The sequence below is a fragment of the Sorex fumeus genome, unplaced genomic scaffold (assembly GCF_029834395.1).
Source record: "Sorex fumeus unplaced genomic scaffold, SorFum_2.1 ptg000122l, whole genome shotgun sequence".
Classification (NCBI taxonomy): domain Eukaryota; kingdom Metazoa; phylum Chordata; class Mammalia; order Eulipotyphla; family Soricidae; genus Sorex; species Sorex fumeus.
In genome coordinates this window covers 9,204,822-9,276,620 of record NW_026606179.1, presented here as the reverse complement: position 1 = coordinate 9,276,620, position 71,799 = coordinate 9,204,822, and the positions used below count along the sequence as shown (strand labels likewise).

Sequence of the window (71,799 nt, the reverse complement as noted above, 5' to 3'; positions counted from 1 at the left end):
CTTCCCACCCCCTTGCCTCTGTGGCAGACACATTCCCTCTTTCTCTCTCCTTTTGGGTGGTATGGTATACGATATATGCCCTAAGCAGTCATTATATTTGGTGCATAGTCTACTTTAATCTCATCTACCGACGGGATAGCGTGTCGGATTTTGGAAGGGAGAACGTTGGGAATGACATATCCATCCTGCGGAATTTTGTATGTGGGCAAGTGGACGTGGCTTTTAAAGAGATCTGAGTAGAAGTCATGAATAATCTTCTCTATTGCCCTTCTGGAAGATGTGATACATCCATCAGGACGTCAGAGGGCAGTCATCTTGGTCTTGTAGTTGGCGAAGGACAGGCAGGCATTACAAATGCTTTTCCCGGGTTCTGCCGCATCTATCAGCACTGCTGCTCTTCCCTCTTAGAGGTCTTCCTTGAAAGATCCATTCTACAAAGAAGTGATCATCGGTGTCAAGAGAGTGGTTCAGCAGGGTGATACTATTGTTGGGATTGGGAGTTCCCTAGCCCTGGGAGGCACGGAGAGACCAGATAGACACAATTCCTGCAGGAGTAAAAACGGGGTTTATTTAGACCAGCATGCTGGGGCTCCGCAGCATACCCCAAAATGGGCAGTGGCTGAGAGCCCCAAACTTCTTCAAAGGGGATCTTATATAGGCCTTCACTGGCCGTTACAGCAAAGCCCGCGCATTTCATAGCCAATAGATTTGTAACAACATATACTTTCTTAACCAATCCATTTGAGGGCTGGAGCGATAGCACAGCGGGTAGGGCGTTTGCCTTGCATGCAGCCAACATGGCCGACCCGAGTTCGATTCCTCCGCCCCTCTCGGAGAGCCCGGCAAGCTACCGAGAGTATTCGATATGCCAGACACAGTAACAACAAAGTCTCCAATGGAGACGTTACTGGGCCCGCTCGAGCAAATCGATGATCAACGGGAGGGCCTTAACCAATCCATTTAAAAGTACCTCACTCCTTAGCCTATAGATTCAAAGATCAGCATTTACGTACATCGATTGTCAGCACAAGCAAGGTTATAGCCGGAATCATTAAGCCTTAGGTAATCTCCCTTGACCATCCTCGTTTTGAGTTACCCAAGTCTGCAGGGTGCTTTAGTGAGACAATACACTCCAGGAAAGGGCAAGTTCCCCCAAACACCCGCATCCTGAGTTATCCTTTACCCAAATCTGCAGGATGCTTTACTGAGACAATACATTTCAGGAACAGTAAATACACCTGAATCCTGTCACACTTGGTTTAGAAAGAAGTTATGCCCTGTTCACTTTCCCAAGTCCCCTCTCCCCCAGGTGCAAAGCAGCCAAGCAGTTTTACAGAAAGCAAAGTTGCAAGTTAGCTGAAGTAAACAAAAATTTGATGCCCTAATATGGATTCTTTCACTATTCCACTGAAACTCTTCAGTGCCACCCTCGAGAACATCATGCAACGACTGGAATGGGAAGGAATGGGAGTGAAGATAGATGGTCGGCAACTACGCCACCTCCACTTTGCTGATGACATCCTTCTAATAACACCAAACATCAGTCAAGCGGCACAAATGCTGTCCAACTTCAACTGTGAGTGTGGAAAGGTCGGATTACAGCTGAATCTCACAAAGACAATGTTCATTAGAAACAGTCTTGTTCCTGACGTTCCATTCACTCTCAACGGAACGACCATCTTCGAATGCAACAGTTATGTGTACCTAGGTCGAGAAGTCAACATGACGAATGACCTGGCACCTGAGTTGCACAGGAGGAAGAGAGAGGCTTGAAATGCCTTCAAGAACGTTGAAGAAATAGCTAAGAAGACGAAGAACCTCCAGCTCCGAGCACATTTCTTCGATTCCACTGTTCTTCCTTCATTAACATACGCCTCAGAGACTTGGGCCCTACAAAAACAGGATGTTTTTTATTTTATTTTATTCTCTCTCTATTCAGGTCTCTCAAAGAGGAATCAAAAGAGCTATGCTTGGAGTATCACGCTTCACTCAAATGAGAGAAAGAATCCAGAGTTCTGATCTCGGTCAAGGCTTAAGAATCAGGGACACTGTCTCATTTGCCAAGGCATCAAAAATCAGATGGGCTGAACACGTAATGAGGTTTAGAGACGACCGCTAGACTAGAGCCTAGCAACTGGATTCGACGGGACGGCAAAAGATCGCATGGATGCCCACCTACAAGATGGTCAGACTTCTTTGTCAAGATCCTGAATGATCGGTTTGCGGCTCTTCATGTTCCTAGAACGAGCAGATGCTATTAGGCTACGCTAGTATGCAACAGGGATGAAAGGATACGTTACTGGCGCCCCCTCAAGAAAATCGATGAGTAACAGGATATCAAGTGATCAAGTGAACTCTACTTTCAGCACAGGTCTACCATCCCGAGTGAACCCTCCAACCATCATTTACTTAGTGGTCTCATCTGTATCCCACCTGTCTTTTCCCCCAGCACATAAGATTGGCTTGCAAGCTGTGGGGCGATCCTCCTGGTCTTTATCTCTACTATCCTTAGGTGTTATTCTTCTATTATGTTACTTTATATCCCACAGATGGGTGCAGTCATTCTGTGTCTGTCCAGCTCTTTCTAATTCATTTCACTTAGCATGATACACTCCATGTTGATCCACTTATATGCAAATTTCATCGTTTCATCTTTTCTAACAGCTTCATAGTATTCCATTGTGTAGATATACAAGTTTCTATAACTAGTCATCTGTTTTCAGACACTCGGGTTTTTTCCAGATTCTGGCTATTGTAAATGTGCCACAATAAACATACAAGTGCAGATGTCATTTCTACTGTACTTTTTTGCGTCTCTGGGATATATTCCCAGAAGTGGTATTGCTAGGTCTAATTGGAACTCAATTTCTATTTTTTTTATTTTTATTAGTGAATCACTGTGGGGTACATTACAAACTTACAAACTTTCATGCTTGTGTTTCAGTCATACAGTGGTCAAGTACTCATCCCTCCACCAGTGCCCATTTTCCACCACCAGTGGTCCCAGCATCCCTCCCACCACCCCCGCCCCGTCCTCTCCACCCAACCCCACCTCTCTGGCAGGGCATTTCCTTTTATTCTCTCTCTCCTTTGGGGTGTTGTTGTTTGTAGTAGAGGTATTAAGTGGCCATCATGTTCTGTCTATAGTCTACTTTCAGTCTGCATCTCCCATCCTGAGCAGGCCCTCCTAGCACCCTTTACTTGGTGGTCCCTTCACTATCTAAACCGCGTTTTCCCCAGCATGCGAGGCCAGTTTCTAAGCTGTGGAGTAATCCTCCTGGTACTTATCTCTCCTGTTCTTGGGTGTTAGTCTCCCATTCTGTTACTTTATATTCCATAAATGAGTGCAATCTTTCTATGTCTGTCCTTCTCTTTCTGACTCATTTCACTTAACATGATACTTTACATGTTGATCCACTTATATGCAAATTTCATGACTTCATATTTTCTATGGGCTGGAGCGATAGCACAGTGGTAGGGAGTTTGCCTTGCACGCAGCCAGCATGGCCGACCCGAGTTCATTTCCTCTGCCCCTCTAGGAGAGCCCGGCAAGCTACCAAGAGTATCTCGCCCGCACGGCAAAGCCTGGCAAGCTCCCCATGATGTATTCAATATGCCAAACACAGTAACAGGAAGTCTCATGATGGAGACGTTACTGGGCCCGCTCGAGCAAATCGATGAACAACGAGAGGACCGTGACCGTGGCCGTGATCTTTTCTAACAGCTGCATAGTATTTCATTGTGTGTATGTACCAAAGGTCTTTAACCAGTCATCGTTCTTGGGCACTCGGGTTTTTTCCATATTCTGGCTATTGTAAACAGTGCCACGATGAACATAAAAGTGCACATGTCATTTCTACTATACTTTTTTGCATCTCCGGGATATATTCTCAGAAGTAGTGTTGCTGGGTCAAATAGGAGCTCAATTTCTAATTTTTTGAGAAGCGTCCATACTGTTTTCTAAAAGGGTTGAACCAGTTGGCATTCCCACCAGCAGTGAAGAACAGTCCCTTTCTCGCCACATCTGCGCCAACACCAGTTGCTTTTATTCTTTTGAATGTAGGATTTTTTTATTGAATCACAGTGATATAAATATTTATAAACTTGTTCATGAATGGATGTCAGTCATGTAATATTCCAATACCTGTCCCTTCACCAGTGTACTTTTCCCACCGCTAATGGTCCCAGTTTCCCTCACACCCTACTCTTATGGCAGACACTTTTGTTATCTCTTCCCCAACCTATCAGACACACACACTCACACACACACACACACACACACACACACTTGGTGCCCAAGTGATTGATTAGCAGCCAGGGGTACACATTTCTGAGGGTTGAGTCCTTGATCTTTGTCTTTTAGTGCTAATTTGGTGCTAACAGGAATATGCTCTGATTTCAGGAAGAAAATAAGTCATCTTTTCTTCCCTTTGGTTTTTGGGCCATTCCCAACAATGCTCATGGATTACTCCTGGCTCTGCACTCAGTAATCACTCCTGGCAGTGCTCAGGGGACAATATGAGATGCTGGAGTGTGTGTTTTCAGAAGGTCCAGTGGCGCTCTATCTCTCCTGCCGTCCCCATTCGGTAGTCTCGAGCCTTTTCCCCAACCCCAGGGAGGTCGATGGCGATGGGCAGGCGAAGCAATGAACGAGGGCCAGGCTGGTTGGTATCAATTGTAGTTTATTCCAATCTTAAGCCTCTGCCCGAGCCTCAGCCTGAGCCTCAGTCTCTGCTTTCTGGAGGCCCAAGGCCCCTTCGAGCTTACAGTCTTAGTTTATATAGCAATCACATAGCGTGGTGACACAAAGGTGGGTTGAACATTAACAAATCAGCAAAGAGAGGTAAGAGACTCCTGGGAGATTAACTCAAGGATTAAATCTCATCTAAAGAGATTTATTCCAGATTACTAGGAGATCTGCTCAAGGGTGGGATCCCAACAAGGGTGTACTCTTTTCTCAGCTAGTAATCTACTTAAATAGTTGTAGTAAGTCTACTTCTAATATTTCTAGCAATGTCATTCTGTATGAGCACAGTAAGAGATAAACTTACAGTTTGGTTCTTCCTGAGGACATCTCACTATATATATATATATATACATATATATATGTATATATATATATATTCGGAGAGCCCAGCAAGCTACCGAGAGTATTGGATATGCCAGACACAGTAACAACAAAGTCTCCAATGGAGACGTTACTGGGCCCGCTCGAGCAAATCGACGATCAACGGGAGGGCCTTTACCTTTACCTTTATATATATATATATATATATATATATATATATATATATTACAGCCCTCAGGCCAGGTTAGTCTTCCTAGCCCAGCAGGGTCCTAGTCTCGTCGTTACTTACTTCTGGATTATGACAGCATTTGTCCATGATTATGCCCTCAACTTATGTTTGAGTATTGTGGCTCTTTGGCCTGACCAATTTAGATGCCAGGGTAGCTCACAGCTTGCCCTGGGTCCATTCAGTCCCTCGTCAGGACCCTGCTTTTGAGGTGCTAGGAACTAAGGGCAACTGAGTCAAGAAAGTAGATGCCCAGTAGTAAATATTATTTGGAGTCAATCAACTCCAAGTTACAAAGCATAATGTTAACTGTCTTCCTGTGTCCATACAGAAAGGACATTGCTTTAAGGTAAACTATGCAAAGGACATAACTTACAATACAAGTTCAGTGTCTTAGAAGGATCTGATCATACAAGCTAACAGAATATGATTAGGGAGAAAAGGTGATTAACTGGCTGGAGAGGAGAGCACAGAGAAGAGTTTACAGATAAACAGAGGAATGGGAGTGACTCGGGAGCACTATGATGGGTGTAACCTGAGCTCCTTGTGGCAATGTTATTCACTGGAGTTTGAGCACTGGTTGACCACATGCTTGACAAGTACCTTCCCCACTGAACTATTGCTCCAGTCTATCAGTTCAGCTTCTATCCCCCAGTGCGATAGTATAGGTTGTAGGTATGTCTAGGAGGGGATGATGCTAGGAAAAGAAAACTCAACTTCTGATGTTCCTTTTAGACATGACTATTCCAGGCATGCCTGTGCCGAGACAGAAAGGAATGTTCCCATTCTCTTGTTATCAGAACAGGAAGGACCGTCCCCAATTCCTGGGCCCAAACAGGAAAAACTGTCCCCTACTACCCTCAACTAGGACAGGAAGGACTGTTTCCAGTCCCCATCAACCTAGACAGGAAGGGCTGTTCTAATTAACCTGAGCCCAGACAGGAAGAACTGTCCCCAGTCCCTATCACCCAGCACAGGAGGACTTTCCCCAATGCCTTAGTCAAGGAAAGGAAGGATTGTTCCCAATCCCCTTGAACCCAGACAGGAAGGACTGTACCCGATAACCCTGAGCCCAGGCATGAAGAACTGTCCCCAATCTTTCGGAGCACAGACAGAAAGGACTGTTTCCAATCCCCATCACCCAGGACCGGAAGTATGTCTCCAATCCCCTGAGCCCAGACAGGAAGGACTGTTAGTAATGTCCCTGGAGCCCAGGACAGGAAGAACTGTCTCCAATCCCTGAGCCCAAACAGGAAGGACTGTCCCCAATGCACCTGGAGCCCAGGACAAGAAGAACTGCATTTTCCGCATTTTGAGCCCTTCTGTGTGAAGCGTTGGGACGCAACAAGTGAATGTGTTTCCTTCATTGTCTCCTTGGAAGAAAACCCTAGACTGAGACTGGTTTGTCTCACTGCTGGGGAACCACCTCTGAAACTCAGGTGCAGGGACACGCTCCCACTCAGCCTCATCTACTCCAGGATCTCCCACAGCTCCGAACTTCCCGACCTTGGCCTCTGCCACTCCAGTCTTCATATAGCTCATTCCTGTGTTTATATTTGTCACCAATTCCCCTTTACACAGCATTTCTGTTTGTTCCATCAAAAAACACATGATTTTGCACATTCCATGCAAGTGCTGTACTTCTGAACAAATTTTGGCCAAATTTCCCTTCTTCATGAGGACACTATTCAATCATATGACATTCTGGATCCATCCCTGCAAAAGCCCTACTTCTTTTCTTTATTTTTGTACTTAAAAAAATTATTTTTATTAGAACACTGTGATTTACAATTTGTTCAGAGAAAAGTTGTCTCAAGCCTTTAGTGTTCCAACATCACCAGTGAGACCCTCTCCATGATTGTCCCCAGTTTCCTCCCAACCCAAGCCTGCGTCCTTAGGCACATAACAAATGAACTGTATATCGTTTTCCCCAACAAAACCTAAAGAAAGGACAAATAGAATGATGAGAACATAAATCAGTAAAAGCCAATTTGTGATTGCTGTATAATTTTTAACCCATGTAAATAAGGAAATTAAAACCATTTAATACAATATTAAATATGTATCCTTATATACATAAGTAAATTTTCAATGCAGAAATCTAAAATATTTTGCGTTAAATTTTATTTTGCACTTGTATCTCATTAAGGTAATAATCATGTCTTATCTGTCATTAATGAAACCTAAATTTTTGCTTGGCTTATACATTTTGGGTTTTACAAGAAACAGGTAAGGCCTACATATGTAAATTTTTTTTGCCCCACACTTTACTTAACAGCATGGTCTACAAAATTACTCATGATGATTTGTTACAGACGTTCAATATTCCAGGACCAATCCCACCACCATTGTCACCTTCCATCCACCATTGTTTCCAACTTTCCCAACAATATACAATACGATATATTGTGGCCAGCGACACACAATACAATCCCTAACAAGGGGTTCTACAGATGGGTTTTAAATTTTATATATTTATTTACTTTTTGGAGTCACAGCTGTAATGCTCTAAGATTCCTCCTGACTCAGCTATAAGAAATATCTCCTGGCAGGGCTGTGATTACTGGAATCAAACCCAATTGATTCACATGCAAAGCAAATGCCTTCCCCACTCTACCATCACTCCAGCCTCTTGTATTTATGGTCTGCTAAAAGGACTACTTGAAGAATATAATCAGACAGAGGCATAGGACCAAGAGCTAATGTCACTTTCTCACACAAATTTTGATTCTTCCTCTGGACAAATGTTTGGTTTATTCTGGTATATTTTAAAGAAATGACCTAGATCTTTTAGTCTCTGAAATCATGAACCAAGAACAGTATGTTTTGTGTGTAAGTCCATGTGTACATAGTGAAACTGAAGGTAAAGTGTGCAGCACACCATTATTGACAGCTGTTAGATTTTTGTGGAGAACAATACTTGAAGAGGGCCTTACTCATTTGGTTTAAGGAGCTCAGTTAAAATTTTTTGGGGGGCCAGAATGATGGTACAATAGGTAAGTCATGTGGCCTACCAAGCATCAATGCGGTATTCCACATGATATCCCAAGTATCCAGAGTAATTACTGAGTGCAAAGCCAGGAGTAAGGCTTGAGCATTGTTGGTTGTGGACCCCAAAACAAAAAATAAGTTGTTCCTATGTGTTCTTTTATATTACTTAGTTGTGGTTCTAATGAAATTAAATATAAACTTGGTGATATATGAACAATAGAAACTTTTTTCTCACTGTCTAAGATGAAGCTGCCAGCAGATTCAGTATTTGGTGAGAATTGACTTCCTGTTTCACAAAGAAAAAGATTTCCTCCTGGTTCTGGTGAACCATGGACATTACATGTGATGCTGGGGATCAAACCTGGATTGTCTCGAGCAAAGTGGTGCATTCTTGCACTCCTTTATTGGTAGTTCTCTTTTTTATAAGCACTCTGAAAAACAGTCTGTAGAACAAAATTATTTCCATCTTTACTTGGAAATGTGCACATACATGACAACCCTGGAGAAACATTGGACCCCACACTCAGAGGCACGAAGACTACTGGGCCATCTGCTCTGGAACAGGAGGAGCCCAGCCCAGAGCAGCATTGGATGAAGACGGCTGACATGGTGAGGGCAGGTATCATGCTGCCTCATGGCCCCCGTTGGCTCTCTGAGACTCACCTTACACAGAGACAAAACTCAACAGCTTTTAGAGTGACCACGTGTATCTCAGTGATAGATGGCTTCTTGCTCAGATCATAGAGTTTCGTTTTGAGTAATATGCTTGAGTAAACAACTGACTATTGCTCAAAAACATGTTTCAACTATTTCAGAGCAAGACCATGGGATTTCACATACATCATTATGGCAGAGGACAACCGACATGCGTGGGGTTCTGCATCATGACCAGAAAGGGGCTTAAAGAAGGAAAACACAGAGAAATGATGCTTCCAAGAGTCTGTAACCAGCCAGTTTCATCAATCAGGAGAGCCACAGACATATGAAAGAGGGAAGAGAGTGTGTGGAAACACACAAAGGAGCTCACCAGAACCAAGATTCTGTGGGTTGCTCTGGATTCAGCTGAGGGTCTGCAGGCAACATTATTCCTGTGAAGGTGTTGGACTCTTTGCTTGTGTTGGTACAGATTGAAAATCATGGAACCACTGGCCCAGGCTATGAGTACAGAGAATGAGATTTCAGGGAATACAATTAACATCGAATATAGTGGGCCAGAGACGTTCTCATGCTGTGTAGTATAACAGTAGGCAAAATATCGTTTCATTGTGACATTTCTTTTACTCCATTTGGTAGATATATACAATATGTACATAGGAAAAATGAGATTAACAAACATGTAGAGGATCCAGCAGAGGGAAACAGAGCTGGTGACATAGTGAGGAGCTTTGACTTTCAGATTCTTCCAGCAGGAGTCCCTGGGGCTGATGGTAATAGCCTGGAAGACACTCAAGAGGCAGGTAATGCCAATGGACATGCATCTGCCCACTCTCTGAACATACAGAAGAAATTCACATACTAAATCACTAAACAAGTGTTTTAGCCCCAGAGCTACCATTGTTCCAGGGGCCCCTTTTGAGACAATAGCCAAGGTGTTGGAAACAGTCAGGTGCAGGAAAATGAAATCTGTAGTCCTCAATCTGCCTTCTCTGTGGTAAAAGGACAGGTAGTGGCAGAGAAGAGAGAAGTTCCCCAGTGCTCCCAGGAGTGTCTGTAATAAGATGACGATTCCTCCCACCATGTCCCTGAATGGGGTTTGCTCCATTCCCGCACTGTCACTTGGCAGAGGGAAGGACACATTCCTCCCAGCTGGAAGCACGTCTGAAACCAAGAAGGAATTCATTCTGTGCACTTGTTCGCTTGTCTCATGTATTAGGAGACAGAGAGATGGAAAAATTCCAGTGATGGCAGTGTCACACATTAGGTGAAATTCTCTTACTGGGGTTAAGCATTAACCCAAGAGGAACAGGAATCAGGATGCACAGGGAATAAAGTGACACTGTCTAGTTGTGTAAAAAAGGAAAAAATACCCTCCACACATACAAATTAGCCCTGAGTGGATGATTTACTAACAATGAAGATTTTTAATAATGAAAAATGGCATTTTCTTCTGAACTTTGAATCAAAATACATCTTTTAAGAAACACGGCACAGAATAGATCTCTTAAGTAACAGCACATTGACTATGTATAACTGAAAATATGCATTAAAATAAAGAACTGGTTTTTATCAAATATTATGTCAAAACAGCAGATGAAGATGGAACAAGGTGATGAGGAAGAGGCAAGAGAAAGGAAGAGAGGACAGAGAGCACAAGGGAGTGATGGAGTGTTTTCCTGAACCACAACCTCCTTTATTTAGAGGGGAGGCCACACACAGTGTGCTCATTGCTGACTTCACACTCAGAGATCCCGCCTGGGCTTCAAGAGACCCATGAGGTGCTGGGATCACCTGGGTCACAGCGAGTAGGGTAAGTTCCTTTTACCCTGCATCATTTCTCTCGTGAATGAACTGAGAACTCTTCCAGAACAAAAAATTGGTAAAACAATGGCTGAAGTTCCACAGTCACTTCAAGAAAGGAATTATTCATTAGATAATAACATTTGAAGAGTTGATAATACAAAAAAAAACAGAAAAATCATACTAAACCTGTAAGCCCCAGGACTCTCACAAAACAAAAATCAGATGAAGCAACTGCAAACACCACTTTACTCAGGATGCGGATAAACCTCTCTCACCCAGGAGCAGACTGTGTGAATTGCAACACCTTGAAAATCCTGTGCTAGGATGTCCTGGGGCACCAGGTGCCAGCCCGTGTCGAATATGGCACTGGGTAGCTAGATACCCAAGGAAATACACACATTCATCGTGACAGGATTAGAGACTGGTGCAAGCGTCGCTTGTTACCCATGAGAGTCAGAACCTCACTACCGCCTTGTGCCGGCACTCACTGAGGAAAGAACGTGTTGTCTGATGTCACACATATTCTTCTGGACAGCGATGTGGATGAATGGCAGCCAGGAATAATCGCAGAGAAACTACAGAACAAGACGAGACAGCAGAGACTGCACGGCTCAGACCTGGCGGGGCAGCACGGAGAAAGGGTCTGTCCCCGATGTGAGAGCAGCTGTAGACTGGTTTTCTGGGTGTCCACTCAACTAATGTGCAGCAGAGCTCCCCTCCAGGGACTGCCTGAGCGGGGACTCAACAGACTTTGGGGGAGCCCAACAACATTCCAATGCTTTCTCACCATTAGGTGCAGTTTGTCTGTTGTGGATGACCTTCCAATAGCTGTGGGTTTTAAGATTGCAAATGGCATTTTGGTTATTCTGGGGACCACATATGACTGTGCTCAAGCTTACTCTTGGCTCTGTGCTCAGGGGTCACCAATTACAGGGCTCACAGGACTCTGTGGGGTGCCGGGGATGAATCTTGTTAGCAAGTGAATGAGGGACAAGGGCCATATCTATGATGCCACCTGTCCTATGCCCTGTGTGTTTTCTTTTAACTAAACTATTCATTAATCCAAAGTGGCGTCTGCAGAAAGAGTCTGGTTGGCAGAGCATTGAATTTGCACATGGCCACCTCTGCTCCATTTCTGGAACCTCAGAGCATACCCAGTGCAGTGCAGAAGTAAGTCCTGAGCGCAGAACTTAGGAGCAAACCTGTGAACCTGTGAGTATCACCAGGTGACCCAAACCCCCAGCTGCCTGAAATAACTCACTGAGCAGAAGAAGAAGTGAGTGATAGGGGCCAAAGCGATAGTACAGTGGGTAGGGCATTTGCCTTGCATGCGGCTGACCTAGGTTCGATCTCAGGCATCCCACACAGTCCTCCAAGCACCGCCAGGAGTAATTCCTGAGTGCAGAGCCAGGAGTGATCCCTGAGCATAGCTGGGTGTGACCCAAAAAGGCAAAAAAATGTGAGTGATAAAAGGTGGTGCGTGAGGATGCACCTCACCTGCTGTTTGGTTTTCATAAGGGGGATTTTTTTTTTGTCTCAGTGCAAAACCTGTGCTAAGACACACTGTCAGCAGTGACTGTGATGCTGCTGAAATTCAGCACCAAACTCCCAGATACTTTATTGTTGCTCAGATTCAACTGCTGCTCTGGTGAGAACAGATATCACAGGAAGTGTCTACTCTCTCCTATGCACAGCCAGTGTTGGGGAATTAAAGGCAGGCAGACTGGGAGTCACTGTGTCTGTGGGGCCCACTCGGAGCTCTCCAGTAACAGGCGCCCATAGACGCATCCATACCCTGTGTGCACAGAGAGCCCATAGGACTCCATTACCAGGGTCCCTGAACCTCAGAGCTGCCCTTTAACCTCCTATCTTATGAAGTTGGTCTCAGGTGTTCTTACCGTTCCCAGAAAAATAGCATCAAAGGCAGTGAACAGCTGGCCCGCACCCCTCTCTGCACCCCCCTCACTCCTTGTCATACTTTGCACACTCCTGACACCCCAGAGAGCATTCCCTCACCATTAGCCTCTCGGCACATGCTCTCACCAGAACACAATTCCTCTGAAAATGAGGACATGGTATGTCCAGAGGAGATAACACTTCTTATTCAGAAAAGTATTCTGGATATATCCCTGGTGATTCCAAAGGGTGCACTAAGCCAGAGGCTTTCATTCTATTCTTGACTGAGATGCAGGTGCTCTGAGCACCACCTAAACACACAACCATTCATCTCTGATGCTGTGCTGGACTGAGAGCAGATGGTTTTGGGAACCACAGGGTTGACCCTGAACCATCAGTTTCACTGTTCCTGGGAATGTCCCCTGTCACCTGCCTGTGAGGATGACAGTCACCTACAGAGAGTATCAGGCACTGGTGGGGGCGGAGGATCTTGGCCTTTCCCCACCCAGATTCTCACTCCAGAGAAGTGATAATTCTCTCTGCTCTGCAGCTCTGCCCTGGGTTCAATTTCCCCCAGTTGCAAAGACTTACTCAGCATCCTTCCTGGGTGGCCTTGCCTCTCACATTGACATCACAGCAGGCTGTGGGACTTCTCACTGCCAGGGGAGCAGCTCCAGGGAATGTCTCTGTGCCCAGCAAAGGGAGAGGGTGGTGGACAGACCTGATATAGATGTATGAGCAGTGACCTCACCTCCCTGCAGAACTGCAATTATCACTTCCCCTGCAGGGCCAGTGACAGGGCAGCTTGGAGAGCTGACACATTTCTGGGAAACTTTTTGGATATTGCTAATTGCTAAAGTCTGACAAGTTGCTGGTGAATTTCTGCAGGGAGACAGTGTAGTGTTTATGGAAAGGCTCCTGTTTCCTCAGGGTCCCTCACAACAGCCTAGGTTGCAGGTGTGCTGAGTCCACAGCAAACATGTTTGTACAAAAATTAACCCAAGGACATGTGGAAACAGGCAGCTCTGTGCTGTGATCAGGGTAAGATAAAATGATGCAATCAGAGGGTAAATCAATGAGGCTATTCCTATGCAAAATTACAAATGCAATTCTTATTAGGTTTATTCTGAAAAGAATTTCTTTTTATATTCCATAAATGAGTGCAATCTTTCTATGTCTGTCCTTCTCTTTCTGACTCATTTCACTTAACATGATACTTACCATGTTGATCCACCTATATGAAAATTTCATGACTTCATCTTTTCTAACAGCTGCATAGTATTTCATTGTGTGGATGTACCAAAGTTTCTTTAACCAGTCATCGTTCTCAGGCACTCAGGTTTTTTCCAGATTCTGGCTATTGTAAACAGTGCCGCGATGAACATATAAGTGTAGATGTCATTTCTACTATACTTTTTTGCATCTTCAGGATATATTCCCAGAAGTGGTATTGCTGGATCAAATAGGAGCTCAATTTCTAATTTTTTCAGAAGCGTCCAGCTGTTTTCAAAAGGGTTGAGACAGTTGACATTCCCACCAGCAGTGAAGAAAAGTCCCTTTCTCCCCTCATCCGCGCCAACACCGGTTGCTTTTGTTCTTTTAGATGTAGGATGAGCACTGTCCTCCAGTTGTTCATCGATTTGCTTGAGCTGGCCCAGTAACGGCTCCATTGTGAGACTTATTGTTACTGTGTTTGGCATATCGAATACGTCTTGGGGAGCATGCCAGGCTTTGCCGTGCGGACGAGATACTCTCGGTAGCTTACCGGGCTCTCCGAGAGGGGCGGAGGAATGGAACTCTGATTGGACACATGCAAGGTAAACGCCCTATTTCTGTGCTATCACTCCAGTCCTGGATGTAGGATATTTGTTTTTTTATTGAATCACCATGATATAAATATTTATAAAGTTGTTCATGATTGAATTTCAGTCATGTAATGTTCCAATACCTGTCCCTTCACCAGTGTACTTTTCCCACCACTAATGGTCCCAGTTTCCCTCGGCCTCCTCTTATGGCAGACACTTTTGTTATCTCTTCCCCCACCTATCAGACACACACACACACACACACACACACACACACACACTTAGTGCCCAAGTGATTGATTAGCAGCCAGGGGTACACATTTCTGAGAGTTGAGTCCGTGATCTAGGTCTTTTCGTGCTAACAAGAATATGCTCTGATTTCAGGAAGAAATAAGTCATCTTTTCTTCCCTTTGGTTTTGGGGCCATTCCTAACAATGCTCAGGGGTTACTCCTGGCTCTGCACTCAGGAATCACTCCTGGTGGTGCTCAGGGGACAATATGGGATGCTGGGGTTTGAACTCTGGCCAACCACATGCTTAACAAATACCTTTCCCACTGACCTATTGCTCCAGCCTATCAGTTCAGCTTTTATCCCCCAGTGCAATAGCATAGGTTGTAGGTATGTCTAGGAGGGAATGATGCTAGGAAAAGAAAACTCAACTTCTGATGTTCCTTTTAGACATGACTATTCCAGGCATGCCTGTGCCAAGACAGAAAGGACTGTTCCCATTCTCTTGTTATCAGAACAGGAAGGACCGTCCCCAATTCCTGGGCCCAGACAGGAAAAACTCTCCCCAACTGCCCTCAAGCAGGACAGAAAGGACTGTCCCCAGTCCCCATCACCCTGGACAGGAAGGGCTGTTCTAATTAACCTGAGCCCAGACAGGAAGAACTGTCCCCAATCCCTATAGCCCAGCACAGGAGGACTCTCCCCAATGCCTTAGTCAAAAAAGGAAGGATTGTTCCCAATCCCCTGAACCCAGACAGGAAGGACTGTACCCGATAACCCTGAGCCCGGGCATGAAGAACTGTCCCAAATATTTCAGAGCACAGACAGAAAGGATTTTTCCCACTCTCTATCACCCAGGACTAGAAGTACTGTCTCTATACCCCTGAGCCCAGACAGGAAGAACTGTCCCCAATGCACCTGGAGCCCAGGATAAGAAGGATTGCATTTTCTGCATTTTGAGCCCTTCTGTGTGAAGTGTTGGGAGGAAACAAGGGAATGTGTTACCTTCATTGTCTCCTTGGAAAAAAAACCCTAGACTGAGACGGGTTTGTCTCACTGCTGGGGAACCACCTCTGAAACTCAGGTGCAGGGACACGCTCCCACTCAGCCTCATCTGCTCCAGGATCTCCCACAGCTCCGAACTTCCCGACCTTGGCCTCTGCCACTCCAGTCTTCATATAGCTCATTCCTGTGTTTATATTTGTCACCAATTCCCCTTTACACAGCATTTCTGTTTGTTCCATCAAAAAACACATGATTTTGCACATTCCATGCAAGTGCTGTACTTCTGAACAAATTTTGGCCAAATTTCCCTTCTTCATGAAGCCACCAATCAATCATATGACATTCTGGATCCATCCCTGAAAAGGCACTATTTCTTTTTTTTTTTTTTTTTTTTTTTTTTTTTTGCTTTTTGGGTAACATCCAGCCATGCACAGTGATTACTCCTGGCTCTGCACTCAGGAATCACCCCTGGCGGTGCTCAGGGGACCATATGGAATGCTGGTAATCGAACCCAGGTTGACTGCGTGCAAGGCAAACACCCTACCTGCTGTGCTATTGCTCCAGCCCGGCCCTATTTCTTTTCTTTATTTTTTTACTTAAAAAATTATTTTTATTACAACACTGATTTACAATCTCATTCAGAGTACAGTTGTTTCAAGCCTTTAGTATTCCAACATCACCAGTGAAACCCCCTCCATGATTGTCCCCAGTTTCCTCCCAACCCAAGCCTGCTTCCTTAGGCACATAACAAATGAACTGTATATTACTTGCCCCAACAAAACTTAAAGAAAGGACAAATAGAATGATGAGAACATAAATCAGTAAAAGCCAACTTGTGATTGCTGTATAATTTTTAACCCACGTAAATAAGGAAATTAAAACCATTTAATACAATATTAAATATGTGTCCTTATATACAGAAGTAAATTTTCAATGCAGAAATCTAAGATCTATTGCGTTAAATTTTATTTTGCACTTGTATCTCATTAAGGTAATAATCATGTCTTATCTGTCATTAATGAAACCCAAATTTTTCCTTGGCTTATACATTTTGCGGTTTCCATGAAACAGGTAAGGCCTACATATGTAAATTTTTTTTGCCCCACACTTTACTTAACAGCATGGTCTACAAAATTACTCATGATGATTTGTTACAGACGTTCAATATTCCAGGACCAATCCCACCACCACTGTCACTTTCCGTCCACCATTGTTTCAAACTTTCCCAACAATATACAATACAATATATTGTGGCCAGCGACACACAATACAATCCCTAACAAGGGGTTCTACAGATGGGTTTTAAATTTTATATATTTATTTACTTTTTGGAGTCCTCTTAGCTATTTCTAAGCTAAGAGGACTAAGAATAGCTAAGAGGATGAAGAACCTCCGGCTCCGGTTACATCTCTTTGATTCCACTGTTCTTCCTGCATTAACATATGCCTCAGAGACCTGGGCCCTATGCAAACAGGGTCTCCAAAAGAGGAATTGAAAGAGCTTTGCTTGGAATATCACGTTTCACTCAAATGAGAGAAAGAATACGGAGTTCCAACATCCATCGACGATCAAGAATCAGGGACGCTGTCTCGTTTGCCAAACTGTCAAAAATCAGAGGGCTGGTCACGTAATGAGATTTAAAGACGACCACTGGACTAGAGCTGTTACCGACTGGATTCCGCGGGATGTCAAAAGACCGCGTGTCCGCCCACCTACCAGATGGTCAGACTTCTTCATCAAGATCATGAACGATCTTTTTGAGGCTCTTCATGTTCCTAGAGCGAACAGATGCCATTGGGCTACACTAGCACGTGACAGGGACAAATGGAGACATTACTGGAGCCCGCTCAAGCAAATCGACGATTAACAGGAAGTCAAGTAATCAAGTGACTTTTTGGAGTCACTGCTGTGATACTCTAAGATTCCTCCTGACTCAGCTATCAGAAATATCTCCGTCAGGGATGTGATGACTGGAATCAAACCCAATTCGTTCACATGCAAAGCAAATGCCCTCCCCACTCTACCATCACTCCAGCATCTTGTATTTATGGTCTGTTAAAAGGCGTTTGACTACTTGAAGAATATAATCAGACAGAGGCTTAGGAACGAGAGCTAATGTTAATTTCTCACACAAATTTTGATTCTTCCTCTGGACAAATGTTTGGTTTCTTTTGGTATATTTTAAAGAAATGACCTTGATCTTTAGTCTTTGAAATCATGAACCAAGAACAGTATGTTTTGTGTGTAAGTGCATGTGTACATTGTGAACTGAAGGTACAGTGTTCAGCACACCGTTATGACAGCTGTTAGATCTTTGTGGAAAACAATACTTGAAAAGGGCCTTGCTCGTTTTGTTTAAGGAGATTAGATAAAATTTGTTTGGGGGCCAGAATGATGGTACAACAGGTAAGTCATGCAGCCGACCAAGCTTCAATGTGGTATCCCACATGATATCCTGAGTACCCAGAGTAATTACCGAGTGCAAAGCCAGGAGTAAGGCTTGAGCATTGTTGGTTGTGGACCCCAAAACAAAAAATAAATTGTTCCCATGTGTTCTTTTATATTACTTAGTTGTGGTTCTAATGAAATTAAATATAAACTTGGTGATATATGAACAATAGAAACTTTTTTCTCACTGTCTAAGATGAAGCTGCCAGCAGATTCAGTATTTGGTGAGAATTGACTTCCTGTTTCACAAAGAAAAAGATTTCCTCCTGGTTCTGGTGAACCATGGACATTACATGTGATGCTGGGGATCGAACCTGGATTGTCTCGAGCAAAGTGGTGCATTCTTGCACTCCTTTATTGGTAGTTCTCTTTTTTATAAGCACTCTGAAAAACAGTCTGTAGAACAAAATTATTTCCATCTTTACTTGGAAATGTGCACATACATGACAACCCTGGAGAAACATTGGACCCTACACTCAGAGGCACGAGGACTACTGGGCCATATGCTCTGAGTCAGGAGGAGCCCAGTGCCTCCATTCTCTGGAGCAGCATTGGATGAAGATAATTGACATGGTGAGGGCAGGTATCATGCTGCCTCATGGCCCCCCGTTGGCTCTCTGAGACTCACCTTACACAGAGACTAAACACAAAGCTTTTAGAGTGACTACGTGTATCTCAATGATATATGGCTTGTTGCTCAAATCACAGAGTTTTTCTTTGAGCAATATGCTTGAGTAAACAAATGACTATTGCTCAAAAATATATGTTTCAACTATTTCAGGGCAAGACCATGGGGTTTCATATACGTCATTATGGCAGAGGACAACCAGCATGCAGTGGGATTCTGCATCATGACCAGAAAGGGGCTTAAAGAAGGAAAACACAGAGAAATGATGCTTCCAAGAGTCTGTAACCAGCCAGTTTCATCAATCAGGAGAGCCACAAACATATGAAAGAGGGAGGAGAGTGTGTGGAAACACACAAAGGAGCTCACCAGAACCAGGATTCTGTGGGTGGCTCTGGACTCAGCTGAGGGTCTGCAGGCAACATTATTCCTGTGAAGGTGTTGGACTCTTTGCTTGTGTTGGTACAGATTGAAAATCATGGAACCACCGGCCCAGGCTATGAGTACAGAGAATGAGATTTCAGGGAATACTATTAACACCGAATATAGTGGGCCAGATACGTTCTCATGCTGTGTAGTATAACAGTAGCCAAAATATCGTTTCATTGTGACATTTCTTTTACTCCATTTGGTAGACATGTATAATATGTACATAGGAAAAATGAGATTAACAAGCATGTAGAGGATCCAGCAGAGGGAAACAGAGCTGGTGACATAGTGAGGAGCTTTGACTTTCAGATTCTTCCAGCAGGAGTCCCTGGGGCTGATGGTAATAGCCTGGAAGACACTCAAGAGGCAGGTAATGCCAATGGACATGCATCTGCCCACTCTCTGAACATACAGAAGAAATTCACATACTAAATCACTAAACAAGTGTTTTAGCCCCAGAGCTACCATTGTTCCGGGGGCCCCTTTTGAGACAATAGCCAAGGTGTTGGAAACAGTCAGGTGCAGGAAAATGAAATCTGTAGTCCTCAATCTGCCTTCTCTGTGGTAAAAGGACAGGTAGTGGCAGAGAAGAGAGAAGTTCCCCAGTGCTCCCAGGAGTGTCTGTAATAAGATGACGATTCCTCCCACCATGTCCCTGAATGGGGTTTGCTCCATTCCCGCACTGTCACTTGGCAGAGGGAAGGACACATTCCTCCCAGCTGGAAGCACGTCTGAAATCAAGAAGGAATTCATTCTGTGCACTTGTTTGCTTGTCTCATGTATTAGGAGACAGAGAGAGTTGGAAAAATTCCAGTGATGGCAGTGTCACACATTAGGTGAAATTCTCTTACTGGGGTTAAGCATTAACCCAAGAGGAACAGGAATCAGGATGCACAGGGAATAAAGTGACACTGTCTAGTTGTGTAAAAAAGGAAAAAATACCCTCCACACATACAAATTAGCCCTGAGTGGGTGATTTACTAACAATGAAGATTTTTAATAATGAAAAATGGCATTTTCTTCTGAACTTTGAATCAAAATACATCTTTTAAGAAACACAGCACAGAATAGATCTCTTAAGTAACAGCACATTGACTATGTATAACTGAAAATATGCATTAAAATAAAGAACTGGTTTTTATCAAATATTATGTCAAAACAGCAGATGAAGATGGAACAAGGTGACGAGGAAGAGGCAAGAGAAAGGAAGAGAGGACAGAGAGCACAAGGGAGTGATGGAGTGTTTTCCTGAACCACGACCTCCTTTATTTAGAGGGGGGGCCACACACAGTGTGCTCATTGCTGACTTCACACTCAGAGATCCCGCCTGGGCTTCAAGAGACCCAGGAGGTGCTGGGATCACCTGGGTCACAGCGAGTAGGGTAAGTGCCTTTTACCCTGCATTATTTCTCTCGTGAATGACCGAGAACTCTTCCAGAACAAAAAAATTGGTAGAACAATGGCTGAAGTTCCACAGTCACTTCAAGAAAGGAATTATTCATTAGATAATAACATGTGGAAAGTTGATAATACCATAAAACCGAAAAAATCATATTAAACCTGTAAGCCGCAGGACTCTCACAAAACAAAACTCAGATGAAGCAACTGCAAACACCACTTTACTCAGGATGCGGATAAACCTCTCTCACCCAGGAGCAGACTGTGTGAATTGCAACACACCTTGGAAATCCTGTGCTAGGATGTCCTGGGGCACCAGGTGCCAGCTCGTGTTGCGTATGACACTGGGTAGCTAGATACCCAAGGAAATACACACATTCATCATGACAGGATTAGAGACTGGTGCAAGCGTCGTTCATTACCCATAAGAGCCACCCGTGCCGGCACTCACTGGGAAAGAACGTGTTGTCTGATGTCACACATGTTCTTCTGGAAAGCGATGTGGATGAGTGGCAGCCAGAAATGATCGCAGAGAAATTACAGAACAAGACGAGACAGCAGAGACTGCACAGCTCAGACTTGGAAGGGCAGCACGGATAAAGGGTCTGTCCCCGATGTGAGAGCAGCTGTAGACTGATTTTTCTGGGTATCCACTCAACTAATGTGCAGCAGAGCTCCCCTCCAGGGACTGCCTGAGCGGGGACTCAACAGACTTTGGGGGAGCCCAACGACATTCCAATGCTTTCTCACCATTAGGTGCAGTTTGTCTGTTATGGATGACCTTCTAATAGCTGTGGGTTTTAAGATTGCAAATGGCATTTTGGTTATTCTGGGGACCACATATGACTGCTCACGCTTACACTTGGCTCTGTGCTCAGGGATCGCTCGTGACAGGGCTCAGAGGACCCTGTGGGGTGCCAGGGATGAATCTCGGCCTGCTGTGAGGTCAAGGCAGTGGCCATATCTATGATGCTTCCTGTCCATGCCATTTTTGTGTTTTCTTTGCTGGGAATCGATCCTGGGTCAGCCTCGTACAAGGCAAACATCCTACCTGCTGTGCTATCGCTCTAGCCCCACTGTGTATAGGGTTTTTTTTTAATTAAACTATTCATTAATCTATAGTAGTGTCTGAGTGAGAGAGAGTCCAGCTAGCAGGGTGCTGGCTTTGCATATGGCCACCTGTGTTCCATCCCTGGAACTTCAAAGGGTCCCCAGAGCAGTGCCAGAAGTAAGCCCTGAATGCAGAACTAGGAGTAAAGCTGTGAGCACCACTAGGTGGCCCAAACCCCCAGTTGCCTGAAATGACTCACTGAGCAGAAGAGGAAGTGTGTGATCAAAGGAGGTGTGTGAGGACACCTCACCTGTTTGTCTCTCATAAGGGGGAATTTTTTTGTAGCAGTGAAAGCCCTGTGCTCAGACACACTGTCAGCAGTGACTGACGCTGCCTGAAATTTAGCACACAACTCCCAGATACACACAACTCTCAGATTCTGCTGCTGCCCCCAGAGAAAACAGATATCACAGTAATTGTCTACTCTCACCTGGGCACAGCCAGTCATGGGGCACAAAATGCCAGCAGACTGGGAGTCACTGTGTCTGTGGTGCCCACATGGAGCTCTCCAGGAACAGGTGCCCATAGACACACCCACACCCTCTGTGCTTAGAGAGCCCATAGGACTCGGTCCCCAGAGTCCCTGCACCTCAAAGCTGCCCTTCAACCTCAACTGTCCTATGAAGTTGGACTTGGATGTTCTTACCGCTCACAGAAAATAACATCAAAGGCAGTGAGCAGCTGGCCCGCACCCCTCTCTGCACCCCCCTCACTCTCTTGCCATAACCTGCATACTCCTGTCACCGCAGAGAGCATTTCCTTACCATGAGCCTCTCAGCACATGATCTCACAGGGATACAACTCCTATGAAAAGGAGGATGTGGTATCCGGAGGGAGATAAAGTGTTTTTTATTCAGAAAAGTATTCCGAATATGTCTCTGGTGTTTCCAAAGGATGCACTAAGCCATAGGCTTTCATTCTACTCTTGTCTGAGATGCAGGTGCTCTGAGCATCATTTAAGCCACGAACATTCATCTTTGATGCTGTGCTGGACTGAGAGCAGATGGTTTTGGGAACCAAAGGGTTGGCCCTGAACCATCTGTTTCACTTTTCCTGGGATTTTCCCGGCCAACTTCCTGTGAGGATGACAGTCATCTACCTAGAGAGTATCAGGGACTGGTGGGGGGGAGGGGTCTCGGCCCCTCACCCTTTTCCCACCTAGGTTCTCACTCCAGATCATTCTCTCTGCTCTGCAGCTCTGCCCTGGGATCAGTTTCCCCCAGTCGCAAGCACTTACTCAGCATCCTTCCTGGGTTGCCTCTGCCTCTCACACTGACATCATAATAGGCTGTGGGGCTTCTTGCTGCCAGGGGAGCAGCTCCAGGGAATGTCTCTGTGTCCAGGCCAGGGGGAGAGAGGTGGCCAGACCTGATATAGATGTGTGGGAAGTGACCTCATCTCCCTGCAGAACTGCAATTATCACTTCTCCTGCAGGGCAGTGACAGGGGCAGCTTGGGGAACTGAGACATTTCTGGGAAACTCTTTGGAAGTTGCTAATTGCTAAAGTCTGACAAGTTGCTGGTGAATTTCTGCAGGGAGACATTGTGGTGTTTATGGAAAGGTACCTGTTTCCTCAGGATCCCTCACAACAGCCCAGGCTGAGGGTGTGCTGAATCCACAGCAAACATGTTTGTGCAAAAATTAATCCAAGGATGTGGGGAAACTGGCAGCTCTGTGCTGTGATTAGGATAAGATAAAATGATGCAATCAGAGAGAAAAACAGTGGCTATGTTCCTATGAAAAATTACAAATGCAATTATTATTAGATTTATTCTGCAAAGGGTTTCAAAGACAACACCCAACGGGGGTATGGACATCCTCATTCATAGCAATGTTTTCATAATTGTTAACATATGGAAGCGACACGGTGTGTGTGGACTGAGAAATAAGTACAAAGTGCTTGATGCAAACAACGGAAATGTTTCCATCCTTAAAGAGGTAGCGGAGTCCAGAGTGGATAGACCATCAGAGGAGGTGGTTGACTGTATGGGGACGACCCGGGCTTGATCCTTGGATTCTAGATGCTCATCTGAGTCGTGGCCTGAATGTTCCCTGACAGCAGTGTCAAGAGCAATCCTCTTATTCCACCCGCTGTGGCCCCTACAAATACACAAAAAGCAAAAAGGAAGGAAGCACTGACAGGAACTGCAGGTCTGAGTGTAGAGATTCTCAGAAAGAAGAAAGCCGCTCCCAGAGGAAGATGCATGTCATTATTGATATGAAGGATTATAATGATTGACTTACGAATGTTAAACCATCCTTGCATCCCTGGAACGAATCCTACTTGGTCATGGTGTATGATCTTTTTGATGAGACATTGAATTCTGTTTGCTAGGATTTTGTTGAGGATCTTTACATCTGTGTTCATCAGGGATCTCGGCCTGTAATTCTCTTTCTTTGTGGTATCTGTTTGCTTTTGGTATCATGGTGATATTTGCTTCATAGAAACTATTTGGAAGTGTTTCTGAATTTTCAATTTCCTGGAAAAGCTTAAAAAGGATTTGGAGTAAGTTCTCTTTAAAGATTTGGAAGAATTCACTAGTGAATTCATCTGGGCCAGGACTTTTGTTTGGGGGGAGATTTTTTTTCAACTCTTTTTTTTTTTCATTTCAAATACCCATCCCTCCACCAGTGCCCATTTCCCACCACCACGGATCCCAGTAACCCTCCCTCCCCCCATCCCTCCCATCCCACCCTGCCTCTGTGGCAGGGCAGTCCCCTCTGTTCTCTCTCTCCTTTTGAGTGTTGTGGTTTGCAAAAGAGTTAAGCCTGATTTTCAGGGAGAAACCGTTGGATGATTTACTTTGCATTATCACTTTGTATATATAAGGAGATGTCGCGCAGCCGCATAAGTGCCGTGCGGTTTGGAAAAAATGTCCTGGTTCCCGCATGCCTGAGCTATGCTTGTAGAGACTCGTGGTCACCGGGGTTCCATCCGGAGAAGGTGGGATGCAGCACCTACCCCATCTGGGACCTTCCAGTGAGATGGGCTCTGTTTGGGACCTGGAGCATTCTCCCGAAGCTGTGGTGCCCTCCAGCGGTGTTCTTTGCTGCTGTGTGCTGTGGGAGATTTTTTTTTTATTACCATTTCAATTTCCTTGATGGTGATAGGTCTGTTCAGGTATGCCCAGGTCTTTTTGCTTCAGCCTTAGGTGGCTGCAGGAATCCAGGAATTTATCCATATCCTCAAGGTTTTCTTGTGTCATGGCATAAAAATTCTCAAAGTACTCCCTTAGAATCCTTTGAATTTCTTTAGTTTCTGTTGTGATGTCCCCCTTTTAGTTTGTGATTCAATGTGTTAGGGTTTTCTCTCTCCCTTTCTTTGTGAGTCTTGCTAGAGGTTTATCAATCTTGTTTATTTTCTCAAAGAAACAACTCTTGATTTCATTGATCTTTTGGATTGTTTTTTAGGTTTCCATTTCGTTAATTTCTGCTATGAGTTTTATTATTTCCTTCCTTCTGTTTGAATTGGGCTCCTTTTGTTAATCATTCTCCAAGCTCTTAAACTGTGAGGTTAGGTTACTTGTGTAGGCTCACTATTTCTTCCTGAGGAATGCTTGTAGAGCTATAAACTTCCTCTTAATACATCTTTTCCCATGTCCCATAAGTTCTGGTAACTCGTGTCTTTATTTTTGTTTGTTTCCAGGAATCTTTTGATTTCCTCTTTGATTTCCTTTCTAAGCCACTCGTTGTACAGTAATGAGCTGTTTGATTTCTAGGTGTTTGATTTGATTTTCTGTTTGTGTGTGTGATTCACTTCTATTTTCAGCACATCAGAATCTGAGAAGATCGTTGATACAATCTCTATCTTCTTAATTCTATGGGTATGTTTTGTGGCCCAGCATGTGGTCTATCTTGTAGAATGTCCCATACACAATTGAGAAGAGTGTGTATTCAGCTTTTTGAGGCTGAAGTGTCCTGTACATATCTACAAAGTCCCTTTCTTTCATTTCTTCCCTCATATAAAGAATGTTCTTGCTAACCTTGAGTCTGGTTGATCCATGGAGAGGTGATAAAGTTGAAATCTCCCACTTGTATTTTGTTGCTATCTATTTCTTTCTTCAAGTCTATGAGTAGTTGTTTTAAATATTTTGTTGGTCCCTCATTAGCTGCATATACATTTAGGAGTATAAGTTCTTCCTGATGTACAGATCTCTTGATCAATAAGAAATGACCTTCACTGTTTCTTGTGAGCTTCTTCCATCTGAAATCAATGTGGTCAGATACCAGAATGGCCACACAAGCTTTTTTTTTTCTTTTTGGGTCACACCTGGCGATGCACAATGGTTATTCCTGGCTCTGCAGTCAGGAGTTACTATTTGCGGTGCTCAGGGGACCATATGGGATGCTGGGAATCGAACCCAGGTCAACCGCATGCAAGGCAAATGCCCTACCCGCTGTGCTATCTCTCCAACCCCACCCAAGCTTTTTTGAGGGAGTTGTTTCCCTGTAGGACTGTTTTCCAGCCTTTGGCTACTACATCTGAGTAGTGTTTCTTGCAGGCAGCCGACTGTTCGGTTCAATTTTCTGATCCATCCTGCCACTCTGTGTCTTTTAATTGGTGCATTCAGCCCATTGACGTTGAGAGAGATTATTGTTTTATGAGGTTGTGTCTCATCTTTCTTAGGTGTGTTTGAGGTGCTTATTTTGTCTTAAAGTAGCCCATTTAATTCTAACCAGGTTTTGAGTCTATGAAGTTCCTGAGTTGTTTGTCTGTGAAACTGTATGTTGTTCCTTCTGATATGAGTGAGAGTTCTAGCGCATAACTTTATTTATTTATTTATTTATTTTGCTTTTTGGGTCACACCTGGCAATGCACAGGGGTTATTCCTGGCTCTGCACTCAGTAATTACTAGACAGTTGTCAACTACACCACCTCCGCTTCATTGATGACATCATTCTAATAACACCAAACGTTAGCCAAGCGTCACAAACACTGGCCAACTTCGACCGTGAGTGTGGAAAGATCAGACTCCAGCTGAATCTCACAAAGACAATGTTTATGAAAAATGGACTAGTTCCTGACATTCCATTTGCTTTCAACGAAATGAACATCTCTGAATGCAGCAGTTATGTGTACCTAGGTCGAGAACTCAACTTGACGAACGACCTGGCACCCAAGCTGCGCAGGAGGAAGAGAGCAGCGTGGAATGCCTTCAAGAATGTCGAAGAAATAGCTAAGAGGACAAAGAACCAACGGCTCCGGGCACATCTCTTCGACTCCACCATTCTCCCTGCACTAACATATGCCTCAGAGACCTGAGCCCTACAAAAACTGGATGAGAACACTATTTGGGTCACCCAAAGAGGAATCAAAAGAGCTATGCTTGGAGTATCATGCTTCACTCAAGTGAGAGAAGAAATCCGGAGTTTCAACCTCTGTCGACGATAGAGAATCAGGGATGCTGTCTCGTTTGCCAAGGCATCGAAAATCAGATAAGCTTGACACGTAATGCAATTTGAAGACAACCGCTGGACTAGAGCTGTTGCCAACTGGATTCCACGTGACGTCAAAAGAACGTGTGGCCACCCACCTATGAGATGGTCAGACTTCTTTGTCAAGACCCTGAACAAACGGTTTGAGGCTCTTCGTGTTCCTGTAGCGAGCAGATGCCATTGGACTACACTAGCAAGTGACAGGGACAAATGGAGACGTTACTGGCACCTGCTCAAGCAAATCGATGAGTAACGAGATAGCAAGTGATCAAGTGATCTATTTATTTTTTTATTGAATCACCATGAACTACAGTTACAAAACTTTCGTGTTTGAGTTTCAATTACACAATAATTGAACACCCATCCCTCCACCAGTGCACATTTTCCATCACCAATGTCCCCAGTATCCCTCCAAATAAATATTGACCCTGAATGAAAAGAGCTTAAAAGAATAGCATCCAGCTTCACGCCCTACTGAGGTCACAAGTTGCCCCCCACAAGCGGCTCTCTGGCACAGCCATGGCACCAGAGGCACAAGGACTTAATCCAGAGCCTGGCAGCTTGCGGCAGAAAAGTGAATGGACTATGCATTAAACGACGGTGCCTGGCTTCCTCAGGAGGGAAAGGGTGTCTGTCCCTTCCACCTCCCCCCCCCCCCGCCCCCGGCAGCAAGGTAGCCACCGCCTCGGAGCTTATTGGAAAGCCAGGTATGAGCCTCCGGTGACGGGGCAACTGCAGCCTCATGGGATGGGGGGGTGGGACCGGTTCATCCTTCACTCCTTACCGAAGTCACAAGTTGCCCCCCATGAGCGGCTCTCCAGCACGGCCATAGCACCAGACTCACAGAAACCAATCTCATAATTATCTGGCTCTTAGTAGAAATCCAGACTTAATCAGTAAAATATCTCGAGCGGGCCCAGTAACGTCTCCATTGAAGACTTTGTTGTTACTGTGTCTAGCATATCGAATACGTCACAGGGAGCTTGCCAGGCTCTGCCATGCGGGCGAGATACTCTCGGTAGCTTGCTGGGCTGTCTGAGAGGGGCAGAGGAATCGAACTCGGGTCGGCCATGTTGGCTGCGTGCAAGGCAAACGCCCTACCGCTGTGCTATCGCTATCAGAAATTCAAAATCACGCAGCCGCTATTGCGGCCACACAACATCATATGGTTCTCATAACCAGCAATAGAAAACAAATTATTTCACAATGCCTTTTCAGCAGTTCTGATTGTTAGGGGGAAATTCTATACAATAATGGTGCATCTTTTGTCGAAATAATGAATGTAATCAAAGTAGAGAGAGAGTTAAGTAGAAATCATCTGCCTCACAGGCATCGGGAGGGGTGGGAGGGGGGTACATTGGGGTTCTTGGTCGTGAAAAATAAGTACTGGTGAAGGGAAGGGTGTTTAATCATTGTATGACTGAGACTTAATCCTGAAAGCTTTGTAACTGTTCCCACAGTGATTCAATAAATAAATATAACTAAAAAAAATAGCATCCACAGAAAAAAGGAGAAGGTTCAATCTTGGCACCTGAGCACATAGCCAAGTATATGCCCTGAGCAATGCCAAGTATGTACCCAAAACAAATCAAAACTACCATGCTCCTTTTTTGTTAGTATTACTTATTGTCTTTAATCATTTAGGGTTTTTTTTTGTTTTGTTGGCTTTTTAGGGGTCACACCAGCGAAGCTCAAGGGTTACTCCTGGCTCTGCACTCAGGAATTATTCCTGGCAGTGCTCAGGGGACCATATGGGTTGCTGGGGATCGAACCAAGGTCGGCAGTGTGCAAGGCAAATGCTCTACTCACTGAACTATCACTCCAGCCCCAAGATCACTCAGTTTTTACTAATGAATGGAGAAATATAAAGTTGAAACCAATGAGGGATATTTCTGTCATCCCAGTTGAGTGATCAACCTCTGATTACCAAGTCAAGGCTTAGATCCACAAACAATACTTGCACGGAGACATAAAAGCTCATGTCCACACACACTCAAATATTAACATAGATATGTCCTGCAAGCAGGTTTCACAACTCAACCCACCATCCTTCAGCTCAACAGCAACCCTCATTCACACTAACTCACACTCACTTTTTTTTTCTTTTGGTTTGTTGGGGGCACACCCAGCAGTACTCAAGGCTCACTCCTGAAGGGGCTCAGAGAACCATTTGAGTTTCCATGGATCAAACCTCAGCCCCCTGAGACCCATCGGAAGGGATCCCTGGGTAAAAGGAAAGCTGCTTCCCTGCTGTACTGTCACTCCAGGCCAAGAACTTAAATTTTATGATATTTTCTCCAAATATGGATTTGACTCACTCTCCAACTAATGTCTCCCAGAAATATTTAGATTTTTTTCTTCCTAACTTTACGATGCTTTGCTGAGGCTTTCTCAAAACATTTTGTTATGGCTTCTATACCATGTTGTAATGGATTGAAAACGCATGTGATCTGGAATGTCCCATCATGCACTCAGCTATTCTCCTGAAAGCTTCTCTTCAAGCAGACTTTGTATCACTTTTACTTTGCTTTGTTATATAAGAAATCACCTCATCTTCCCGCCATAAAATCATTTGCTCTTTTCTACCAAAATTCCACGCTACCCGAACTCTGTGTGTGTGTGTGTGTGTGTGTGTGTGTGTGTGTGTGTGTGTGTGTGGTGTCAGGCACGAAAGCAGGGCCCTTGTATGAATAGACACTCTACCATTGAACTACCCCTGCTATGTGCCAATTATTTTTGTATTTTTAGGGGGCCACGCCCAGAAGTGCTCAAGACTTACTTCTAGCTCTGTGCTCAAAGACCCCTTCTGATAGGCTCTGAGTGAGGATCATCGGCAACAGGAAAGGGTGTTTTTCACTAGGAATGACGTTTTTTCTCTACAAGGAATATTTTTTACGAATAGCACAAGCTCCAAGATTGGTCATTCCCAGGAGCAGACATTTTCCCTCCATCTGCTCCAAATGAACCCTGGCAGTCACAAACTTCCAGATCCCATTCGCCACCACCCTCACATCCGATCTTCACAGGCTTACCCTCAAGCCCCACACACAAGAGAATGAATCCACGGAAAAAACCCAAGTATACAAAACTAATGACCTGAAAACTTCAGGCCTCAAGGAGCTGGGAATGGGCCGCCCCTTCCCATCTCCCCACCCTTCTGGGGTCCTAGTTGTCACTCCCACAAACTCTCCTACGTGCCATTTAAGCTCATTAATTGCCATGATTCAGATACTCACAAATGAATCTCAGAACAGAGCAGCTCACTGCAGATATATCTCCATATCCCAATTATTTAAAATTTTAGAATTCCATCTCATACTTTTTTTTTACTTTTTTGGTGAATCACTGTGAGATAGACCCTTATAGACATTTCATGCTGTTCATGACAAGCAATTCAAAATAAATTTTCCAGGATCTGCCTTGCGGCAGGCTTGAGTGGTGGTGGGAAAATTCAAAATAATGATGGTAAGAAGGTGGTGGGATTGGTGTTGAAATATTGAATGTAATCAATTATTGTGAACAATTCTACAAAAATAAAATTTAAAAATTAAAACAAAGAGAGATTGGTTATTCTACCCAATCACATTCAAAAAAGAAGAAAAAAAATTTGGTGTTTAGGCCATATCTTGCAATGCTCAGTGTTCCTCCTGGCTTTGCTCTCAGAGATCACTCTTCAATATATGCTCAGGGGATCATATGGATGTCAAGGATTGACCCCAGGTCTGCTGAGTGCAAGGCAAGCACCCTATCCACTGTATTTTTGCTACAACCCCCTCAAATTATTATTTTTCAGCCCACTGCATTTAGGAAAGGCTGTCACCATGACTCAGGAATGCAGATAGAAGGCTGGAGAGATAATACAGTGGGGAGGGTGTTTGAATGGCATGCAGCCAATCCGAAATTGACCACCAGCATCCCATATGGTCCCTGTGCAGAGCTAAGAGCAGTTTCTGAATGCAGCTCCAGGAGTAATCGAGATGGTGAGACTTCTCATCAGTGCTCTGGGCGCAGGTCCATTCCAGCCACAGTGATAGTGAGCCTGATCATTTGCTGCTCAGATCTGGCTATAACAGGTGCCAGGAACTGGAGAGATAGTACAGCGGTAGGGCGTTTGCCTTGCATGCAGCCGACCCGGTTCAATTCCCAGTATTCCATATGGTACCCTGAGCACCGCCAAGAGTAATTCCTTAGTGCAGAGCCAAGAGTAACCCCTGTGCATCGCCTGGTGTGACCCAAAAAGCCAAAAAGCCAAAAAACAAAACAAAACATATATGGGGGTATGGTGCCGCCAGCCGAGATCTCCAAGCCTACTCGGATTGGAGTCAAGCATCCTCCACCCAGATCCTCCAAATTCCAGTAGGCGAGGGTCACACCCACCAACTGGCCCCCTGGCGCCGTGTAATCCCATCAGCGGCCAAGACTCTGAGACTATAAAAACCAGCTCCCGGAACCGCGCGGCCGCAAATGCATCTTATTATGACATCTCATTCCTACTTTGACAAACTGGCAGGCTACCGAATGTAGCCTGCCCACACGGCAGAGTCTGGCAAATTCCCCGTGGTGTACCCAATATGCCAAATACCAGTAACAATGATGGGTCTCATTCTCCTAAAGAGCCTTGAATATAATCTCAGGGCTAGGATGAAGGAGACGTTACTGGGGCCTGCTCGAGGCAATCTGGTGCTGCCAGCAGGTCTATCTGTACCTGTGAGGCGAGTACATCAGCAGCCTGATGGCGACTTCAGCCTTCCAGATACCCCAAAATTGCTGCTGTGCCTTTGGCCAGACCCCAAAAGCTTGGGGCAAAGTATACCAAGACAGTAAATGGCCAAAAGTTAGGTATGTGGGAAACACACCCACAAACCACCTTCGGCTCAGCTATATACTTGGAGGCATGGCCTCTCTGGTTCCTAATTGAACTTTAATGGCCATGATCCCAGAGACTTAGTAACAAATCTTGAAACCCAACGGCTTTTGGCAGAAATGCGTCTGGTCCCTGCAGTAGGTCAGCAGTGCTGGGCCAACCCAGGTGGGAATAGGTTTGGTGCCTTGGCCTGTTCCCCCTGGCGGCCCAGTGGCTGCCATCCTTCAGAGGCCACTGGACAGTCAGGTTTGGGCCCCAAGTGATGAGACACACAGGGCCTCACGGGATGGGGGGTGGAGCTGGTCCTGTCCTCCCCACCACAATGAGACCCCAAGTCATCGCCCACAAACGACCTCTCTGGCTCCTGATCAAGTTGTTTAACGGCCATGATCCCAGAGACTCAGAAACAAATCTCGAAACCCAGTGGCTTTTGGTAGAAATGCGTCCGGACCCCACAGTACGTTACTGTCGCTGGGCCACCCCAGGGGGAAAAGGTGTTGTCCCTCCGCCTGCTCCCCCTTGGCGGCTCAGTGGCCGTCATCCTCCAGAGACCATTGGACAGTCAGGTCTGGGCCCACAATGATGAGACATTTGGGGCCTCACGGGATGGGGGGAAGCCTGGTCTGTCCTCCCCACCCCGACGAGACGCCAAGTCATCACCCACGAACTGCCTCTCTGGCTCCTGATCAAGCTGCTCAACGGCCATGATCCCAGAGACTCAGGAGCAAATCTCGAAATCCAGTGGCTTTTGGCAGAAATCCCTCCAGATTTAAGTGTTAAAATTTCGGAATTTCAAAATCACATGGCCCTACTGCAGCCACGCGACATCATATGTTATTCACTTAATCACTTAACTTCCCGTTAGTCGTCGATTTGCTCGAGTGGGCACCAGTAACGTCTCCATTTTTCCCTGTTGCGTGCTAGTGTAGCCCAATGGCATCTGTTCGCTCTGGGAACATGAAGAGCCTCAAACCGATCGTTCATGATCTTGACGAAGAAGTCTGACCATCTGGTAGGTGGGCAGACACGCGGTCTTTAGACATCCCGTGGAATCCAGTCGGTAACAGCTCTAGTCCAGCGGTCGTCTTTAAATCTTATTATGTGACCAGCCCATCTGATTTTTGACACCTTGGCAAATGAGACAGCGTCCCTGATTCTTGATCGTCGACGGATGTCAGAACTCCGGATTCTTTCTCTCATTTGAGTGAAACGTGATATTCCAAGCATAGCTCTTTCTATTCTTCTTTGGGAGACCTAAATAGCTTTCTCATCCTGTTTGCGTAGGGCCCAGGTCTCTGAGGCATATGTTAATGCAGGAAGAACAGTGGAATCAAAGAGATGTGCCCGGAGCCGGAGGTTCTTCGTCCTCTTAGCTATTTCTTCGACGTTCTTGAAGGCGTTCCAAGCCGATCTCTTCCTCCTGCGCAGCTCGGTGCCAGGTCATTTGTCATGTTGACTTCTCGACCTAGGTACACATAGCTGTTGCATTCGGAGATGGTTGTTCCGTTGAGAGTGAATGGGGCGTCAGGAACGAGGCTGTTTCTCATAAACATTGTCTTCGTAAGATTCAGCTGTAGTCCTACCTTTCCACACTCACGGTCAAAGTCGGCCAGCATTTGTGCCACTTGGCTGATGTTTGGTGTTATTAAAACAATGTCATCAGCAAAGCGGAGGTGGTGTAGTTGCCGACCATCTATCTTCACTCCCATTCCTTCCCATTCCAATCGTCGCATGATGTTCTCAAGGGTGGCACTGAAGAGTTTCGGTGAAATGGCATCACCCTGCCGAACCCCTCTCTTGACATCAACAATCACTTCTTTGTAGAATGGTGAGATCCTGGTAGTGAATCCGCAATACAACTCACGGAGGATCTTGATGTATTGGGCTTGAATGCCCTGATTGGCTAGGGCTTCAATGACCACTTCCGTCTCAACAGAGTCAGGTTCCGCAAAGGATTCAGCACCATCGACCATATCCACACGATAACCAAGCTCATTGAGGTTTGTCGGGAGTTCAAGATGCCGCTCTGTTTAACGTTCATTGATTTAAAGAAGGCCTTTGATTCTGTTGAGATATGTTATTCATAACCAGCAATAGAACACAAATTGTCTACTGTTGCCTTTCAGCAGATCCTAGTGTTGGGATAAAATATCAAATAATAATGGTGGGCCTGGTGTCAAAATATTGAATATGTTCAAAGTAGAGAGAGAGTAATGTGGAAATCATCTGCCCCACAGGTAGGGGGAGGGTGCGGGTTGGGGGTAAAGGTAAAAGGTAAAGGCCCTCCCGTTGATCATCGATTTGCTCGAGCGGGCCCAGTAACGTCTCCATTGGAGACTTTGTTGTTACTGTGTTTGGCATATCGAATACTCTCGGTAGCTTGCCGGGCTCTCCGAGAGGGGCGGAGGAATCGAACTCGGGTCGGCCATGTTGGCCGCTTGTAAGGCGAACGCCCTACCCGCTGTGCTATCGCTCCAGCCCTGGGAGCCCTGGTACTCTTTACATTTATGTCTCTCGGTTGGTGGTATACTGGGGTTTTTGATGGTGAAGAATGGGCACTGATGAAGTTACGGGTGTTTTATTGTATGACCGAGACTTAGACCCAAAAGCTTTGTAACTGCTCTCATGGTGATTCAATAAATAAAATTATAAAAAAATGAAAAAAAAACATATAACAGGTGTCAGGTCACAGGGTCCTGTGAGCTAATGCCCCACCCATTCTTTTAAGGGCAGTGAAGGTCCTTGAGATGGTGACAGAGTTCTTGTACTTAGCTCAGTCCTTTGTCCTTTCCCTAATCAAGGATCACTGTTGTTTTTTCTTGTGTGACCTGGAAGAGTGTCGTTGGGAAAGGAGCACCCAGAGAGAAGCTTATCCAGAAGTCCTTTAGCTGAGAATCTCCTCTTCTGAATCATGGAGTAAAGATGAAGTCAGAGGCCAGAGATATAGGACAGGGGGTTAAAGCGCTTGCCTTACATACAGCCAACCCAGGTCGGGTCCCTGGCACCACACAGCGTTTTCCCAGCACCACTAGGAGTGATCCCGAAACAGAGTCAGGGTTGGAACCCTGGCACCCCATATGGTACCCCAAATTCCATCAGGAGTAATCTTTGAGCTCATAGCCAGATGTGACGTGCCCCTCACAAAAAAAAAAAACTGACGATAAAGAGGAACCAAGTAATTAGCATGCACTTTTAAAAAATCCCCCCCCCCCCCGTTGGTGCATTAGGAATGGGTAGACAGCTCTAAGAACTGACCCCATGAGTCTAGATTCAGTGCCTGGCACCACATGGCAGGGAACCCGGAGTAGACCCCAGCATCCCAAGGATGTGGCGCAAACCCCACAAAAGCAATGCATTTGAGACGGCAGTGATCAGACTCGCTCCACCTACACTCCCACGTCCCTGAACCTCGCCTTGCTTCTCTGCCTTCCAGGTGCGTGAGACATGGAAACAAAAACTGCTGTGATCAAAGTCAGGATGAAATAATCTACACACAGCCTTGCGTTTCACCGTGCATTTCCCAATCCCCTACCCTGATAACCCGAGTCCTTGGAAGAGCGGAGGCTGGCCACCCCGCGGTCCGGACTACATTTCCCAGAAGTCTGTGCGAATCGTCTCCCGGAAGGGCGCGCCGACGTGCCTGCTGGGAGATGCGGTTCCTGCGCGCGCCGCCGCTCTGGTCGCTGCTCTGAGACGGGGTTGTCCCGCATCCAGCTCGAGCCTGGCGCCCCCTCCCGACGCCCCGTGGCTGGTCGGGCTCCCTGCGGTGAGTAGCTTTCCCTTGGAGGGCAGCGGCGCGCGGGACGGCGGGGCCGGGGCGCTGGCAGAGACGCCGTGGAGCGGGAGGCCTGAGGCGCAACCGCGGCCTGAGGTGCTGGAGCCGAGCGGGCAGAGAGCGGGTCTGAGGCAGCCCCGACGCCCCCGCGGGAGCTGAGGAGGCGGTGTGAGAGGGGTCAGGTCGGAGCTGTGAGGCCGCCGTAGCCAGTCGAGCCCCGCGGAGTCCCGGGGGCTCCAGGACCCTGAGAAGTCGGCGGGGACCCTGAGAGGGCGGCGGAGACCCTGAGGCGGCGCCGGGGACCCTAAGGGGGCGGCGGGGACCCTGAGGGGGCGGCGGGGACCCTGAGGCGGCGGACCGTGATGGGGAGCCGGGGACCCTGAGGGGGCGGCGGGGACCCTGAGGCGGCGGACCGTGATGGGGAGCCGGGGACCCTGAGGGGGCGGCGGGGACCCTGAGGCGGCGGACCGTGATGGGGAGCCGGGGACCCTGAGGAGGCGGCCGGGGAACACTGAGGGGGAGCCAGGAACCCTGAGGGGGCGGCGGGGACCATGAGGGGCGACGGGAACCCTGAGGAGCGGCTGGGCCTGTGTGGGGGACGTGCGGAGGCCGAGAGAGATTGCGTGGGACGCCTAGGCAGGCACTGAGCCCGGTGACCCGGATGTGGTGGTCGCGGGAGGGCGACAGCGGGCGGCCCCTTCCGCCCCAGAGGGGAGTCGCGGGCGGGACCTTCACGTGAGAGACAGACCAGGGGGTGACGAGTCTCGGGGCGGCTCGGGGGATCCTCAAGTATGAGATTTGGGGTTGACCCTCGTTGGGGAGGGTAACACCCATCCGGACTTGGGCTCCTCCCAGTTCAGTGCCTGCCCCGGGGCGTCTCCAACTCTCCCTTCCCCGGCGAATTTAGAATTCGGTTTGTCTTCTGCAGGTGGTGAAGCCTCTGGCTTGAGGAGGGGGTTCAAGGTCTGCTGTTTCAGAACCCCGTTTCCTGAACCTCCAGCTCTCCGCGCCAGCGCCCTCTGTTTCAAGTTGGTTTTAGACAGACAGGAGGACTAGAACGGTAGTCCCCATCGTTGGGGACTTAGTTTATCCCCACAGCTCTGAGACGACCCTGGGTCTCAATTCTCTCCTTTTCCTCCTAGGCCAGCTGAGCTCCACGGGGCAAGCATCCTGAAGAGGAAGATTTGTTACTCAGCTGAAAACCAAGGTTCTCTCATGAGTTGTTCTTTGTTCAGTTGATGATTGTGTTTATAAAGGCTTGAGGATATTTGCTTATTGTGGCCCAAAAATACCCTCCCTGCTAGGTAATTTACTCAGCTTTTCCTTCCCCAGAGGTGTGGCAGGCAGTCCCAGTCTTCCCCTGACCCTCCCCTCTTCCCGAACAAGGTATTCATTTGGCAAATCTTCCCTTGTGCCATCACTTTTAAGCTTCTGAAAATAAAGAACTGAAGTGTCCCAAAACACTGGTATTAATCAAAGAAAGCAACTGCAAGTTTGAAGCTGGAGTTTTGCTTCGGAATGTAACTGGAATGGAAGATATTAATTAGATTTTAGTGGAAGGTCTTTGATCTTTCCCATAGGATTGAATTTGAGAGCAAAGAAAGAAGCTTTGCCAGTCAATGACAGCGTTGAGTGACTTTGTGTGACTTTTAGGAGTAGGGTTTGAGCAAAGGTCTTTGTCATCAGAGGAAGGAATTTTTTCAAAATAAATAGAAATTTATTGTATTAGTCAGGTCCTGTTTTGAGATCTGACAGACAAAACCCCTTGGGTGCTAATTGGTTCTGTTGTATCTTTGGTAAACTGTGAGATGTAGTATGGTTTGATGTTGTAGAGTCTGCCTCTACAGCAGGGTTTGGCAAGCTTTCTATATAAAGGATCATATGTTAAATGTGTTGTGATTTGTGGACTACATGTGGTTGCATGTTCTATTTAGTGAAGTAAATACTTTTATATGGAATAAACAAGAGATCATAGAGTCCTGTAAAGGAAACAAAATTACCCAGTCTGAGATGCAGGCAACTTGATATGGAGTGCACCTGATCTTTAATTGAGAGTTTTTTAAATTTGGGGGGGGAGGGGGGGCGTCCACAAGCTGGTGAAACTAAGGGCTTATACTTGGCTCTGTGCTTGGGGCTCACTCTTGACAGAGCTCTGGAAGCCATATGGAGTGCTAAGGATTGAACCCTGATTGGCTGCATGCAAGGAAAGCACCTTGCCCTCTATACAATCTCTCCAGCCCCCAACTTGATTTTATTTTTTTTTAGGACAGTTGTAGATTACAGAAAAATAGTACAGAAATGTACAGAGAATTCCCAGATATCCTGCACCAAATTTCCCTCTATTAATAACTTTTAATATGTGATAAGAATTAAGGAGTCAGTTATGTCCATGCTTTATTTAAATTCCGTAGGTTTGTCATAATATACTTTATCTGGGTGTACATAATCTTTTTGTTTGTTTGTTTCAGAGCCATACTCAGTAGTGTCTGGGGGGTTTGTTTCAGGACCACACCAAGGAATGCTCATGGGGTTACTCCTGGGTCTGCACTCAGGGATCACTCCCGGGCTAGGGGTCCTTATGGGGTGCTGGGGATTGAACCGGATTTGATGTATTTGAGGCATGCACCCTAATTGCTGTACTATCTTTTCAGCACCATGGTTTTACATAATATTCTTTGTCTGTTCCAGGATCTCATCCCGGATACCGCATTGCATGTTGACCATCTCATTAAGCTCCTCTTGGCTGGATAATTTCTCAGTCCTCCTTATTTCTGTCAATTGTAGGATTTGATTCCCCTCCATTTGAATTTGATTTTTTTTCCCACTAGTCAACTAGGTGTATGGGTTTGGGGATGTTAATTACCACTTTCAACACTTCCAGGCAAAAGATACATATTATCAACATTACTTAAGTAGGACTAGATTCCCAGGCTGAAATTGTGTTTTTCCAGTTTTCTCTGCATAAATGAAACTGTCTCTTTTAAGTGAGATAGTGGTGAGGGTGGGGCCAGAGCAATAGTACAGCAGGTAGGGCATATTCCTTGCACACAGGCCAACCCAGGTTCAATCCCTGTCATCCCATATCCCTGCAGAGCCAGGAGTAAGTCCCTGAGTATTGCTGGGTATGATCCAAAAAGGGGGGGGGGGGGGGGGGGGAAGGTGGTGCGCTTCTTAGCGCCTAATCACTTTGAAACTGGTTCTATTGCCCTACCTCTCGCTTTCTTTCTTTCTTTTTTTCTTTCGCTTTGGATCACACTCTGAGTTGCTTGGGATTATTCCTGGCTCTGACTCAGGAATCACTTCTGGTGGTGCTTGGAGGACTTGATAGGGTACTAGGGATTAAACTCAAGTTGGCCGCTTGCAAAGCAAATGCCCTCTCCGCTGTACTACCATTCCACCCTCTATCCTATCTTTTTTTCTTCACATTTACTTGCTCATCTCACATGACCCACATGATTACTTTGGCGTAATTCAGAATAATGTATAAGATCAGGTGATTAGAACTTCAAGTACATTTGCAATCTTGGCTGTATAATATATTCGCAGGGTCCAGGATTAGGACTTGGAGATCTCTGGGATATAGTTATCCTACTCCAGGACAATCCAAAATTCTCTCAGTATAATGTACCCACTTTACTCCCATAATTCTACTTTCCTTTGTTAATTTTTCTTATTTGGGCCTACTTTATTTTTATCAGGTTGTTCACGATGATTAATTACATTCATTATTCCATCACCAGTCCCATCACCCCATCTTCCCACCACCATTATTTTCAATTTTCCTAACCACCACCCAAGCGTGCCCCAATAGCAGGCCCTAATTAATTTATTTTGTATTGCTTGTTATGAATAATTTTCTAAAAATGATCAAAAAAGATTTCCTTAGAAGAAAATGTGTGAAGATTGTTGTATCTCACCCTGGAGCCATTTAGCCTTTGTATAAGAAATTACTAACATGTTGTACATGTTGAGCCTTGTGTACTAACATTTTCTTAATCAAAATTGATTGCCTTCTACTTTACATTCCATCCAATATGATGTGCTACTCTTGGTTTATCAGTGATGTAGAGTCTATGTCACGTGGCCACATTAGCAGCTGTGCTCTGCAGTAATTCTAAAATTTTAAATGGGTTGTTACAGCTGGAGTTAAATATTTAACTGAATGGTGACTTTGTGGTCCAGAAGCATCTCTGCAGTTTGTGCTTTCTTTTGAGATTTATTTATGAGTTTCTGGACCTTGACTGATTAATGAGCTTATATGGCTCCAGAGGCAGTTCGTGGGAGTGACTGCCAGGCTCCTGGAAGAATTGGGGGATTAGGATGAGAGCCTGGAGATTTCAGTCTCCTGCTTAACTGTGTGTTTCAACTTAGATTCATTCCTGAATGAGGCTTTTCCTGAGCCTGTGGAATCCAGCCATGAGCATGGCAGTTATTAGGATATGGATGGTTTTTGGCTGCTAGAGCTCTGTTTGGGTGGGTGGTGGGCTCTCACCCCCTCCAGAGTACTCCAGATGAGACTCAGTCTGGTGTGGGATCAAGAAGTATCTCTGAAGCTTATTGATCTGTTCTGAAATTTATTTATGAGTCTCTGGATCAGGCCAGTTAATGAGCTTATAATTTGGGTTTACTTTATATATTTCATAATGGGATTAGTGGAGTTGTGATTGAATTTTTTTTTTTAATCTAAGAAGCTTGGGGCTGGAGCAATAGCACAGCGGGTAGGGCGCTTGCCTTGCACACAGCCGACCCAGGTTCGATTCCCAGTATCCCATATGTCCCCTGAGCACCACCAGGGATAATTCCTGAGTGCAGAGCCAGTAGTAACCCCTGTGCATCGCCAGGTGTGACCCAAAAAGAAAAAAAAAAATCTAAGAAGCACGTGAAGACAAAACTGGAAATTATCCACAATTGTCTTTCTGGATGCAGAGATAATTGTAGTAGCAACTTATGTTGGCACATATATGTATTTGCATTGGTCCCCCTCCCCTCGACACAAGGGTATTGTTTCTGGAGCACAGAATCTTGCTGCTCAGTCCTGTAAACAATTAAAAGCCTCCAAATCTCATTTTATAAAAAGATCCAACTCAGCTGGAACACAGGCAAGTCCTGCCAAGGATTCCCCTTCTTTGAAAGAAAAGATACTCAGATTTCTTAGATGTATGCAGTTGATTCTCATATCCTGCAACAAATTATCTAGAAAGCAATGTTTATTTGATTTTCTAGGATTTTCACAACCTGACAGTAAACACTGATGCTTTACAAATACAGGCTGTGTGAATCATGTTTCCAGGGAGAAATACAGGAAAAACAAGTCTATGGTAGAATTTACATAAATCCTAGAGAGATTGAATCTCTTACTGGTGTTCTCAGTTTAGCATTTCTCAGTATAGATTCTTAGAACTGGACTGAGTGGGGACCCATGCAGTGCTTAGGGAACCCAAGGGCCCCCAATTTCAGCAATATGCTTCAGACTGGAAGATGCAATGCTGCTGAGGACCGCCCATGCCACCAACAGTGCTGGAGGCCTCCAGGGCTGCCCCTAGAGAGGTCAGGAGAGAGGGTTGAGAAGCAGGCCTGGCATATGGCTGGCTCATTGCAACCTCCTCGGACCCTGGCATTGAACTCAGCCCTATTGGCCAAGTTATCACCTGGAGTGACTCCCAGCAGGGCCCCCACGGACACCTGGAAGGCCCCGCTTCATCCCCAGAAAAAGGATTAAGAGTGTGATGTTACTGATCTTTAATACTGACTTGATATTAAATAATTGTTACATATTGTGTGTATTGTGTAGTTTATTAATAGTCAGAAAGTCATACCTCATAGTACTATTTTTATCCCAGACTCACCAGGCACTAAACACTCATCAGTTAATAACTTTGAAGTTCACATCCTGAAAAGACACAGAGCTTGTGTTCTTTACCAAAACTTCTCACAGATCACTCTTCCCTTTCTTCCTTTCCTGAAGTGACAGGGACTGAACTCCTGGCTTCATACTTCCCAGGCAAGTGTTCTCCAGAGCTGAGTTCAATCCCCATGCACACATTTTTCTGCCTACATACCTTGATAATTTATCCTAAGTTTCTAGGTATGAGTCAGTTTTATCATAGATGTATGGCATGTTAGATTACTTTTTAATCTGTCTTCTACTATGAGATATATTTTTAAAGACTTCTGGAAAATCTGAGTAAAATTGACAGGTTTTATCAATATCTCAATCCTGGTTGTGATGTTCCACTATAGTTTGATGATGTATCATCATTTGGGTCTGTTGGAGTCTTCCAGAACCAAGTGGTCATGACTAAAGAGTCATTGTTACCAGAGCATAACACAGATTCAGCAGTGAAAGAAGAAACAAGAAGCAGGTGGCATCCTGTGAGTGAGACCCTCTAAAGGGAACATCATTCTCACCACAGACACTGATGTCAGGAAACAGCCCAGTCATTCTGAATATCAGGGCTCTATGTGGAGATAAATGGAATTTCTTTCTTTTTGTTTGTTTTGGGGATCATCCAGCAGTTGTTTGGGAGGTACTCTTGGCCCAGTGCTGTGAGGACTGTGTATTACCGGGAATTGAACATGCATGCACTCAGGCATTGAGCTATTTCTCCAGCCCCAAGAGGGATTTATTTCTAAGTTTTATATTTTGTTCTGATAGTGTTTGCAAAAAGTGAAAGCTAAGATGAAAAAGCTGATTTAGTAATTAACTGCAGGATTGAAAGAACAAGTTTAACAGTTAAATGAACCCAAGAAAAGAGAAAACTAAACATCAAAACATCATCTCTTGGAATTTTAGCCCTTATTTTCCTAGTCCTCAAACATGTTGACATATAACCGACAACAAAGTTTGTTCAGGGTATCAGGAACTGAAAGGAATCAAAAGTTAATGAAATGTTCCAAAGTTAATATATTCTTAATTAAGTCCACCCACATTTTAGTATGTCAAACTAATTCATAGTGGTTGTCTACCACAGTATGTACTAAGATAACCAGAGGAAAGTCAGTATTCTGCACTGTATAAGTATTAAGAACTGTGAGTCACTCGTTTCAGTGAGTGGTGGAAACCAGGGCCTATGCTGAAAGCATACCAAAAGTTAGCAATTTCAGACCAACTGTTAATTCTCATCTGTAGGAGAAATATATAACAGGATTTGTCATTACCCCATGTTCTCATTTTTTTCCTATTATAGAATGTTACAAATATTGTATCATATGATTTGGAGGACCTAATTATTCTTTTTTAATTAAAAACAAAAGATGTAGGACTGGAGAGATAGTACAGGGCTTAAGGCTTATGCTTTGCATGGGGCTGATCTCAGTTCAGTCCCCAGCATTGCATGTGATCCCTGAGCAGAGCCAAGCAATAATTCTTGAGTACCAAAGGGTGCCACCTAGTCATTTTCTCAATCACCCAGACACTCCAAAACACTCAAATCGTGGGACCAGAGTGAGAGTACAACAGGTAAGGGCACTTGCCTTGCATGTGTCTGACCCAAATTCCATCCCCAGCACCCCATAGTTCCCTGAGCATTGCCAGGAGTAACCCCTGAGCACCTATGGGTGTGTGCAACCCCCAAAAAAGCAAAACCATTCAAGTCTAGAAAAAAAATTCAAGTCTGAATGCTGTGGAATTAAGATTCACCTGAATGGTGCCAGGAGAAACTGTGCCCACAGAAACTGAGCACCCCAGACCCTTGTCTTAGGTCGGGATTGCAGCCAAGCTGTTGGGTGTGTGGTCCAGTCTCCACTTGGCTTCTCATTTATGACAGCAGTTGACAGTTCAGGAATCTTTGGGATCTTTGGGCCACACTCAGTGGTGCTCAGGACCTGCCCCTGGCTCTGTGCTCAGGGATTACTCCAGGCAGGCTCAGGGGACCAAATGGAGTGCAGGAGATAGAACCCAGTCTGCCGCATGCAAGGCAAGTGTCCTCCCTGCTTTGTTAATTACTGCTATTCCCAGTTGAGGAAATTCTTAAAAATCCCCCATTAGGTTCAGTCATTTCCAGAACCTAGTGAGAGATATTCTGCATCCATTTCAGTTTATTCTGGGAAAAGGCTACAGGGTAACATCAGACAGGGACACAAAGGGTGAGGTCAAGGGCTTTCCCTACTCTGCCAGTGTTAGCACTGTAGCATTGTAGCACTGCCCTCCCATTGTTCATTGATTTGCTCGAGCGGGCACCAGTAATGTCTCCATTGTGAGACTTGTTACTATTTTTGGCATATTGAATACATCACGGGTAGATTGCCAGACTTTGCTGTGTGGGCACAATACTCTCGGTAGCTTGCCGGGCTCTCTAAGAGGGGTGGAGGAATCAAACCCGGGTAGGCTGCGTGCAAGGCAAACGCCCTACCCACTGTGCTATCACTCCAGTCCTGCCAGTGTTAATGTGTAATAATACCCCTGGGTGTTCCCAGGTAGGGAAGATCGTCTGAGTTTCCATCTCAACGAATTTTCCTTTTTTTTGGTTTTTGGGCCACACCCTGTGGTGCTCTAGGCTTACTCTTGCCTCTGCACTCAGGGCAGTCCTTCGGCAGACTGCATGGGGTGCCAGGGATCGAACCTGGGTCAGCTGCACTCAAGGCAAATGCCTTACCCTTTGTCCTGTTTCTCCAAGTGTTCATCAGGGCCTCACAGGCATGCTTGATCGTGTGGATGTGATTTATTCATTGCCCACAGATTAATCTGTTTCTGGGCCAGTGTTTCTCCCACAGTCAAAACACCCAATCCCAAGTCACCCCATTGTCTTAATCACGTAGCCAGCCCCATCCCACAGTTACTAGGTATTAGACTCCCACCTTAAGATGTGGTGTGGCTGGCACCAACCCTAAACAAAGGTCATTCCTGTTGTGTATGATATAGACCTCTCAGCAAAAAAAAAAAAAAAAAAAAAAAAAAAAAACAGTTTCTCTATTCTGTGTAGCTGGGTTACCTGAAAGAGATTGTTTTCCCCTAAATCCCACCTTCTTCACTCCGTTTTATTTATGTGTGAATATTGTGGGGAAGAAAGGTTCTTTGGAAGCAAAGATAAAGGACAAAATGGTCATGTTGGGGAACCCTACAGTTCACATGATGCTTATTTTTCCTTCCCTAGTACTCTCTCTGGATTTTGTATCTACAGTAAAGAAAACCCAAAGACTGATCAATTTTGATTATAAAACTATGGCCCATGTAAGTATTTCTCTTTCCTTTGTGAAATATGGTATTTAGATCACACCGATTTTTGTGTGCATGAATTTTTAAATTGAGCCCTTCTGCCCATGGGAGATCCACATAATTACCTCCTTCCCAGTTTCTTCCTGTTCCAAATGAATAAGAATGCCCCATAATCCAGTCCATCTTTATGGCTAATGTTCACATAATCATCTAATTAGTCTAGTGTAGTGTTGAAGCAGTGAAGGAAATTCCTTGGGGAGATGGATTTGAGTCAAGTCTGTGGGTTGATGAATTAGAATGTTGGGCCTATCTTACAACTGAAGAAGACTGAAATTTCACACTTATGTTTTTCCAGACAAATAAGGAATTTTTATTTTGTTGATCTTGGTCTCAGTGAGTGGTGAAAGCTCAAGGTTCATGAAATTTTTAGGATTTTATAGGGCTGTGGTTAGGGTCTGAAGACTTAGAATTCATGTTCATACTGGGGAAGCCAAGAGTTCTCATTTTCACTGACAGATCCTTGCATGCTTATGAATCACTGGAGAAGGCATGGGTGGCCGGTGGTCAGGGAAGACCATCTAGTACAGGAGTTGTAGATGACTCTGTGTTCCCAGAACTGGAGGAAAATGTTATGTTTTTCTTTCAAAGGAAATATCTTAAATTACAGGACCAGAAGGATAGTACAAGGTATAATGTACTTGTCTTGAACTTGACCCAACCCTGGTACAGTTCTTGGCACTACACATAGTCTCCTCTGTGCCTCACCAGGAATGATCCTTGAGCAGAGCCAGGAGTAAGCCCTGATAACTACTGGGTTTGCACTCCAACTACTGCCCCCCAAAAATAGATTTTTTTACTTTATATTTGAGGTACAAAATTTTCTTCCTGTACTTGGCAGTGCTTAGGAATTACTCCTGGCTCTGTGCTCAGAGATCACTCCTGGAGGTACTCAGGGGAATCTGTGTGGCACTAGGAATCCAACCAGGGTCAGCCACAGGCTAGGCAAGCACTTTAACCCTTGTAGCTATCTCTCCAGCTCAGGAATTTTATTCTTATATCCTTAAATTAAAAAGAGCACCATAGGAATCCACGCTGATTGAGAATCTGTGAAGAGCGAAGCTCTAAACTTGTGGGTGAGAGGAACATTGGATTGTTTTATCCATTTCTTACCTGTTGGGATGATAACACAGGGCAGGTGGTTCTCTGAAGCAGTGGTTTCTTCAGTGGCCTGTAGGTAACTGCTTCAGACCCAGGTGTGACCTCACTTCTGCAGGTGACAGGAACAAGGCCCACTAGCTGTACCCACCCCACCCAGGAACCCTTGAAACTCTTCTTTTGCCTGTCCCTTCATCATGAAACTCTGTCCCTTCATTGCATCAGGGACATGCGGGTTTGTGTTTTCAGGGTCTGGTGACGTTCTCAGATGTGGCCATAGACTTCTCTCAGGAGGAGTGGGCCTATCTGGACTCCGCCCAGAGGGACCTGTACTGGGAGGTGATGCTGGAGAACTACAGTAACTTGGTCTCACTGGGTGAGTCATCTGCCAGTGGCCCGGACTCTGCTCCCTCAACATTCAGGACTACCTTTCAAGAGACTGTTGATGGCACTGTTTTTTACATATAACCTAAACAAGTTTTAAACCATCAGCATGTCTCACTGTGTGAGGTCCTGGGTTTGATCACCAGCACTGCAAGAAAATATGACAAATGTGTTGGCAAGTTAATTCAGAAAGTTTCAATTTAAGGCATTATTTTCCTTTTTATGAAAATTAAAAAGGGTTTTGTTTTGTTTTTTGCCTTTTGGGCCACACCCTGCAGTGCTTGCCTCTGGCTCTGCACTCAGGAATCACTCATACCGAGCTCAGGGGCCATGTAGGGTGCTGGGGATTGAACCTGAAATGGTGGCATGCAAGACAAGCTCCCTACACACTGTACTATCGCTTCAACCCTTAGTTGTTTGATTTCTAAGTTAAAATTCTACATACTCAGTTTAATTGTCCTCACTGTCCCTTTTTTATACACATGGTATTAGAGATAAGGGCCTCATACACACAGAGTATGTACTCTTAACACTAAACTACATTCTTACCGTACTATATTCCTAATTGATTTTTGAGTCCTTTGTCCAGAATTCCTTTCAGTCATACTACCTTTCATCTTCATTTTTTATATTACCCCTCTAATTTCTTTTGCTTCATTGTGTCCACTGAAGGCAAATACTAAGGCCAACAGTCCCCTATGGATTGACATTACCTGTCTCCGGTATTTCATTATTTAAATATTATGGTGCCAGTCATAGAATCTACATTTTATTCTATTTATTGTTAACTGTCATTGTGCTAAAACCATGTGCTGGGACCCACCAGGGTCAGACCAGCAGTGCTCAGGAGCCCTGTGGTACCAGGGACTGAGTTTGAGGCCTCACACATGTAAGTTATATGGTCTGTCTCTTGAACAACATTCCTGCTGGCCCTGGCATTTACAATTTAACAAGATCCCTAGGTGGTCTATTACTAGAGCAGTTTCATTTCTACTAGAGAATTCTTTGGATTCTGGCTGCCTTTGTTTTTGTTTTCTTAAGAGGAAACAAAATATGGTATTTTTTCTCTAGATTTGGAATCACCATATGAGACCAAGAATTTACCCATAGAAAAGGACATCTGTGAAAGAAATTTTTCCAAACGAAACTCAAATGGAAAAAGTAAATCCCTTGGCCTTAACTGGATAAGTGAAGGTGAGTTTGAAGGACCACAGGGCACTCGAGAGGGATATTTTAATCAAACAATTATCAGCTATGGGAAAGCTCCCACTTACAGAGAAAATACATCTGTGAGGCCTCATCAGAGACTTCACAGTAGGGAGAATTCCTACGAATGCAAAGAGTGCGGGAAGGCCTTCAGTCGTGGCTACCAACTTACCCAGCACCAGAAAATTCATACTGGGGAGAAGCCCTATGAATGTAAGGAATGTAAGAAGGCCTTTCGTTGGGGTAATCAACTTACTCAACATCAGAAAATTCATACTGGTGAGAAACCTTATGAATGTAAAGACTGTGGAAAAGCTTTTCGTTGGAGCTCAAGCCTCGTCATTCATAAGAGGATTCATACAGGTGAGAAGCCCTATGAATGCAAAGACTGTGGGAAGGCCTTCAGGCGTGGTGATGAGCTCACTCAGCACCAGAGATTCCATACCGGTGAGAAAGACTACGAGTGCAAAGACTGTGGGAAGACCTTCAGCCGTGTGTATAAATTAATTCAGCATAAGAGAATTCATAGTGGCGAGAAGCCCTATGAATGTAAAGACTGTGGCAAGGCCTTCATTTGTGGCTCGAGCCTCATTCAGCACAAAAGAATTCATACTGGAGAGAAGCCCTATGAGTGTCACGAGTGTGGGAAGGCCTTTACCCGTGTCAATTATCTTACTCAGCATCAGAAAATTCATACTGGTGAGAAGCCTCATGAATGTAAGGAATGTGGGAAGGCCTTTCGTTGGGGTTCGAGCCTTGTTAAACACGAGAGAATCCACACAGGTGAAAAGCCATATAAATGTATGGAATGTGGGAAGGCCTTTAACTGTGGCTATCACCTTACTCAGCATGAGCGAATTCATACTGGTGAAACACCTTATAAGTGTAAGGTGTGTGGGAAAACCTTTATTTATGGGTCAAGCCTTGTTAAGCATGAACGGATTCACACAGGGGAGAAGCCCTATGAGTGCAAAGAATGTGGAAAGGCCTTTGGTCATAGCCATCAGCTTACACAGCATCAGAAAACTCATATGGGTGGGAAACCCTCTGAAAGCAAGGAACACAGAATAACACATAATCATGCGAAACATTTTAGAGACTCTCAGAGATCACGTTGTTAAAAAAACCTTTTGAATACAAAGAATGTACAGAGGCTTCTCTACAACATTAATTTCTTCTCTCATGAGAGAAGTTTGTGGTATAATTTGACAAAGGAAAGCCCTCATTGGTCAGTCTTCTGCATCTTTAATATCAGAATCATTGTGGAGGTGAATTTGGAGGATTGAGAAATCATTTTTTTTCATGATCACAACTTAGCATAGACAGTTCTTTTATAGGACAGGTTAATAGAAGCTTTCTAGTACCCTTCAGTCCCTATCACATTTTGATTCATTCTGGAGAATAACTGCTAATATAAGTGAGGGAACCTCTCATGACAGCAAATACTCCACCTTTTGTCAGTGTCCCACCTCTTACTCCCATGAGTCACAAGTAGTTACCTGGTAGCCCTGTGTATTTGTGAAATGGAGATCAGCAACATCTACCCAATACTGCACTTGTGGGACTGAATGAATTTGGTACATGTAAACTTCCTGACAGTACGTCAGGTGTGTATGTAAGCTTAATAAACATTAACTCTTGTGGTATTTGCCCATACTGTTAGTATTGTTATTAGTGAATTTACTGCAAAAAGACCTTCAGTGAGTACAGTGTATTTTGGAAGACAAACCTCTAAAAGAACATAATAGAGGTTCAAGCTTTATTGAAATAGACAGTTTCTTAATATTTGAAACTCACTAACCAAAGTTAGTATGTTAATATTCAAAAGCAAAAAGGGAAGATTGGATGTTTGTTTCCCTTTTGTTTTTTTAGCACATCTGCAGGCTTTGGGAACTACTTCTGAGTCGGTGCTCAGGGATCATGTCCCTTGATGTTCAGGTACCTTGTGCAGAGCTGGGGATCAGATCTGGGACTCATGCTTGCATTACACACGCCAGCCTGCTTAGTGTCTCCCCACACCCCCACCCCAAAGCACGGATTTTTATTAATCAAATGATAGCATGAAGATAGTAAAAAATAAAAAAAATTTAAAAATAAACCTGATGACCAGAAGATACTTAGAGTCACCTAAAAGAGAATTACTTAGAAAATACAAAGAAATGAACCAGAACCAAAAGCTTAGAGGGCAGAGCCCATCCAAGGCACATTTCACACGCAGGAGGCCCTTGATCCCCAGCACTGCATGGTCCCTGAGTATCACTGGGTATAACCCAGAACCAAAAAAAGAAATAGAACCAACCAGGTAAAGGAATGGAGGAGACTTGAATAAGCACTTAAAATCCCCAGTGGCCAGTGGAAAATACATTCAGCATCCTCTCAACTCAGGGGAACTTGTTCTCGGAGGGGGACCTCAATCAGGGGAGAGGGGGGCGGGGCTGAGAGGGCACTGTCACTTGGATAGGATCGGAATTCTCCGGAGACAGTAGAGTGAAAGGAAGGAATTGTTTATAGGAAGGGACTGGTATCCATGGTAGAAATCTGAGGCTAGAGTTTGGGAGAGGACCAGATCCAAGGGAGTGTTTGAAACACTGAAGAGGGACTGCTAGGCATGGACAAAGCTGCTACGTGGGAGGTTGCGGAGAGACCACAGCCGGTGGTGCTGTGCTCAGGGATTGCTCCTGGTGGAGCTCGGGGGACCCTGTGAAGTTCCAGGAATGGAACCTGAGTTGACTGTGTGCAAGGTAAGTGCCTTGATCCTTCCACTATCCCTTTAGCCCCTCATATGTGAATTCTGACTTCCTGGTGCCATAAACATTGTAGATAGCTATGAAACATGTAGAGAATGAACAGGTTTTATTGGCCCTCATCAGCTGAGGTGGGGTTTTTTTGTTTGTTTGTCTGCTTGCTTTTTGGGTCACACCCAGCAGTGAATAGGCACAAGGGTTACTCCTGGCTCTGCATTCAGGAATTACCCCTGGCGGTGCTCAAGGGACCATATGGGATGCTGGGAATCGAACCCAGGTTGGCCACATGCAAGACAAATGCCCTACCCACTGTGCTATTGTTCTAGCCTGTTTTGGTTTTTTGTTGGGTTTTTTTGTTTTGTTTTGTTTTTCTTTTTAGGTCACACCTGGCTCTGCACTCAGGAATTACCTCTGGCAGTACTCGGGGGACCATATGGGATGCTGGGGATTGAACTCAGGTCAGCCGCATGCAAGGCAAATGCCCTCTCCACTGAACTTTCGCTCTGGCCCACATGAGCTGAGTTTAGAGCCTCCCTGTTTGCACTCATCTGTATGAAAAGTGTTTCAGTAAGTTTGTGTCTAAGGAGTCGTTATTGCAAGGGTTCTTGGGATCTCATCAGAAGCCACAGACTTAAGAGATATTTAGTGTGCTGAAAGGAAGAGCTGCCACATTTCTAACATGAAAGAGTAGTGATAGAAGCATTAGGGGGCATCCTCCATTCTGCTCCTGGGACACTGAGATCCTGGGGTCCATCCAACACATACACACACACACACACACACACGTGCATGTGCACATGATTAAAACATCCATGTCTCTCCTTAAATCCACAACAAGTAGATTAATTGCAAGCAAGATTCCTCTGCTCTTCACCTCAAGTTGCCAGAGCCACATTTCAGAAGAGGCAGAGCTGGGGAGACAGGTGGAAATAGCCAGGTGGCATAGGCCCCAGGAAAAGAAGGCAGAAACCAACCAAAGAGGCTCCCATGAATCTCACCTCCCCCCTCCCCCGCCCCAGGAGGTGCTCTTAACATGGCTGCTCTGTCCCCCATGTCCACTGTCAATCCACAAGGCCAGCACAGCTGGGGTCTGAGGAGAGACCGTAGCAGGTCTGCTCCAGAAAACAGGCTTTTCCCGGTCCATCCACAGGAGCAGTGTCTCCAACCCCTTGACAGGCAGTGGTCCAGCTGTCCTCTTTGGGTCCACAGCAACTGGCAGTAGCCAGAAACAGTCAGAAAACCACCAGAGTTACTGGTGGAGACCTTAAACGAGTGAGCTGGGAAGATAGTACAAGGCAAGTATTTGGCCACTCACCTTGCACACACCTGACCCTGATTCTATCTCTGATACCCCAAACCCCACCAGGAGTGATCCCTGAGTACTCCCAAGTGTAACCCAAAGTAAAAGGTTTATTTTTTTTAAATGCAAAAAAAAATTAAGTTGGCAGACAAGGCAGGTGTGCAGAGGGACATAGCATCCTGCAGTTTGAGAACTGCAGGTAATGTGCCTTTCCTTGCATCTCACACCTGGCAGTGTTTGCATGCCCCTGAGAGCACATGCAGTGCCTGAGCACATGTGTCACCTGCATCTCCCCTCTTGGGTTGTGTACTTTAATGCTTTCATGTCTAATTCTGGGATGTGTGTAGGGGCTCTCTCTGCCCTTGAAGAAGCCTGGGTTCTCTTGAGCACATTACTCTCCACTCTCTCCCACTTTCTCTCCCTTCTTCCCTTCAAAACTTCCAAATCAAAACTAATTTCAGAAAAATAAAGAATATTTTATACTTGTGTCAGTGGGAAGGAAATACCAGGCTCCCAAATCTGGTCTTCACATTTGCCAGTCTCAAATCCCATTTGAAACGGTAGATTCCTGGGGCCAGAGCCATAGTGTAGTGGAAAGAGCATTTGCCTCACACACAGTCAACCTGGGTTTGATCCCCAGTACCCCATTGCTCCCCTGAGAACTGCCAGGAGTAATTCCTGAGTGCAGAGCCAGGCATAACCCTGAGCATCACCAGGTGTGACCCAAAAAGCAAAAAGAGTACTGTCCAGATTCCCAACAGCGCCCAGGTGCCCACAGTCATCTGCTGCATGAGGTACATTTCACAAAGATATTCAGCAGTAGACAGCGAGCAAAGTGGGTACCTGTGGGCCTAGTTGGGTCACCCCCCACCCCCCAGAGCCTGGCCCAGTAGCAGGGAGCAGCATTCTGCTCTGTGGAGAGATATACAGTATCCCCTGGCCTGGACAACTTACTGGGAAACATGACCAGCAGGGAATGAGCAATGGGTCCGATTAAGCATTTCTCTCATCGAGCAAAGACTGCATGGACCTCATAGCACACAGAGCTGAGTCCCCAGAGAACACGTCACTGCTCCACCAGGCCAGAGGCGGGCACAGGGTCACCAGCAGGACTGCAGAGGGTGGATGCAGGACCTCAGGTGCGACCCAACCCCTGCCCTCCCACAGCAAGAAGGCTGTCCCGGGCCATAGCATGAACAGTAGGGAGGGCACTTGTCTTGCATGTGGCCGACCCAGGTTCAATCCCTGGCACCTCATATGGTCCCATGAGCACTGGAAGGAGTGATCCCTGAGTCCCCCATTCCCCCATAAAAGGCCATTCCTATCCCAAGACTCTTCTGCAGTTTTCAAACCTGTTCCCCATACACCCTGCAGGTCACCAAGCACCAAGCATTCAGAGACAGTCTGGCCATGTGGTAACAAGGGGCCAGCCTGGGACGCGACCCTCCAACTTCCCACTTCAGGTACAGATGCTTCACCACCAGCTTCAAGTCCAGGCTTCACCTGGGTCACTTCCAGTCTGTTTCCTCATCCTTCCTGACTCCTGACCTGGCCTGTACCTAGTGATGAGGGTGATGTTAGCACCAAGTCCTCCTCTCCACCTACATGGAGCAGCACCCACAGGACATGGCAGGAAGGCACGGGAGAGGGTTTACACCCGGTCAGTGAGTACCAGGTGTCCCTGGTGGAGCTTCACATGAGAGCACAGAGAAGGCCAGCAGGGAGTGTGTAAGCAGAGACACGGTAGACAGAGCGCCAAACATCTCAGCTCGAGGAGGAAGGCCGTGAGGACTGGGACTGGGCATAGCCAAGGTGGAGGCAGGTGTGAGAAACTGATGGAGATAGACGAAGTGGGTCCAAGAGGAAGGAGGCTTGAAAGTTCCAGAAAGGATGGTAACAGCGTGGGGGTGCCATGGGCAATCCCCCAAAAAGGAGCCCATCACGGGCCATTGTGTAGATCACCTGGGGCCTCAGGAACGTTGGCACCTGGAAGGTTGGTGGGAAGGAGACTGCATGAGGACCTGGACAGCCCCAGCCCCACCAGAGTGAGGCAACCCCCACTCATCTCCCAGCCCAGGGCCAGTCCCCTGTCCAGGATGGCCAGGCGGTGACAAAACTTGGACACTGGGCTGGAGCAACAGTAAAGTGGGTAGGGTGTTTGCCTTGCATGTGGCTGACCTGGGTTCAATCCCCAACATTTCATGATCCCCTAAGCATCACCAGCAGTGACCCCTGAGCACAGAACCTGGAGTAAGCCCTGAACGCAGCTGGATGTGCCCCAAAGAAAAAAAACTTGGTCACTGACCTGGATGAAAGGGCATAGAGACTGGAGCAATAGTACAGTAGGTAGGGCATTTGCCTTGCATGCAGCTGACACAGGTTTGATCCCCAGCATCCCATATGGTCCCACAAGCAAATGATTCCTGAGTGTAGGAATAAAAAAATGGTAGCACTGTAGCACTGTCCTCCCGTTGTTCATCGATTTTCTCGAGCAGGCACCAGTAATGTCTCACAAAAAATTGTGAGATTTGTTTTTGGTTGATTGAATATGACACAGGTAGCTTGCCAGGCTTTGCTGTGTGGGGAGACACTCTCAGTAGCTTGCCAATCTCTCCGAGAGGGGCAGAAGAATCGAACCTGGGTCGACCATGTCGGCCTCCTGCAAAGCAAACACCTTACCCATTGTGCTATCTTTTTTTTTTTTATTTGTGGGCCACTCCCTGCAGTTTTCAGGGCTTATTCCTGACTCTATACTCAGGGATCGCTCCTGGTAGGACTTGGGACCATATGGATCCAGGGAAGGAACCTGGGTCAGCCCTATGCAAGGCAAGCATGCTATATTCTGTACTATCCAGTCCCTAACCCAAGAGGTTTTGGGTGTTTGTTTGTTTGTTTGTTTGTTTGTTTGTTTCAAATACAACTCAAGCATATAGTTGTCTAGCTATTCAAATAAAAAATGTACTGAAGGTGTTTTGGATGGGGGGGCAGGGGGATAGGGAGTACTGAAATCCTAAAGAAATTCATTTTCAAACAATTACTTGGTGTGCATATAAATTTGACCACTTATTAAAGGTGAAACCAGAGGCTGTTGGGAGGTCAGAGTTAAGGAACTGGTCCTGTAGCTCCAGAACCCCACAAGGGCACAGGTGCCCCCAGCAGGGCAGGGCACTCCTGAGCAGGGAGGGAGGGAGGAAGGAAAGAATGAAGAGAAGGAGGGAAGGAGGCTGGCTGGCCAAGTAGGCCATCCCTGGAGCACTGCTAGGAGTAATTCCTGAGTGCAGAACCAGGAATATTGCTGGGGTGGCCAAGAAGAAAAGGGGGTGGGGAGAGAGTGCACTGAGTTATGAAGGACCAACATTCATGATTTGTCCATCTCCCCCACCTCCTCGTACGCTGTCTTGTCAGGAAGCTTCATCTTGGTTGAGCACCAGGAGACCAGGCCTGGAGTCTGCCCCAACCTCACCCACTGACTCACTCTGGACTGACAAGCCAGCCCCTCTCTGCTTCCTTCCTGAATCTTCCCAGCATGGCCCCCCACCCCCACCCCAGCAGCCAGCAGTGAGGAGACCCTGTGGATAAAGCACACAGGTTCCTGGAGATGAAAGCTGCCCTGTGAGGCAGGAGCGATAGTATAGCGGGGAGGGCCCTGGTCCGGCACGTGGTGACGGCTCAATCCCCAACACCCCAATTACTCCTGAGTCCCACCAGGAGTAATTTCTGAGCACAGAGCCAGGAGTAAGTCCTGTGCTTTGCTGGGTGTGATGAAGAGAGGGAGGTAGGAGGGAAGGAGGGAGGGAGGGAAAGAAGGAAGGAAGGAAGGAAGGAAGGAAGGAAGGAAGGAAGGAAGGAAGGAAGGAAGGAAGGAAGAGAAGAAAGAAGAAAACTGCCCTGTGAGGCAGCATTCATTCCATTCTGGGCCATTCTGGGCATGTACCCCAAAGAACTGATGCGGGGGTGGGGGCTGTTCTAAGAGCAAGCTGGGAGGCTGTGGGCCTAGTAGGTTCCAGGTCATACTGGCTGACAAGTCAAGGCTGATGAGATCATGTAAATGAAACAAACTCAGCACAAAGACCAACTAGTCACAGACTCTACCTCCAGGCTCTTTTAGACTCCTGAGGCCCAGAAGGAGTAGCTGCTGAGATCTGGGGGTTTCAGTGTCACGGGACAGCAGCAATAACCCCTGAATCATCACCAGGTGTGACCAAAAGGCCAAAGAGCCAAAAAAAAAAAAAAACCCACATTCCCAACTAAATAACCAGTGTTGATGTTTATCTATCAGATATGGTCTTTGTTATGCTGATCACTGGCATTCCACCACCGTGATAATCAGAGGTTTATGGTGGAGGAGCTATTTTCTCAGGGAGAAATCATCATTTTTCATGATCCGATTAACATTAGTGTTATGCAACGGTTCATGGTGAATTTCAACCCATTGCGAACTTTGAAGAAAAAAAAACTTTTTTCCTCTGTACAATGATAGTGAATAGATCTTTTTTTTTTTTTGGGGGGGGGGGGTTGTCACACCCGGCGATGCTCAGGTTCCTCCTGGCTCTGCACTCAGGAATTACTCCTGGCGGTGCTTGGGGGACCTTATGGGATGCTGGGAATTGAACCCGGTTCTGCCGTGTGCAAGGCAAACGCCCTCCCCACTCTATGATCACTCTGGCCCCAAGTAGATTTTTCTTAATGGGGCTTGAGGCTGAGTGATTGTACAGCTGGGAGGGCATTTGCCTTGCATGAAAACCTGGGTTCAATCCCCAGCACCTCCTAGTGCCCCCTTGAGCCTGCCAGGAGAGGTCCCTGAATCTGAGCCAGGAGTCAGCCCTGAGCACTGCCAGGTGTGACCCACAGACTAAATAAATGAATAAAATTGTTTTAAATGAGATTTGCAGCAACTGGAGACCTGGCCCGGTGGCCTGGATATAGGTTCTACGTGTGAGGGCCTATATTCTACCTTCAGCACCTCATTGGACGTGTCCCCCACCCCCAAGCACCACCTAGAGTGACCCCAAGGCGTAGCCCTCCAGCACTGCTCAGTACAGCCACAAAACAAAACAGAGAACTTGACTTTGTCAGTGCTGAGAGCTGGTCCTGCCCCTGCAGGTCCTGCCTGGCTTAATTCTTTCTTCTTATTACTTGGCTTGGGGTCCACACCTGACACTGCTCCGGGGTGACTCCTGGCTCCTGCACTCAGGGATCGCACCTGGCAGGGCTCAGGGGACCATAAGGGGTGCCAAGAATCAAACCAGGTTGTCCGCATGCAAGGCCTCCCAGCTGTTTTATCCATGTGCCCTTCCCACTGTGTTATCGCTCCAGTCCTAGGATCTGACTATTTTCATAGCCAGGGTGTGAACTCATATGCCCTCTACCACCAACTACCAACCTGAGAATCTGCATTCTCCACAGCTTTCCTGAGATGATATAGTAGGAGGGGGTTAAGGAGAGGTGACAGGCTGAAAGAGGCGGCCCCAGACCCATCACATGCTCTGTGCTAAAGCGGCAGCAGCTGAAGGCTTGGGTCAAAACCCACATGCAACTCCACTGCCAGGGGTCACTCAAAGCACAAAGCCAGCAACAACCTTACGAACCACCGGAAAATTTAATTAATTAATTAATTACCTAAAAAAAATGTCACTCAGGCCTAGGATGTGGCTGGTGACAGAAGTACTTGGAGAGTCTGTGCTCGATTCCCTGTAGAAATAAAACCTGCTCTACTTCCCAGCAAGTCCCAGAGCTGTCCCCTGTCCTGGGCGATTTGGAGAGGTGTCTCAACACCCCCCAGTGCCCAGAGAGCTTATTAGCCAAAGGCAGGAAAGGGGCTCACAGCAGGACTGGGGTATGGCTGGAGGCTCTTTAAATCCCAGTCCCCAGTACGTGGCTGTGGTACGTGGCTGTGGTGGCAATGTCGGCAGCTTCCTGGAGGTGGAGTAAGCTCAGGGGATGTGAGGGGAGGAAGGAGGACCAGCCCAGCCGTGAGAACCAGAGTCTGAATGATCGCCCCATGTTTGTGCTTGGTTACTGATCCATCCTATCTGGGGCACATAGCTGACACTCCAGCCACCTCATGTCCCCACACCCCAACTGAGAAAGTCCTGGGACCCCGTGAAGAAGTGGCCGCATGTGGATCTTATTCCCTCAGCACCCCCTTCTCCTGCTTCCCAGCCTCCTCCCACAGGGAGTTGCTCGCTCCATCTCGGCCCTTTCCTCAGCCCTCCAGGACCGGGAGCTCCATGGGACAAGAGGCAGCGTGGGGGCTGGAGCAATAGCACAGAGGGTAGGGCGTTCGATTCCCAGCATCCCATATGGTCCCCCGAGCACCACCAGGAGTAATTCCTGAGTGCATGAGCCAGGAATGACCCCTGTGCATTGCCGGGTGTGACACACACGCACACACAAAAAAAATAGAGGCAGCATGTCCCAGGAGCCCAGGAAGACTTGGATCTCAACTATTTGGATGGAGCGTTTGCTGGATGTGGAACCCTCACTGAGATGACCCTTGGGGTATTGTCACATGAAATTGGAATAAGGTTATTTGGTGGCTTAAGCTGGAACAACAGCACAACGGGGAGGGTGCTTGCCTTGCAGGTGGCCAACCTGGGTTCGATCCTTAGTACCCCATATGGTCCCCCAAGACCCACCAGGAATAATTCCTGAATGCAGAGCCAGTAGGTATGTGTCCACAGGGTGTGTCCCAAACAACAAAACAAGCAGGTTTGCAGGGAGCAACAGCATTTGCCTTGAACAGGGATAACCCAGGCTTGATCTCTGGCACTGGCACCGGATAGGATAGTGTCCCCCCCACCCACCCCAGCCCCGCCAGGAGCATGGAGCATGGAACCAGGAGTAAGCTCTGAGCACTGACAGGTATGGCCCAAAATGAAACAAAACAAACCAAAAAAAGGAAAGCTTTTTTTTCCAGGTCAAATCCTGGCAGGGGAGGGGCCAGAGCAATAGTACAGCAGGTAGGGCGTTTGCCTTGCATGCGGCCAACCCGGGTTCAATCCCCGGCATCCCATCGGATTCCTGAGCACCGCCAGGAGTAATTCCTGAGTGCATGAGCCAGGAGTAACCCCTGAGCATCGCTGGGTGTGACCCAAAAAGCAAAAAAAAAAAAAAAAAAAAAAATCCTGGCAGGGGAGATGCCCAGGGGTCTGGGGCACAAGCAGGAGCCTCATGATCCCCCAAGCCACTCGTGGAATGACACTGCCCACATCACCAGGTGTTGCAAGAAAATAACTAGAAGCCAAAACCCGTGCTTAACTCACAGCTGGACAGACTGGGTGGGAGCTCTGGGCACTCACCATCCTGAGCAGCCCATCCATCCTGCACTGCCCAACCGGCCCCAGAGGCACAGAGGGGCAGGGTACAGGGGCCTCACTGCTTGCTCCTCTGCTCCCCCTCCCTCCCCCTCTCCCTCCCTCTCTCCTCCCTCCCTTCACCTCTCCCTCACCCCCCACCCCCCAGTTCCTTTGGCTCAGGAACTGTCACACGTCACACGTGAAGTTCTGGAACACCCAACACAAGCCCCACCACGAAGCAGAGCGTCTGAAGTGCTCAAGGGCACCTCCCTGCTGAAACTCCCCTGCCCAGCCCCAGCCCTTCCATCCTCCCTATGCCTGGCCTTACAGGGCCTCACCATCATGCACCGCGTACCTGGTACCTGTTGGCCCACCCTGAAGCCCCACGTTCTCACCACCAGATTCTGCTGGGGTTGGAGGCAGAGGGAGAGGAGTGTGGGTGCCTCCCCCACGCAGCCCTCTGTGTTTGGTCAAGTGGGGTTTTTGTTGGGCCAAAGCAGTGGTAACAGCCTGCTTTGTACCAGTTCAACCGGGCACCCTGCAGAGTCCCTGAGCACGGCCAGGAATGATTCCTAAGCAACGCTGGGTGTGGCCCAAACACCCAAAAGGGGGATTTAGTTGCTGGTTTTGGTTAGGGGACATACCCGGTGGTACTCAGGACTGATGCTGAACTCAGAGGTCACTCCTTGCCAGGCTCAGAGGACCATCTGGGGTGCCAGGGATTGAACTCAGATAGGCCACGTGCCAGGCAAATGCCCTGCCCCTGTCCTGTCTCTCTTTGTTTCATTTTTGTTCTTTTAGTGGGTATCACATAACTGGGTCTCTGGATTCCAACATGTTAGCCTGGGACACCTGCAGCAGGATTGGGGCTGGAAAGTTGCACCCCCAGAAATTCAACTACGAATAACTGTAAGCCACGGTGCCTCAATATTTTTAAAAATGTAAATAAAAACAAATGATTCAAAAACAAAACAAAAAATTAAAGTGTGGGGCTGGAGCAATAGTACAGTGGGTAGGGCATTTGCCTTGCACACGGCCGACGCGGGTTCAATTCCCGGTTTCCCATATGGTCCCTGGGTCCTTGTGCATTGTGGGTGTGAGCCAAAAAGAAAAAAAAATTAAAGTACATAGAAGCATTTCTCTGGAAACCCTAGCATTTCCATCTATTTTTAATGTTTTTCTTTCATACATTCACTTGGGGCTGTTATAACCTAATGCCATCAACTGGGTGTTTTATTTATTTATCTATTTATTTTTTAGTGAAGAAAGATAGTTGTTTTTGTTTTGTTTTGTTTTTTGGCTTTTTGGCTTTTTTTTGGGGGGGGGGTCACACCCAGTGATGCTCAGGGGTTACTCCTGGCTCTGCACTCAGGAATTACTCCTGGCAGCGCTTGGGGGACCATATGGGATGCTGGGGGATCGATCCCAGGTCAGCCTCGTGCAAGGCAAACAGCCTAGCCGCTGCACTATGGCTCTAGCCTCAAAAGATAGTTTTTATTGATTGAAATTTACTTAGCTGTGAGGGGAGGGTGCCTGCCTTGCACACGGCTGGACCTGGGTTCAATCCCTGGCATTCCTTACTGTCCCCCACACAGACCAAGGAGTGATCCCTGAGCACAGAGCCCAGGGTAACCCCTGAGCATAGCCAGGTGTCCTGCCCCCTCATCCGCCCCACCTCACCCCCCAAAAACAGATGTGAAGAAAGAGAAAGAGAGGAACGTGGGTCCAAGGGGAAGAGTGGGCTTCTCCAGAGTGGCGAAGCAGCACAGGAGCAACCCCTCAGCATCGTCAAATGTGGCCCAAAAAAACAAAATTTAAAAAAATAATAAAGTTGGCCTCTTCCTACCCATCAGTCTGATACATTTTTGTTTGCTCTTAAATCCTAAGGAAAGGCAAGAGGGGGTGGGGGGCCTTGCACCCCAACAAACACCGAGCCTACATAACTGCCCCTTGGCTCTAAGACAGCCTACCAGGGTCCTGTCCCCAGCAACCAGAGGGACCCTAAGCACCACCAGGGATAGCCCCAAAACTGAAATTTTTTAAAAAGCTGAACTGAAAAAAAATAATTAAAAAAAAAATTGGGGCTGGAGCAATAGCACAGCGGATAGGGCGTTTGCCTTGCATGCGGCCGACCCGGGTTCGATTCCCAGCATCCCATATGGTCCCCTGAGCACCGCCAGGAGTAACTCCTGAGCGCAGAGCCAGGAGTAACCCCTGTGCATTGCCGGGTGTGACCCAAAAAGCAAAAAAATAAATGAATAAATAAATAAAAATAAAAAACTGAACTGGAGAAGCTTCTAGAAGCAGTCCCCTCCCTGCTGGGGTGGGAGTCTGCCAAAGAGAGTAGAGAAATTGTTCTTGTCAGGAACAATTTTCCTACGGAAATGGCTTTTCCATTTAAAAGCCTGCTGATTAGCTGGCAGAAAGCATTTGGGTGGAGAACGTCTGAGTACAGAGATGAGAGACAGTGGGCAGACAGTGGGGTGGCGTTGGAGGCAAAGGAACACGGTCAGCCCACCCCGCCACGGCCTCCTCCTAGCCCTGCTTGCTCCTTCTTGGTGCTGGGTTTCTGCCAGGATAATTATCTGTGCTTTGAAAAGAACATTAGGGTCCAGCTCTTGAATGCCTCCCCAGAGGCCAGCGTGGATGTAGGGCACTGATTAATCATCCTGGAGCATTCTTGCCCACACCCTCTCCTCCTCCCCGCCATCCGGGACTGGTCAGCTGGGTTTCTGAAAATTATGGAGGTGGAATCTCAAGGACTTTGGTACAAACTGGCAGGGGTGGCAGTTAGGGTGGTGAGGGATATCGGAGAGATTTGCAAATGTGTGTTGTTGATATTGTTTGCAGCACACCTGATGATGCTCAGGGGTTACTCCTGACTCCTGATCCTGACTCTGCACTCTGCACTACTCCTGGTAGGGCTTGGGGAGGCCCTATGGGATGCCGGGGATCGAACCCAAGTAGGCCGCGTGCAAAGCAAATTGCCCTCCCCACTGTGCTCTCTCTCTAAATTCATAAATCCTGAGATTTGCAAATATGATTTACATGCAATTTGGATTGTGGTGGAAGGGGGTTGTTCAAAATGCCTATTGGGCGGGTGTGCTGACCATCACTAGAAAACTTGCCTTGTCTGTGTGAAGGTCTGGGATTGACCTTAACGGCGCAAAAATAGAATAAAATAGGGAGAAAAATAAGCCCATAAATGGGCCTGAGTAAGATGCGCTTTCCCACTCTGAACACCAGGGGGCGCGCCATGCAAGTTCATCGCAGACGAAGCTGCGCGCTGAACCCCGCAAGCATTCTCTTTTCTGGCCAGCAGGGGGCAGGAGTGAGTCAAGCTGAAGATCCAAACTCGGACTTCAGGGACCCGGCGGGAGAGAATACTGCAGGCGGGACACTTGCCTTGCAAGCGGCAGATACTGGCTTGACCCCCGGCATCTCATGGTCCGCTGAGCGTCGTCAGGAGTGATCCCTGAGTACCGCCGGATGTTACCCCAAAAGTCAAATATAACTAAGGGGCTGGAGCGATAGGGCATCGGGGAGGGAGTTTGCCTTTCAAGCGGTCGACCCGAGGATTGATCCTCGGCATCCCATAGGGTCCTCCCAGCACCTCCAGAAATGATCTCTGAGTACAGAGCCAGGAGTAACCCCTGAGCATCACCTGGTGACCCAAAAATAATAACTAAAGATTGCAGGCAATAACTAAAAATATTGCAGACTGGAGCCAGGGTGTGGCAAGGGCAGCCCCGTCAGATTAGGCGACTCTGTGTCAATTGCTATTCCTGGCGTGAAACCGCTTCCCCTCCCCCTCCAGCCACATTCCAGTCTCCTCCTGGGGGGAAGAAAATGCACAGCCGTGCCTTTAGGGAGAAGCCTTTATTCTGCTAATTCAGGTGCTGGCGGCATCTCCGATGCCCAGTCCCACCCCTGCCGCCTGCTCTCCGGCTTTGAAGTGGAGACACACCACCACCACCTCCCAAATTGGGGATGCAGATTATTTTCTACTGAGAACACTGGAATCACTATCTCAAAGAAATCTTGGACGAATTTTCCTCCCCAGTTTCCGGGGAGTGGGGGGCCAGCACGGGAGACGGAGCTCTGCTCTCAGTCCTTAACATCAGAAAGCCCAGTGGCACCCCCTGTGGGGGCCCGGCACCCCCTTTGTTAGGCAGATGTGGGCCCCACAGCCTGCTCTGAAAAGCTGGCGTTTTGTCCTGGGCCTTGGCTCTGCTGCAGACCCCAGCGCCAGACCCTGACTGGGACAGGATTCAGGCTGCCCCCGCCGCCCTGCACTCAAGGGGGGAGGTAGGGCCTCGCCCCTTCCTCCCGCCCAGCTCTGGGCAACAGTCCTGCTGGAGTGGGGAGCATGGCTGGGATGAGAATTTCTCCCTCCAGGGTACAAGGGCTTGGACCCCAAAAGCTGCAGGGTGAGGAAGGGCTGGAGATGAAGTTAGCGAGTTCCCTGCGAGGGGGGATCAAGGGCAGTTCAAGGTCAGAGTGAAGGGTTTGGGGGTCCTGGCTAAACTGGGATCTGGGACAGCCCATCAGGCCAGAGTCGTGTCCTTGCTGCTCCCACAGAAGACTGACCTCTGATGGGGTTGAGACGGGTCAGAAAAAGAACAGCTAAGGCCTGAGTCTAGGACCCCAGCTCAGGTTCCATCCCTGCCACCACATGGGCCCCCAACACCACAGCAGCCACCCCTGACCACTGTTGGGTGTGACCCCAAAAGAAAGAAATTTACCCAGACTGAGGCTGAAGCCATAGTACAACAGACAGGGCATTTGCCTTGCACATGGCTAACCAGGGTTCAATCCCCAGAATCCCAAATGGTCCCCAAAGTATGGCCAGGAATGACTCCTGAGCATTACTGGGTGTGACCCCCCCAAAACAAAAATGTTGCCCAGGTTATGAACTGGATCATGCCAGGAGGGCAATGACACCCCACCGGATGTGACCCCCCCCCATTATCAAATACCGAAAGGACCATCACTGTCTGCTCCACGCAAGCTCTGCACCACAAGGCCTGTGGGTGGCTGGGCACTGCCCTCCCGCAGCAGCTCTGCCCCTCAGACTCCTTCCTTCCTGCTGCTGGCAGGGCTGGGGTCAGCATCAGCCCCACACAGACCAGGCCCCTGCCTCAGCTGCAAAACATGTTTTTTTTTTTTCGGTTACAGGGTCACCCCTGGCAGAGCTTAGGGGTCCCAGCTTGACACGCCAGTTACCAAACCCATCCCTGAACCAGTTCCCCACCCCTTTATAACCTTCTGTTGTTTGGGGGGAAAACACCAGCTCAGGGCTGGCTCCTGGGCAAGTTCCCCTGGCCATGGGTGCCAGGGCTCCAGTCCGGGTCTTCAGCACCTGGCCTATCTCCCCGGACACAGGGCCACAGACTTCATGGACAAGAAAATAGAAAGCGCTCTGGTTTGGAGCCGTCCTGGGGATGGAGCAGTTGGGAACTGCACCCCCACGCATGGGAAGGCTCGAAGATGAGCTGGCACCCTCTGAAGCCAGATACGCAGAAGACTGAGCAGCTCCTCCAATCTCATTCATGGAATGAGGGTCTGGAAATCTTTCCTACTTCTGGTTATTGCCTGTCCCTTCTCAGGGAAGCCTCTACCCTGGGTATCCTGCTCACCCAGAGAAGGGGGAGATGTGGAGGGACAGTACACCCACCATCCGCCTCCCCCAACTCTCAGCCTCCTTTCCCCTGCCAAGGGCCTCTGTGAGAATCTTCCATTCACATTCCACTCTTGTTTAGTTTGGGTTCCAGGGGGTTTCTTGGGGAAGGGGGGAATGGGGTGGCAGGAATTAAACCCAGGACCTCACACCTCTAAGGCAAATGCTGAACCTATAGAATCCTTTTTTGTTTGGGGACCACACCTGGTGGTGCTCAGGGCTCCCCCAGGCAGACTTGGGGGCCCAAACAGGTGCTGGGCTGGAACCTGGCCACTGTGTGCAAAACAAGGGCCCCACCTGTTCTACTATCTCTAGCTCCCACGTAGAATCCTCTTATTTCCGCTTTAATTTTATTTTTTGGTTTTGGAGTCACACTCAGAGAAGTCGGGGCTAACTCTGTGCTCAGGGATCACTCCTGGCAGGGTTTGGGGGCCTGTATGGATGCTGGGGTCTGAGCACCTTGTTGGCTGTACCCTCTTGCCCTGCAGGACCCTTTCTAAGAAAGTCTGAGCCAACCTCCTAGGCCCCCGGCCCAGCCCCTGACCTTGCCTTTAGCCCTGTCCTTGCCTCAGGCGGCCTAAGCCAGATATGGACAGGGAGGGACAGCCTCAGCTGGTCCGAGCATTGCCTGCCTCTATGGGTGGAGTTGGCTCCTGCCCTTCAGTGTCCTCAGAGAAATCTGCCCCAGCTCCCCACCCACCTGAGCTCACCCCACCTGCCTCCCTGGTGCGAATATCTGCAGCCCCCACCCCCAAGAGTCACCTCCCAGCCCAGGAACTGTTCTGAGCTTTATTTTAATTTGTTGAGTTTGGGGCCACACCTGGCTGTGCTCTGGGATCACTCCTGGTGGAGTAAAGGGAACCATATGGAGTGCCAGGATCAAAACTAATTTAGGCCACGTGCAAGGCAAACTTTCTACCGCCTGTACTATCACTCCATCCCTGCCAAGAGTTTAAGGAACACACACCATGGGGCAGAGCGATAGTGCAGAGCGGTGTGCATATGCCTGGCATGCAGTCGACCTGGATTCAATCTCCAGCACCCCATAGAGTTCCCCAAGTACAGCCAGGAGTAATGCCTGAGTATAAAGTCAGGAGTAAACCCTGAGCACTGCGGGGTGTGGCCCCAAAGCAAAAATAAATAAATAAGGGGCTGGAGCGATTGCACAGAGGGTAGGGCATTTGCCTGGCACGTGACCAACCCGGGTTCGATTCCCAGCATCCCATATGGTCCCCCGAGCACTGCCAGGGGTAACTTCTGAGTACATGAACCAGGAGTAACTCCTGTGCAACGCTGGGTGTGACCCAAAAGACAAATAATAATTAATTAATTAATTAATTAATATTGGGGCTGGAGAAAGAGAGCACAGCCAGGAAGGTGCTGGCCTTCATGGGTCCAATCTAAGTTCAGCCCTCAGCACCCCATATGGGTCCCCCAAGCAATTCCAGGAGAAGGTCAGGAAGGAGTAGACCATGAACACCATGAACATGTGGCAAAAAAAAATAACAAACTTTTTTTAAATAACAAACTTTTTTTTTTTTTTTGCTTTTTGGGTCACACCCGGCGATGCTCAGGGGTTGCTCCTGACTCATGCACTCAGGAATTGCTCCTGGCAGTGCTCAGGGGACCATGTGGGGTGCTGGGAATCGAACCTGTGTTGGCCATGTTGGCTGCGTGCAAGGCAAACGCCCTACCCACTGTGCTATTGCTCCAGCCCCAATAATAAACGTTTTTTAAACACACTGCTAAATATCCCTTTCTTCATGGTTTTGAGGCCGCACCTAGTGGTGCCAGTGCTGACTCCTGGCTCTGCCTAGAGCAGGGTTGAGGGGCCTGGGGAGGTGGCGGGATAGAGCCTACCTTAGCAATATATAAGAGAACAAGCACCCTCCTGTTTTGCCCTCTCCAGCCCCTATCTCCCTTTAGCTTTTTTTTTTTTCTGTTTGGGGGCCACCTCTGGTGATGCTCAGGGGTTTCTCCTGGCTCTGAATTCAGGAATCACTTGTGGTAGTACTTGGGGGGCCCTATGAGATGGCAGGAATTGAACTTGGGTCGTCCACATCAAGGCAAACGCCCTCATGCTGTCCTATCACTCCAGCTTTTCTGTCTACCATCTGCTTTATTTTTGCTTTGATGAACGCAGGTACCCAGTGCCACTGGCACCCCAGACCCATTCCTTCAGTTTCCCCAGGACCAGAACTCGGGCCTCACCTCTGCAGCTGAAGCAGCCTCTGTCCCTTCTGAGCCGGGGCCACAGGCTCAGGCTGTGATAGCTCTCGGGGTGCAGGGGGCCCGGGAACCAGGGCATCCACTGAATCTCTTCAAATATCTCTCCAACTTACAACTATTTAAGGGCCAGAGAGATGATTCAAAGGTCTGAAACTCAAGGTCCGAGTCCACCCGCACAGAGCAGGGAGCAACAGAAGCAAGAGGCTGAAATTCTGGTTTTTTGGAGATGTTCAGGACTGATTCCTGGCAGGCTCAGCCATGGACACCATGGGATGCTGGGGATCAAACCCAGTTGGCCATGTGCAAGGCAAGTGACTTCACCCCTGCACTGTCTCTCTCTGGCTCCAACACTAAAATCTTGTTTGTTTTTGTTTGGGGTCACACCCGGCATGCACAGGGGTTACTCCTGGCTCATGCACTCAGGAATTACTCCTGGCGGTGCTCAGGGGACCATGTGGGATGCTGGGAACCTCGAACCCAGGCCGGCTTTGTGAAAGGCAAACGCCCTACCCCCGGTGCTATTGCTCCAGCCCCTTGTTTGTTTTTTGGAATCACACCCAGTGATGCCCAGGGGTTACTCCTGGCTCTGCATTCAGGGATTACTCCTGGCAGTGCTCAGGGGACCCTATGGGATGGCAGAGATCGAACCCGCATCAGCTGCGTGCAAGGCAAACGTCCTACCCTGCTGCACTATCGCTAAGGCCCCCAGAGTAAAATCGTTAGTAGGACCCACCAGACCTTTCTGAGGTGGATCTCGCCTGTCCACATACCAGCCTGATCCCTCACACAAACCCACAGCAGAAACTTCTTAGAAATTTTCACCCCAGGGGTACAAGAGGAAAGGGGGTGGGGGGCAGCCCCCATGCAGAGCACTGCCGTGTGTGGCCCGGAGAGAGCCCAGCCTGAACTGACTCTGGAACCTTGCTTGGGAGGAATCCCCAAAAGTCAGCATCCACAAATAAAATTATCTTGGGTTTTCTTTTTTTTTTTTGGAATTCTGGATCACACCCTAATGGAGCTCTGAGCTCAGGAATCACTCACTCCTGGCAGTGCTCGGGGAACCACACCGAGTGTCAGGATTGATCCCGGATCAGTCCCATGCAAACTGGCTGTTCTATCTCTTCACCCTAAATAGTTCTTTCCAGAAAAAAACTTTTCATTGATTTGCCGGGTGGGTCCCCCACAGTTCCCAGAGGGGCACCATGTGGACCACCTCGTTCTTGGGGTAAATCAGTCGCAGTTGGTGGGGAGGGTGGGGGAGGTCGGCCAGGAAGTCTCTAGGCTGGAGAGATAAACCCAGATCCCGCGGAACCGGCCGGGCTCGGCAGGGGTGTAGCCCAGGTGCAGACGCGGTGTAGACGGTGCTGAAGAGCGGGTGGGGCTGCTTTTGTAATCAAGGAATGTTTCTCCTAGGCCTAAACCTCTGGTTCCAAATCACATCAACATTTGGGCGGGGGTGGGGGTTGCCCGAGGCCGCCCCCACCTTCTTGGTTTGTTGAAACTCTGATGACCCAGAACCACCCCCAAATATTACAGCCTGAAAACAAAATCCAAAAAAGCACTCTGGATGCAAAGGGCGCGGGGAGGGGGCTGGTTTTAGGGATTCAGACTGAAAGGGCCAAGATCGGAAGCGGGGTCCAGAGGGCGTCCCCTCAGCCACTGGGATTGTTCCCCCAGCAGGATCTGCTCTCCTTCCCCGTCCTCAGCTCCTGGGAGACCCCTGGGGTGTACTCAGACGCCCAGCGGGTCCTGGGGGTCTCGGCCACGAGGCGGGGGAGGCAGGTCAGCGCGGCGGAGCCAGATGGCTGGACAGGACCGTCCCGGCTGGGCTGGCGCCCCGACCCCCACCCCCACTTCCAGGCGGGAGATAAAGGTGCAGGAATGGCTGAAGGGCGCAGAGGAAGGGCCAGCGAACACAAAGCCCCTGGGCCCCGTCCTGGGGGACAAAGGGATCCATTCTCATTGGTATGAGGCGGCAGCGGCCCATTGTCCAGGACGGGCCGGCGAGTGAATTGCAAATGAAGGGCTTTAATCCGCAGGAAGAATTCCCCCCACCCTCGGAAGCCTGAGGGCCCCGGTTCCTGCCACCCCCGCCCCAACCAGACCCAGCCCCTTCTCAAGTCTTTGCAATTTTGGGTTCCCGACATTCAGATTTATTTCATCTTCTAATTACTTTCAAAATGGACTCAAGTTCCTTCAGAAGATTCTCCAAGCCTGTTGGAACCACCAGGTTTTACACGTTAAGAAGCACGTGATTTTCCCTCAGGCCTAACCCGGGCTTCTGGGCTGGGGGGAGGACCTGGTAGTTTGGAGAGTAAAACCAACAATGCAGAGTCCTCCCCACCCCCACCCGCCCGGGACTCAGCGCCCCAGTTGAGCTGAGACAGCAGGGAGCCGCAAAAACAAAATTCATCAGTAGTGAGAACTGAAGGGGGGTGGTTTCCAGGGCAAGCAGGGAGCTAGAGACTCAGGGGACAAGGGATGGGGCAGAGGGGCACCCCAGGAGCTGCCCCAGGGAGATGGGCAGAGCCGGGACCCCCTTCTTGTAGCACCAAACTGCAAAGTCAAAGTGGAATTGGCTGGGTTCACGCTGGCCGGGCTCCGGGCAGCGGGGTTGGGGGTGGGGGGCAATGAGTGTGCCTGCAAGTAAGACTCAGCACCTCTCACCTCTGTCCCCCACCCCCATTTCTCCCGGGGCTCAAGATTTCACGCCCACTGTTCTCTTCCTCATGGGCCTCACTGCTCTCCAGGCTTTCCCAGCTGGCCCACACACCTCACACCTGGCAGGGATGAGCAGGACTCAGGAGGGATCCTCACATCACTCTTGCCTGGCTGCTCCCCCAGGGTCCCTCCCTGCGCCCTTCATGGCGGCCCGCCCTGCAATTCCCAAATTGGCCATGTGTCTGGAGTCAGTGCAAGCCCCTGCCAGAGTTGACCGAGGACCGCACTGGCCTTGAGTCAAGGCCCAGGGTTGGGTCCCTGGCACCGCCCAGACAAATCAGCCCCCCCGGCCCCAGTTTTCAGTGCTTTAGCTCAGAAAGTGCCAGAGAGGCCAGGAGCTGATCTAGAGCTCGGAGCTGCACATTGTGGAAACAGCTGAATGTATTTAAGGGCTTGGGGGGAACACACCCCCCCCCCCCCCCCGCATGGACTACATGGTTTCTGAAATTGACCTTAGCCAAATGAGCAGTCACTTAGCTAATGTACATTAGTACTCCTCCCGACAATGCCCTGGAGAGAACACAAACACCGACCCACAGTTTCTGAAGACACAGAGTTGGGTCCAGCCAGGAATGGCGTTGCTGAGTCACGGCCAGAGCACATTGAGAGAATCAGCTAAATTTGTGGGTTTGGGTCCTCCCCTCCCAGCCCCCACCCGCCGCACACCGGGTTGGCTGTTTGCCTGGCACAGGGTCAACCTGGATTTGATCCCTGGCACCCTGAAAGTTCCCCAGCAATGCCGGGAGTAAGCCCTGAGCACTTCCAGCTACCTCCCACCCAGCACCCCCAAAAATGAATTGAATTTTGAAGCACCGACTGTTCCTAATGTTTTTGTGACTACAGGTTGAGAACAAATGTTAAGAACATTTTAGGCCTGGGTGCTCTGCTCATCTCTACCCATCTCCCTAGTTTGGACATTACTCAGGGCACACACAGCCCCTGCCGTGGAACTAAAAATAGGGGTTTCCTCCAACATTGATTATTGTCAGGTATCATCGGAGGAAAGAAAAAAAATCATACCCTCCCAACTCTTGAGAGAAAGAGAAAAAAAGGAAGGAGAAAGAAAGAAAGAAAGAAAGAAAGAAAGAAAGAAAGAAAGAAAGAAGGAATGAGACCTCAGGTGGTCAAAAGCCTCCTTAGGGCGTGTCTGTTCCCTGCAGCTGAAGCGGGTCTGGGTGGGTTTGGGTGGGTCTGGGTGGGTCTGGGGGCGTGGTCTCCCCAGCCCCGGTGCTCCTCACCAGTGTATTTAAGGGCCCAGCTGCATGCGCTCTCTCCCTGCAGACCCATCCTCGACGGCCGTCAGTTTTGCATGTAAGTTGCTCTTTCCTTGGCCTTCTGTCCAATTTTCCCCGGCTCCCTTCATGGCCTTTGGGACCCAGAGGTTGGGCGTGCGGGCGGCTCACCCCCTTCTGCCCCGCATCATTGCAGGCTGAAGCTGCTCGGTTTTTCCCATGTCTCCCAAGCCCCAAAGAACTAAGTCTTGCAATTGCAACTTTGGGCAAATGAAAGTATTTCTTTTGCAGATGCGGCTCAACCTAGGTTTGGACGTCTCGTGGCTACTCTGCGTGGATCCCCAGTCTGTGGTACTCAAACTGTGGGGGCACTTTCTGTCGCATGGAGGAAAGTGCCGCCATTTTTTGAGTGCTACCGGCTGGGAGTGCGGCCGTGCCTCAGCTTCCCTTGGATCGACGTGGAGGCGCCTGCCAGGGGGACTCAAATGTGGAAGCACTCTCCTGTGTCTCAGCGGAAAGTGCTACAAGATTTGGGTCTCTCCGGTAGGTTGCTCGCTGCCTGGTCGAAGCTTGGTACGCTGTTCTCATTTCTGCCCGTCTGGAACACTTGTACCCTGAGCCATGTGGCCCGACTGCCAGGAGCACCGCCCGGGAGTCCTTGTAATCCCCGCTGTAACCCGCTCATACTGGGTCACTTAGAATCGAGGCACTTGCCGTGGTTCCAGTTGGAAAGTGCTTCCATTTTAAGTGTTCCCGTGTGAGACGTCCGTCCGCGTCCTGAGCGTTGTGGCCCTGCGGTTCCAGTTGGATGGCCACCCACATCCCCTGCATCAGAGCCAGACCAGTGGTAGAAGTAACTGCCTCCTTCCCTTTGAGTACCAGGCAATTCCCTGGTGCAATCCCCAATGTCATGGGCAAGTTATTGCAAT

At 47.5% G+C, this 71,799-nt stretch overlaps 1 protein-coding gene across 4 annotated transcripts; it reads left to right on the top strand.

Annotated features, from left to right (window-relative positions):
* Positions 1-35,710: 35,710 nt before the first annotated feature.
* Positions 35,711-49,269, top strand: ZNF331 (zinc finger protein 331). Of its 4 annotated transcripts, none has more exons than XR_008795361.1 (4): positions 35,711-35,758; positions 36,910-36,974; positions 44,860-44,936; positions 47,532-47,670. XR_008795361.1 is itself a non-coding variant. In XM_056135780.1 (4 exons), the coding sequence occupies exons 2-4, from the start codon at positions 44,928-44,930 to the stop codon at positions 48,785-48,787; spliced, it is 1,392 nt and encodes a 463-aa protein (XP_055991755.1). In that variant the 5' UTR covers positions 36,941-36,974; positions 44,860-44,927; the 3' UTR covers positions 48,788-49,269. The 4 variants fall into 4 exon arrangements, 2 of the variants coding, with proteins under 2 accessions (XP_055991755.1, XP_055991754.1); XM_056135780.1 differs by lacking the exon at positions 35,711-35,758 and adding an exon at positions 46,326-46,452 and having other exon boundaries at positions 36,941-36,974; positions 47,532-49,269; XM_056135779.1 differs by lacking the exons at positions 35,711-35,758; positions 36,910-36,974 and adding an exon at positions 46,326-46,452 and having other exon boundaries at positions 44,721-44,936; positions 47,532-49,269.
* The last annotated feature ends 22,530 nt before the right edge of the window (positions 49,270-71,799 follow it).

Excerpts from the sequence above, each read along its gene's own strand:
- ZNF331 (XM_056135779.1), top strand. The coding sequence starts at position 44,805 with ATGGTCATGTTGGGGAACCCTACAGTTCACATGATGCTTATTTTTCCT. Across the intron at positions 44,937-46,325 it reads ATTATAAAACTATGGCCCAT|GGTCTGGTGACGTTCTCAGA; the intron begins GTAAGTATTTCT and ends TTGTGTTTTCAG. Across the intron at positions 46,453-47,531 it reads CAGTAACTTGGTCTCACTGG|ATTTGGAATCACCATATGAG; the intron begins GTGAGTCATCTG and ends TTTTTTCTCTAG.